The sequence below is a fragment of the Cucurbita pepo genome, chromosome LG11 (genome assembly GCF_002806865.2).
Source record: "Cucurbita pepo subsp. pepo cultivar mu-cu-16 chromosome LG11, ASM280686v2, whole genome shotgun sequence".
Lineage (NCBI taxonomy): Eukaryota > Viridiplantae > Streptophyta > Magnoliopsida > Cucurbitales > Cucurbitaceae > Cucurbita > Cucurbita pepo.
In genome coordinates this window covers 2,893,368-2,962,445 of record NC_036648.1, presented here as the reverse complement: position 1 = coordinate 2,962,445, position 69,078 = coordinate 2,893,368, and the positions used below count along the sequence as shown (strand labels likewise).

The 69,078-nt window shown below is 37.8% G+C and overlaps 9 protein-coding genes, 1 long non-coding RNA gene and 1 pseudogene across 12 annotated transcripts in view; 5 read left to right on the top strand and 6 right to left on the bottom strand.

Annotated features, from left to right (window-relative positions):
- LOC111805058 overlaps positions 1–13,664 on the bottom strand; it is a 14,484-nt gene extending 820 nt beyond the window's left edge. The window contains exons 1-21 of the mRNA XM_023689925.1: positions 12,606–13,664; positions 12,236–12,351; positions 10,909–11,117; positions 9,588–9,707; positions 8,704–8,832; positions 8,494–8,619; positions 8,180–8,235; positions 7,999–8,098; positions 7,805–7,922; positions 7,123–7,332; positions 6,662–6,998; positions 5,828–5,921; positions 4,443–4,551; positions 3,947–4,218; positions 3,724–3,851; positions 3,319–3,553; positions 1,274–1,462; positions 882–1,165; positions 515–728; positions 151–393; positions 1–28 (exon numbers count right to left, since the gene is read on the bottom strand). The exon at positions 1–28 is cut by the window's left edge and continues 55 nt beyond it. Coding sequence (XP_023545693.1) covers positions 1–28; positions 151–393; positions 515–728; positions 882–1,165; positions 1,274–1,462; positions 3,319–3,553; positions 3,724–3,851; positions 3,947–4,218; positions 4,443–4,551; positions 5,828–5,921; positions 6,662–6,998; positions 7,123–7,332; positions 7,805–7,922; positions 7,999–8,098; positions 8,180–8,235; positions 8,494–8,619; positions 8,704–8,832; positions 9,588–9,707; positions 10,909–11,117; positions 12,236–12,351; positions 12,606–13,432 — 4,144 coding nt within the window. The 5' untranslated portion in view covers positions 13,433–13,664. The remainder of the gene's footprint in view (positions 29–150; positions 394–514; positions 729–881; positions 1,166–1,273; positions 1,463–3,318; positions 3,554–3,723; positions 3,852–3,946; positions 4,219–4,442; positions 4,552–5,827; positions 5,922–6,661; positions 6,999–7,122; positions 7,333–7,804; positions 7,923–7,998; positions 8,099–8,179; positions 8,236–8,493; positions 8,620–8,703; positions 8,833–9,587; positions 9,708–10,908; positions 11,118–12,235; positions 12,352–12,605) is intronic.
- Positions 13,665–15,682: 2,018 nt separating this feature from the next.
- Positions 15,683–19,677, bottom strand: LOC111805404 (RNA polymerase sigma factor sigC-like). Its single transcript, XM_023690487.1, has 7 exons — positions 19,404–19,677; positions 18,731–18,900; positions 18,070–18,633; positions 17,767–17,997; positions 17,411–17,551; positions 17,127–17,324; positions 15,683–16,438 (listed from the first exon to the last, which is right to left on the bottom strand). Exons 1-7 carry the CDS (start codon positions 19,495–19,497, stop codon positions 16,160–16,162), a joined length of 1,677 nt encoding a protein of 558 aa, XP_023546255.1. The 5' UTR covers positions 19,498–19,677; the 3' UTR covers positions 15,683–16,159.
- A 2,928-nt stretch (positions 19,678–22,605) lies between these two features.
- On the top strand, positions 22,606–23,635 carry LOC111805406 (EPIDERMAL PATTERNING FACTOR-like protein 2). The gene is made up of 3 exons (XM_023690490.1): positions 22,606–22,838; positions 22,916–23,149; positions 23,316–23,635. Exons 1-3 carry the CDS (start codon positions 22,742–22,744, stop codon positions 23,342–23,344), a joined length of 360 nt encoding a protein of 119 aa, XP_023546258.1. The 5' UTR covers positions 22,606–22,741; the 3' UTR covers positions 23,345–23,635.
- A 1,275-nt stretch (positions 23,636–24,910) lies between these two features.
- LOC111805405 (inositol-tetrakisphosphate 1-kinase 3-like) lies at positions 24,911–29,025 on the bottom strand. 2 transcript variants are annotated; one of them, XM_023690488.1, is made up of 10 exons: positions 28,639–29,025; positions 28,028–28,109; positions 27,760–27,792; positions 26,624–26,744; positions 26,437–26,529; positions 26,168–26,287; positions 25,897–26,073; positions 25,718–25,773; positions 25,537–25,621; positions 24,911–25,465 (listed from the first exon to the last, which is right to left on the bottom strand). In XM_023690488.1, exons 1-10 carry the CDS (start codon positions 28,818–28,820, stop codon positions 25,374–25,376), a joined length of 1,041 nt encoding a protein of 346 aa, XP_023546256.1. In that variant the 5' UTR covers positions 28,821–29,025; the 3' UTR covers positions 24,911–25,373. The 2 variants fall into 2 exon arrangements, with proteins under 2 accessions (XP_023546256.1, XP_023546257.1); XM_023690489.1 differs by lacking the exons at positions 27,760–27,792; positions 28,028–28,109; positions 28,639–29,025 and adding an exon at positions 26,944–27,753.
- A 9,514-nt stretch (positions 29,026–38,539) lies between these two features.
- On the bottom strand, positions 38,540–41,520 carry LOC111805477 (receptor protein-tyrosine kinase CEPR1-like). The gene is made up of 2 exons (XM_023690585.1): positions 39,113–41,520; positions 38,540–39,036 (listed from the first exon to the last, which is right to left on the bottom strand). The coding sequence occupies exons 1-2, from the start codon at positions 41,496–41,498 to the stop codon at positions 38,681–38,683; spliced, it is 2,742 nt and encodes a 913-aa protein (XP_023546353.1). The 5' UTR covers positions 41,499–41,520; the 3' UTR covers positions 38,540–38,680.
- LOC111805479 lies at positions 40,353–41,754 on the top strand. Of its 2 annotated transcripts, none has more exons than XR_002816675.1 (3): positions 40,353–40,540; positions 40,827–40,996; positions 41,101–41,754. It is a non-coding gene; the product is annotated as an uncharacterized LOC111805479 (long non-coding RNA). The 2 variants fall into 2 exon arrangements; XR_002816676.1 differs by lacking the exon at positions 40,353–40,540 and adding an exon at positions 40,578–40,758.
- A 968-nt stretch (positions 41,755–42,722) lies between these two features.
- LOC111805819 (protein DOG1-like 4) lies at positions 42,723–43,911 on the bottom strand. Its single transcript, XM_023691054.1, has one exon. The coding sequence runs from the start codon at positions 43,665–43,667 to the stop codon at positions 42,954–42,956; it is 714 nt and encodes a 237-aa protein (XP_023546822.1). The 5' UTR covers positions 43,668–43,911; the 3' UTR covers positions 42,723–42,953.
- A 2,107-nt stretch (positions 43,912–46,018) lies between these two features.
- On the bottom strand, positions 46,019–47,001 carry LOC111805981 (protein DOG1-like 4). Its single transcript, XM_023691292.1, has one exon. It carries the CDS (start codon positions 46,745–46,747, stop codon positions 46,067–46,069), a length of 681 nt encoding a protein of 226 aa, XP_023547060.1. The 5' UTR covers positions 46,748–47,001; the 3' UTR covers positions 46,019–46,066.
- Positions 46,746–51,991, top strand: LOC111805494 (annotated as a pseudogene).
- An 829-nt stretch (positions 51,992–52,820) lies between these two features.
- Positions 52,821–58,815, top strand: LOC111804914 (protein DETOXIFICATION 48-like). The gene is made up of 4 exons (XM_023689744.1): positions 52,821–52,941; positions 53,031–53,787; positions 54,958–56,954; positions 57,061–58,815. Exons 3-4 carry the CDS (start codon positions 56,781–56,783, stop codon positions 58,597–58,599), a joined length of 1,713 nt encoding a protein of 570 aa, XP_023545512.1. The 5' UTR covers positions 52,821–52,941; positions 53,031–53,787; positions 54,958–56,780; the 3' UTR covers positions 58,600–58,815.
- A 9,221-nt stretch (positions 58,816–68,036) lies between these two features.
- Positions 68,037–69,078, top strand: part of LOC111804915 (glutamyl-tRNA reductase 1, chloroplastic) — a 2,776-nt gene continuing 1,734 nt past the window's right edge. Inside the window, exons 1-2 of the mRNA XM_023689745.1 lie at positions 68,037–68,636; positions 68,825–69,066. Coding sequence (XP_023545513.1) covers positions 68,378–68,636; positions 68,825–69,066 — 501 coding nt within the window. The 5' untranslated portion in view covers positions 68,037–68,377. The remainder of the gene's footprint in view (positions 68,637–68,824; positions 69,067–69,078) is intronic.

The window sequence follows — 69,078 nt, the reverse complement described above, 5'->3', positions numbered from 1 at the left end:
GAACATACCCACAGAGAAATGCAACCAACTGGGCAAAAGGTAAAGCAACCAATCAGATGGGATGGTCCAATGATGAAGTCATGAGTTAGTGAACACAAACAGTTTTGGCTTGAATATTCAGGTAATGGAAGTGAACGTGATGGGACTTACAACATTGACCAAGGATGTGAGGTTCCACAACGCGTAGACACGAGCGAGCCCTGCAGAACGTCTAGGTCCTTGGCTGAATAAGGCATTGATTCCAGCAGGGAATGGGAGGAGAATGCCGAGAGGCAAAATAAATAGAACTAGAAAAACGTCTGCCAACGAGAATGAGAACATCTGGAGCAGGGTAAGCAAAACCAAGCTGAAATCCCCTAGAAGTAGCATTGATATGACTAAACCAACAAGATCCTGCAATTGGCAGAAGAATAATACCAACATGTGTAAGGTCCTACATCACAAACCACCCTCCAAACTTGAAACTATTAAGTTAACCATGCGTTAAAGCTTTGGACAACATTGACGTATGTACCTGGTGACCAACAGGTTTAGTATTGTGAAGCACATAAGATAGAGGGCAAGATACATCTCTCTTCTCCTCGAGCATTTGTAGGCTGCTGACATCTAAAATGCCACCATATCTCTTCTTTCGCTTTGCACTGCCTTCAGTGGAAACATGGTTCTGGCTTAAATGTGTTTCTTCCCTCGAAAGGAGAGACTGATTTTCTCTAGGAATGTTCTTTACACTGGAAAACGAGAGTAGAACATAAAATATAAACGAATCTGACCGCAGAAGTATGCAAGAAATGTGCAAATATATCTACAGCTAATCTTGTATGTCAGATAATGATCAAAACCATAAAGCATTTTTTCAACATCTCCAAAATAATATATATTACCATGAACTTTGGTCATATTGTTCATTTTCATGACTTCTTGTGGGCGGAGGACTGGTTCCTTCAGCGGCATAAATGAGGAGACCATACTGGCAATAACCACAGGCTGTAGCCTGAAACCATGCAAGATCCACACGAATGCCATGATTCCTCAAAGCAGGATTTGCAAAATTTTCCAGCCATCTAACAACAGGTAGAAATGTTGATCTAAGCTGACCACGACGAACCAACCGTAACTGTGCGTTAAGACCAGCAACCATTCGGTACCACGTCGTAGGTGGTAGAGCCTGCAAATCATAATGCAAAACCCATAGAATTCCAGGAGAAAAATCTATTTAATATGATTGTTTACACAACAGTAGGAGTAATTGAAATTCGAGTTCCTATTAGCAAACCTGACTCATGAGACTTGTAAGAATGTTGTCGTTATGAAGTGAAAAAGAAGCCATGTAACTTCCATCGCCTCCAAAGAGTAAAGACAGTGGAAATCTTTGATTCAAACGAGGAGGAAGATCAGTTCTTTTTTCGTCTCCACCCAGAAAGAAGTCCACAAATGCAAGCATTAGATCGGATGTTGCTGCGACCTATAGTTGCACAAAAATCAGCTGAAATTATCAGAGCTGAACATCATGCACTAAGCTAGCTACTTACACATGAAGGATAATGGTTTTGGAGAGAGAAAACCAAGAAAGGAGGAGCAGATAGATAATGCACACATATACGATTAATATAGCAGTAGAAAACTTGAGAGACCAGCAGGTCCAAAGTGAATTGCACATTAAAAAAAGATCATAAAATTAATCGATGACTAAAAGGAAGCAAAATTTTTAGGAAGTTTTCACATCAAATATCAATAATATCGTTTCTTTCGTAAATAGATGCTAAGGACATTCGATAACGTCCAACTATACCAAAAAGGAATGAGTAGCGGCAATCAAAAAGTTCCTGGATTAGCAAGGGAAGATTATATTGTTGAGGACAAGTTCGAGAAAACAAAGATGGGCCCCTTAATTGTTCTATCATAAACAGATCGCCCCAACATCATTGCATGCAAAAGAAACATGCTAAAAGAAAAGAGAAAACCAGAGAACAAACCCTCCAGGCTTGAGTGAAAACTACAGAAACTTGATTGGAAGTCTCTTCCACTAAAGTGAAAACCATTAGCTACACCTACTCACAATTATGAATTACCCCGTGGCATTAAAGGGACAAAGCCATTTTCCAAAGAGACTAAGACTCATACTCACAAAGTCATCCATCCAACTCCCCCCATCTGGTGCCACGCTCGTCCTCCACTTCCAAAAAAACACTTCTCAATGGCTTCTCATCGATCCATATCCTTATTGTCTTGTTTTAACTTATTTTTCCACCACCAAGTTGAAAAACTCCATTTCAAGTTTCCATTCAACAAAACTCCCCTCCCCAAAACTCCATTCAACTAAATCATTACAAACTTAATTTCCAGAACTCCCCTCCCTAGATTCAAAAAATAATCGAATATTGGAGGTGAAGCTCTAGACTCCTCGACAATAGGCGGATATAATCATAGTTGGTTATTATATCAAAATAAAAGGTTGGTTATTGTGTTGATGCCATTCCACTCGAACACAATGAAAATTTTTAATCAAACACATTCTATTGCTCAAATAAGTTTGAAGCGGAAAAATGAGATAGTGTGGGTCCAAAGATGGCAATCCCCTCCTCCCTAAAGGGTCATCTAAACCTAGCCTTTGACGATCAAACATTCATATCCTAGTTATCGATGGCATATAAACTGCGATTAAATGCAGTTAAATCAGTATTATATTCTACCATCTCAGCCCTAGGCCCGTTTATCTGTAAGATTTCCAACCAATCATTTTAAGTGCAGCTCCTCCCAAAAGTTCTTGAGAAAAGAGCTTACATTAGGATATATTAATCATTTAGGAAAAACTAGACTTTCAATGTCATTTTCTCTACAAGTTCACCTTTCCATTAGTTCATTATTTTTTCCTTCTTTTAAAATATTAATAGCTCGCCTGATCCTCTGCACACAGTACCTCCATCTAGGAATTCGTTTCAAAATTAAGTCTTGCTCACCCCATACACACGTCTAAAATGAGCAAAGCAACAACAGATGAAGTTAGAGGGCATAAAACATGTGATCTTCAGAAAGGTTGTTAAGACAATCTAAAAGAGCAATCTTGGATTGGAGTCTTATTTTTTTGGTATAACTAGTCGAACTTGGCTCCTTTTGTTGGGCTGTCTTTTTGTGCCTTCTATTTTTTTCATGTTTTTTTTTTTTTAAGAAATCGCTGCTTCTCGTAAGAAGAAGAATTCCCATATGATAGCAAGTAAAGAGTGAGTTCAACATCTACATAGACAGCAAAGATTCCAAAACCCCGAAGATATAGATGAAACTTATATTGGACAATAAAACATGACAAAGATACAAACCTACCTTAATGCCTTCATAAAGAGCACGAGAGCGGCAAGATCGCAAGCAAGCATGATCATATTCTGATCTAACAAATTCACGGAGACGTTGCAGCTTCAGCCTTCGACGCCATTGCTGCCATGACCATGCAAGAGGATATGCAAGGGCAGAAAGAATGCTGTAAACTGCACCCTCCCACCATTGATATGCTGCTATAGCATTGATCTCATTCACAAATGTATTAAACGCACTCTCGTATCTGATTATCAAAATAGAGGAACTCAAATGTTAATCCAGTACAAGCACCTGGCTACAGATAAAAGTATTAGATAAGAGGTCATTTAATTGATAGCGAAAAACGAAATAGTATATTGAAGACATGTTAACATCAACGAAATGCATTGAAAGCAATAAATCATTATTGCTTACACAATCTCTTTCAGTTGTTCGGGAGGGGAATGTGAAAGATGCCAGGGTTCACTAAAGGTGTTCGGACCCATAAAGTACACTCTATACACATGGCTCTGAGACTCCTCAGCTCTATTTGTTTCCAAGACCTATAACACATAAAGCACCGTATTAATAAAACTTCATTAATTTATGTATTTAGGATGAGTCAGAGGGATTAAAGGTCATTTCATTAGAGAAAAACCTCATTCAATGACTCCAAGAAAGGAAAGGAATGATCTATTTGAGATCCATGTTGAGTTGGAACAGGGCCAGGTAGCTCATCCACCCCGACAAATTTCATCCGTGCAACACTAAGCACCAATGCCAGCAGAACAAGGAGACCAAGTAGAAGACCACAAAATAGCCAAGGACCCCCAAATGTATAAATTAACTCTTCAAGAGCAGTATAACATTTTGGCATGTGGTACCTATCTGAAATGCATCTGTAAGGGCAAGGAGTTTCAGCAATGCCACCTGAAAGAAGTTAATATGAGGTTCACTGGCATCGCATATGTTGTTAACCTTGAATCTTACAATCAGTCTATAGAAGTTAAAGGAATGAAACGCATAGATTGAGGTAATCATGTTATTCTGCACGACAAGAGACCAAAGCACTCTCAAAATCCACAAAACAGTACATTCATTAGCCATTAATTCTCTGTTGAGCTCTGACCTTCAGAACATGAATAAGAAAATACCTCGAACAGATACGTAAATGGCACGGTGTGGAAGCTCATCAGGAGGACATTGTTGACAAAGAGCTCTATCAGATCCACTAACATTCTTGAAAGTACCGGCGGGACATTCCTGGAAACATTACAGATATTTATCCACTTGAGAGAGTGGTGGAGAGATTAAAAACCCTAATGGTCTAATTAAACGTATAAATTTTTCTTTTTAGAATTTATGGCTATGGCTGAACAAGGGTATTTGTTGGTATTGGTTCATTTCATGACACTGGACCTTCTTAAAGTTGAGTTCAGACATTTCTGCTTCTGAGTTTGACCTCTATTTTCCTTTTTTCTTTTTTCTTTTTTTCTTTTTTTGAAAAACCATAATTTCATAGAGAAAAACAATAGTAAATACAAAGGGGCAATACAACAAAACAGCCTAAATTAATCACCATGGGTTGGCCAAATGGTCAATATGATTACGTGTGTGGGGTTCAAGCCTAATAGATTAACCGAGTGGTCAATAAGGTCAAGAGAATGAGATTCAAGTCAGAGTGGATACCCACTTGAGACTTTTTTTGTTCATTAAAAAAACATCCACCTAGGATTATTGTTTTAGCAAGGTCTAGCCTGTTAGAATAGTGGAGGTGTGCAGAAACTTTTACTTGCTGGATTGGCTAGATTCAAGTACTTCGGTACTGAATTCAAGTATTTCGGTATCGTGTGACTTCATTTTAGAATTTGGAGTAATTTGCTGGTCGGTTCAAGGATAGTTTTTAGTTGAAGCTGTACTAATTGTGTAGCATATCCAAGTTTGGAATTTTGAAGCAATTGAAAGTTTGAGATTAAACTTGACTCACTAAGAATGTATTTTCTTTGGATTTTATCCTCATCTCTTCAAATTTAGGAGATGCCAATAAACATGTGGACAATGGAGTTCAAGGAGCCACATAAACAAGGCCCAAAATGGTAGACAGAAATAAGGCATCAGAGGGGAAAAACGAAAAACAAATGAAAAGGTAAAATCATTTGAAAATAGGATTTTGACAACAACGTAATCAAGAAGACTCGCACGAAAACCTTTTTTAAAAATCTAAAACTACGTCCACCACAAAATGTCATCAAAATAAAAAGAATTTAAAAAATCCATCAAATTATTTGAAATATTTTAGAATTTCAAATAATTGATCTTTAACTGATAAAAGGAAAGGATCTACATAGGCTTAAATAACATTTTAAACATTTTCTAAAATCTTCTTTCTGGAATTTGTCTGAATCAATTTCACAATATTTGGAAAGTGTGGTGTTTTCATGTCATACACGTTCATTGTTTCTGAAAAACTAAAACATAAAACATTTTTAAATCACGATCCAAACCAGGTAGTAACCTATCAAAAGGACCAAAAACAGACCTCACAAAATGTTCCGTAGAGACCTTTAGGGCACGCTCTCCCAGTCACGGTACCACTTTCACCTCCACCACCCTGTTCACCACCTGTACCTCCGCTGCAAAAAACAAGCAATCGATGGTTAAAAGAGAGGATTTATTCCTTTTGCTAAACTGTAAAAAGAGAACCCTTGAACAGCTACACCATGCAATTAAACCTGCAGAAATAAATACAGTCGTCGGCATCCTATCTAGTTATAACAAAACAAAAGCTGAGAAGGTATCACAGAGCACTACAACAGAAACAGAAAATCCAGAAGCTTTAAATATTATGTTGTGTTCTAGGTTGTCCAGGACTGGTATATATACTTCAAGGAGAGATGACACTTATATCATCCATTTACCAATCAGACAACTTCTCTTTGGTTTCTATCAACACAATTCTCATCAAGATCTTACAAGGGTATGAAATAGTTTCTTATAGTTTTCCAATCCTTAACTCTCCAAATGAACTCAAATATGAAAAATAGGAGGGTTTTATACAAGAAGCTTTTATAAGTTGATCTGAAAGGGGAACAACCCTTCATAGACGAAGTTATTCCTCTGGATTACATCCCTGGCAGCATCAAATACCATGAATAACGTACAAGAGAAGAACCCCTCCAGATTTCACCTCATGGAGTGAAGAATCCTTCTCAATCTCTCCGTTCGTTGGAATTTTGCTTCCAAAACAAAAAAAATATATCCAAAAGGAGCCAAAATACAAAATAGCAGCCTAATAATTAAGTTGACAAACATATCCCATGACATTTACGGGAATGAACCCTAACATAGAACTTAGTATGGGCAATGTACTAACCACGTATCAATGTGTCCTCTCACACTAGCAATGGGCTGGTACACATCTCCTGTAGCTATATCGGCCCAATGAAAGTGAATCCTTCCTCCGCCACCTCCACCACTTCCATTTGCTATACTATATCCACCAACACTTGAAAGAACAGCAGATGAACCAAGAGTCAGCGTACGAAGAAACAGGAGGATAGTTCCACCAGACCCTCCCCCAGGACCTGCACTATTATCTTGCATATTAGTTAACTTCTTCACTTCTGAAGTTCCGTTGAAATTGTCTCCATCAGATGTCACCAAGCCTTCAATGGATAAGCTTGACAATGGATGCGCTAATGAGCCCATCACTGCATATATAACAAAAATGTAGTAAAGAAATTGAATGGCTGTTAAGCGAATTTAATAGAAGCTGAGTATTTATTTGGATTGAAGTCTCAAAATGGAAATAGAACATGCAAACTATAAACTCACCTATAATGCCTCCACCTGAAGAGAAACTAGCTAAACTATCATTTCCACTCCCGCTACCAAGCTCACAGGGAAGACCTGCTTCTCCATAAGAGATGCCACCTGGAACACAGTTATTATTGAAGCAACCTTCCCCACCTCTACCACCATACCCGCCACCACTGTATATTCCACTGCCTACGATATGCCCTCTTCCCACACCTCCAGTGCAGCCTGTAATTGCAAAATGTTCAAATTAAAAAATGAACAAACTATATAAAAAAAATGTTTCTTTTCCAACCGAATACAGCTACATAGAGTAGAAGCTAGAAACAAGCAAGCGAACAGAATTAACTAGTAGAAAAATAGTTCTCTAGGTAACTAAAAGAACCTAACACCCTCTCTTTGTTAGTAGCCCTCGTATGCCCTTTCCTTCATTTTTAAGGAGGGAGGAAAGGAGAGGATATAGACACCAAACAGATCTAATTGTCTCGCATGCCACTAAGTCATACACAAATTAAATTCCAATGCAAAACAGAACAGCACACTTTCTGCTAAAATATGAAAGGAATAGCTTGCCTTCCATAGTATTTTAACTTTAAAATGTACCGGGACTTTCAGGTGTAAGTGTGAGGATGCATAGCAAAGCAAAACAAAGGAATGAAAATGAAAAAACACATAATAAGGGAAAACCTAATCAACCTACCCATCCCAGATGCACTGATCATTCCGTAAGACTGGACGATTATAGATCTTGCCCTGTGGAAATGAACAACCGAACCTTTGATAAGACCCTCTACGGTGATATCTTCAACTCTGCAGATCTGAAAAGGCAACAAAGTGTCAATTCACTACAAAAATGTAAATTCCATGCCAGACTAGTTCCATTCTAATAAGCACCTGGAGGGTGAAAGATAGTGATGAGTTCACATTGCAATCTTCTGGTGGATGGAATAGTTCAATAGGGCAATCTTGGTCTTCACAGTAGAGCTTAGGAGTCCTATAAGATGTGAAATTAAAATAAGCAGGTTTGAAAGGATAGACTATGAACGAGAGAAACAAAAGCCAAATTCAAACTTACACAGTATTTTTTGCTGCATCATCTAAAGGGCCTCGCAAAATAGATCCAGGACCAACCTTTTTTCCAAAAATAGATGGCCAAATTAATAACCAAACACAGACAGTTAACCTACCAAGCCACACATTAAGATTGGCCCACTAATGATTCCCATCAAGTAAAACAAAGGATTTAATGATTCTGCTAATTAAATAATGTACTTCAGAAAGAATATTTTATCCAACTTGAAGAGTAAGCATTCCATAGTTGATCCAACTAAGGCATAAGGTAAGTATAAAACTGACGGTCAATCAGATAGCAAATTCAGTGATACTTACATGAATACTATAGAATAGAGACAGAACTAGACGCTGTGCTTCAATCCAATCTCCAGGACCTGACAAGTTCAATAAACCTTGTCCATGGACTCCCAGGTTAGCATTAGAATGTATAACAGATGATTCCTATATGAAAAATAAAAGAATGAGATGCCTTAAAATGGAAGGCTACAAAAAAAAACTATGTCAACGAAGTGGTGATTAAATTACCCGAAGAACAATTAAGTTACTAGCCTCAAGCAAGGATGTCACAACGCCTGAATCTCCACCTCCATCTATAAGCAATTTAGAATTCCACATCAAAAACATTTTCACTGACATGCGTAGTGCCCCATACACCTGGAATTGTAGACCGAGCATTCTCACATCACAATGCAAATAAATTATAACATATCGATAATTAGCAATACCAAAGTGCTATACACCCAAAGGAAATAGAATTAATTAAACTATACCAATCATATATACAAAATATCATAAAAATACAGGAAACTGGGAGGTATATATTAGTACTACCAATGCAGTTCACCTATTTCCAGCGCTGAGAAAGGAAAAACTTTTTTTTTTTTCCTTGTTAAATTGCTGTATCATACCCACCACAGAAAAAAATAAAAATAAAACGAAGAAGAAGAGGAAAGAAGTTACTTTAATGAGAAGTTGATAGGTTTAGCTGAAAAAGGCAAAGTTTTATTTGTTTGCACACACACATATATGAAAAACCAAGCTTCCATTGAGAATAAGGAAAAAAAAATTAGAAGGATAATAGATAGAGTTGGCTCAAAGAGTATCAAGGTTCCCAATCCCCCTTGCTACCCATTTTCTACATATTCATGGTGTTGTGCTGTGTAGGAAAACCATTCCATAAGTTGAAAATTGACAATGAAACAAAAGTACAAGCACAAAAGATAAAACCCAAGCATACCAAAAGCGAAAAGAAAAGAGAGAGAAACGAAGACAAACCAACTCATGCATGAAACAAAAAGGTTTGACCATGATAAACATTGCTTCCCATTTCTAAATCATGAACAGACGAAAAATAGATGTACTGCAGGCATGCAAAGCATAATTGTACTACACAAAGAAAAAAGGTTTACCTTGATTTCTGAGTTGCTCATTAGAAGTTCTTCTGCCAATAGCTCAAACTCTGATGACGCATAGTGTGCCAGCCCAAAACACAAAACTCCACCAGATAAGAGACTAATCTGACCTTGAACCTAGTTTATAGTATTGAAAACCAAGATTGAGATTGTTGATAGAGCTCATCTCAACATAACCACGAGGGAGACGAAAAATATACATTAGAAGAATCAAATGAGAACTTGGCATGCACAATATGATGCTAGTTTCACTTTTTATACCAACTACCAAGCCATACACAACAAATGATAATCTACAAAACATTTCCTAAGATGCAAGGCACATAAGTTTCAGAAATCAACATCAGCTAGAATACTGGGTTCAGTAAAACTCGCCTAAATATTAGTTAATTAGGTAAAATAACAGTTCAAATAAGAAAAGGTAAAGCATCAAATATCAGAAGAGCTAGATACTTAATTCTATCACTGAAGGGGACAAATCAGAAGAGATGGTAAATTAACAGTCTTTTTCTTGCTAGTTTGGGTCCCCAATTTAAAGGAGACAAACAATAGCTGAAGAAGAGTATATTAGAAAGCGGAATTGGCCGTTATCTGTAAGGCAAGGTAAGTAGAAGAATAAGAAGAGACAATACGATCAAATTAGTTGAAAGAAAGAGAAGGAAAGCATTGTATGGCAATGAGGAACAATATACACAGAAATTCAAGGTGCACAAATGTAAAATAAACAAATTTGGCCGAGTGTTTTGCTCATGCTTCAAAAAGAATATATACAATCATGAAGGAACAAATAAAAGAAAACATCAAACAAAAGCAGAATGAGTATGGATGCATGCAATATGTCAAGGTAATATTGCATATTTCCAAGGAAAGCTAATTCTTGTCACTGAAAAAGTCATTTGTGATGTAGGATGAAATGTTAGATAATTAGCATAATTTAGTAAACAAAAGTTTAGGTGCATTTAGATTAATTAGTGCATAATTAGAAGTTTGGATTTAATTGATAATTTGTTTTATCCTATTGTAAGCCTACAAATAGCTACTTTAAGAATTGTAATGGGAGCTTTTTGAATATTATTTTGGAATAGAACATTGTTCCAGAGAGTGTTCTCTCAACCTTAGGGATGGATTCACCCCTCATTTAGCAATGGATCGGCAAAAAAATTGTGGAATATAGAGTCCCACTTGGAAAAGATATATATATGTATATGTATAGCTCAAATGAAATGGTTTGTACTACTCTGTAAAGTAGAACTTCTCCATAACCAGATTCTCGTGCCTGTATAAACAATCTAAACTATGTTTCAGGTTAATTACAAACCTGAACACGGCTCCAGAGCAAAGGAACTGAAGCCCTGGCATTATTTCGAACATAAACATTTGTCATGAGTGGTTGATTAGGAAACTCCAAAAGAAGTGTGTCCGTATCTGTTGTCAAATTATGATTGGAAATTGTAAGGCTTCGAGGAACAGCATCATACAGAGTTCCAGCACCACCAGAATTTTCTGGGCAAGCCAAACTACGTCCCCCTACATGAATAACATATATTTGGCGACAGCTTAGCAATACAACTAAATGAATTAACACAATGACATCCATAGTAAGCACAAAGTTACATTGCAAACAAGCAGTTGAAGTACAGAAGAATTATGGTAGAAAAATTGTTGAGAGATGAAAGTAGTCAGTCCAATCTCGCTTCATTCACTCGTGCTAAATACACAAGGGGAAAAAGGTTGAATACAGCATTGAACACCAGAAGGGGACCAAACATCATGAAGAGCTAAATGAAGGGAAAAAGTAAAGAACGTGGAGACTCTCAAGAAGGATGTTTCTGAAGTCCATTCTATAAATAGATATTTATGATACTATAAACAAGAATCGGTCTCCCAGTAAATAGAAAATTGAGTGGTTTTAAACAAGCTTCAAGTTTTAATACTAAACATATTTTTAAGTTCTTGTAGAATGCATCATCCACACTCCTCTGAAAATACTTTTACCCTTTTTTGCAGGAGTAAACACTTCAATAATTTAGTGAAATAATGTTTCTTCAAAAAAATTAGAGTACAGTCTCAATAGAGCATGAAATGAGAAGGAAATAATAAAAGTTGGTAGAATATAAACTCAAATATTTCCAAGTCTCCATCCTAATGTTGTGTAAATTTTACTCCTCTTTACTCTATTTCTCAGTCTTAATGACATTTTGACCTTTTAGAGGATTTCTTATTTTGTAATCCCCCATGGCTCAGGGTTTCGCTTTCCCACACTTCGTAATATTTCATAATACCAATAAAATACTTTGTTTCCTGTCCAAAAGAAGGAGGGGAAAACACCAATCCAACAAAATAGCAAAGTATGCAACTGAAGCATACATAAATCAGCCTCTCCCCATGCATATTCTTGGAGTTCAATAAATATCTTAACATGATACTGAAGCACAGATTGAAGAACAAAATTCATGCATGCATACATACATTATATATATATATGTGTGTGTGTGTGTGTGTGTGTGTGTGTGTGTGTATGTATGTACATAGTCGTGTGTTTGTGAAATGGTAATGGGTATGTGTTTGTATACGTTGATGTGATACAGCACATTACTTCGTAACATATACAACACTGAAGTTCGCTAATTGCTTAGAACTCTCACCATGAACAAAAATTCGAGGATCATCATGCCTGCTGAAAACATCAACAGCGATTCTTCCACCACCACCTCCACCGTATCCATTACCTCCACATGCACTTATCTTGCCGTCACCAATCCTGTTCTTCACAAGAAAAATACTTTAATATTCAATTTTGTTCCATGTCCATGTTTTATGAAAACAAAAAGAACCAGATTTTTTTTTAAAAGAATGGTAAAATGGAAACCAGCTGCATTAGGCTCTCAAATATTCTCACTCATCCAACGATAAAATAATCGAACAAATAGGAGCAGATATGCACTGTTCCAATGTGAAAACAAGCTGAAATTAAAGAGAGCGAACAAACAGATGGGGAGATACGATGATAGTTACATTTTGTGAGCAAGGATATAGATGCTGCCACCCGACCCACCTCCACCTTTTGTCCCTCCATCACCCCCATCGGCAAGAACAGCCCCATCAATTACTAGAAGGTCGTGGACGTCCAACTTCACCCTCCCGCCACCCATTCCACCATAGTCCACCTCCTTGCTCGTTGAACCACCCCGGCTCCCAAAACTGCTAGGCTTCTGCAGCGACGCCCATGAGTATGCATCACCTCCCCAAACGTCTTCAGGAAGCTTAGTTTTATCCGTCAAACAACATGCTCCCCTCCCTCCATGTCCCCCACCTGCCCCATCAATAGTTTGTGGCGTCCCACTAGTCTGTGGTGGCGGATTCCCAGCTAAAGCCGTCGTATTCACCACAGACCCATTGAGAAAGCTAGCATTACCGGCGGCCAACTCAAAACTCCCGGTAAATATAGACGAATCATTGCTCAACGTAAAATTGCCAGTAATGTTAATAGTAATCGAACACCCCGGTTTAGGACAATCAAATTTCACCCCAGGCAGGATATAAAAATTCCCCTTCCCGGCTATATAAACATCATGAGTAAGGTTCAAATCGTTGACAATCTGACATGTAGTATCCAGCGAACCAACGCCATCTAAATCACGGGTGCAGGAAACCGAAGGTGGATGAGGCGGCGGTGGCGGTGGGGCCGGCGGCGAGTAATCCTGGTGAAAAAGAAACGCATCGTAATCGATAATAGAAAATTCGTCGGTGGACGTAGATGACAAGACAGAGTGAGGCTCTGTAACAAGAACAGCAACTACTACAAGCGCAACAAAAAGGAAGCGGAAGTGAAATCGAGCCATTCACTACTGTCAAAAGTCATTAGGTCAGAAGGTGCAAGGATTGAGCTGAATTATCAAATGCGATTAGGGTCAAAACTCCATCCACCATGGAAGACGAATTCATGAAATTCAGAGGTGAAAAACCCCCCCACCTCCCACTGAAAACCCTAGAAATCGCTCTGCAAGAAACCAGACAGAGAAGGTAAGATTGAGGTTTTTTTTTTTTTTTTTTTTCCAGAGGAGCGAATGAAAGAGGAAGGTGGGGGAAAAAACTAAGGAAGGGGCCTTTACTTATTTCCGGGACGACTGAAATGACAGAGAAATGTTTAAAAGCGGCTTGAGTTCAATGCGCTCACCGACGTGTCATTTTCTCATTGGTTAAGTAATCACAGTCAACTCTCCTTTTTGACTTTTCGTTGTTTTCCCGCGCGGGTGTTGGCACGTGTGGAGGTTTAATCGTGGTACTTCCTTACATTATCATTCAATAATAATAAACCCTACTCCTGTTCTAAGAGCGTGAAAACCACACGCTACCTTTAAACGACGTCGTGTAATGGCATCCGTCGTTTCTTGTCCGAGATTAATACTCTCGACTGTTTTCAACCGCGGTGGAATCGCGTGGGTGAGAGAGATTCAAGGGTTGTGATAAGTTGTTTCGGTTGAGGGATGTAATTTTGTCACCGCCCAGTAAGGATGAAACAGCTAGGAGGTTGGTCAAGGCGTTTGACTGTTTTTCAACGGAAAGGATTGTCTGTGAGATAAGATGAAGCCGGTCACTTTCGGAATGGATTTGGTGGTGATCTGATCGTTGGATTGAAATTTTTGGAAACACGGCACCGAGCCTAGCCTACCACCAACCCAACAAATAACACTTTATTTTCCTTTTTTGGAACTCAATTTTTGAGTTCAATAATAAATTCCCATTATGAATATAAATAGAAGTGTTTGTTTTAGACTTTCCAACAAATTAATTCTACTTTCTAAATTTTATAATTTAATTATGAGTTAAAATATAATTTTGGTTATGGGTTTGTTCGGGTGCACAATGGAGTTTGTTTTCTAAAACCAAATGTAGCAGGATCAGGTAGTTTGTCTCATTGAAAACAGTCGAGATGTACACAAACTTGCCCATACACTCAAAGATATCAAATAGATAAAATAGTTTGAACTTTGTATTAGTTTGGTTCGTATGATATTATAATTTTTAATTTGGTTAAGACGATTTAGTCGAACATCACCGACTAACTATTCAATAATGTCTTCTTAAAAAATATGTATGATTATGTTGGTTGGTCGATTGTGTGCTAGTTTTTGGTTTAGGGTTGAGCTCAGTGAGATTCATTAGCAAGTAAAAATGTAACAATCGAAGTCCACTGCTAGTAGATATTGTCCTATTTGGGTGAGCTTCCCATCAAGATTTAAAAACATTCTTGCTCAGGAGAGATTTCCACACACTGAAGTCCACTGCTAGTAGATATTGTCCTATTTGGGTGAGCTTCCCATCAAGATTTAAAAACATTCTTGCTCAGGAGAGATTTCCACACACTTATAAAGAATGTTTCGTTCTCTTCTCCAACTGATGTGGGATCTCACAATTTACCCTCCCTATGGGGCCCAACATCCTCACTAGCACTTGTTCTCCCCTCCCTTCGAGACCTAACGTCTTTACTGACACTCGTTCCTCTCTCCAATCAATGTGGGATCTCACAAAAAAAACTTCACGTGAATCATTAAGTTCAACAAAACCATAATAACTAAGTTTAAGCCTTTAAAATCATAGGCATCACGTTCTAAGTCAAAAGCTAGTTACATACTAAATCGAGACCAAAGTTCAACAAAACTTGTTATTCAACCTAATCGCTGATGCGACATACTCATTAAACCAACAATCAATTATTCAAGACCTAGTGTAAGCAGTGTTTGGTAAATGCTATAGATCTCTCACCATCGTCATAAAAATTTATTCGTCAAAGAAACATTATATCGCAAATGAAGATTTAAAAAAAACAATCAATTAGAAGTACTAGACGTTTGAATCTCCGACCTTAGAATAAAGAATATACGTTATACGTCGTTGTAGCTTTCCCCTCCATCAAGAAAAGCAGTTGATAACAATAAATTATAGCATTCAATTCTGAGCAGAGAAAAAAGCATATGCTTTAACCAAAGTTGTAAAACCAAACAGATTTTGTCTCTCAGCTCATTTGTTCCATTTCTTCTAAAGAAAGTAAAGTATTGTATGATCCCTCAAGTTTCTTATCAGCTAAGAAATGCATGAAAAGTCATAAACTTGGTATTAATAAATCTACTATGATCGTCCAGACATCCATCTCTACAACAATGGCATGAATTGCCCTGTATATGAAATAAAATTTAATACAATGTGGACTCATATGGCTAAAAATGGCTGTAAATATGTATATATGTTTATATATATATGGAAGGTTTGGCCATGCCCAGGTGCACATCTCTATCTACAGCTCAATTCATGCATATGATGGAAGTAAAGATCATATTTTACATCAAAAAACATGAACCACCAACCAGACGAGTCGAGTCGATGTTTCAGTGGTAATGCATCATGCAAGGAACTGTACTAACCGGTGAGAGTCGTTGAGGATTGAGATATGCTTGTTGTAACGAACACTTTGGTAGTATGGCCCGAAAGCGCGATGCCAATCTCTTGGCTTCTTTGGGCTGCTGCAAGTTTTGAAAAGACTGGAGGGAGCTGAAGCTGAAAGAAGTATATCAATCCAAATAATGGCTCAAGTTTCTCACAGTCTCTTCATTTTTAAGCTTTGTTGTGGCTTTCCTTTCGATTTTTCGAACCCATTCCTTACTTACGCGTAGTAGTTTTCCGATTTCCTCGAGCGACTTGGGTTGGGAATCCATGAGTCCGTATCGCAGCACCAGGACCTGTCTCTCCCTTGATTCCAACACTTCAAGAAGATTGAAGATGTCTTTCTTCATTAGCATCCGCTTCACAGTGTCTTCTGGGCTCTCTATTGATGTATCTGCTGTCAATTCCTGCACCATAGGAGTCACAATATGTTTAAAGAATATACTATATTAATTTATTGGTAAGTTGTAACATCTGGTAGAAGGCCGGGATATTCTAAACTTGCTCTTTTCAAATTAGCTTGTAACTGTTCAAACCCACCGCTAGCAGATATGGTCCTCTTTGGACTTTCTCTTCCAGGTTTCTCCTCAAAGTTTTAAAATGCATCTACTAGGGAGAGGTTTCCACACCCTTATAAAGAATGTTTCGTTCCCCCTCTCCAACCAATGTGGGATCTCACAATCCACCCGCCTTTAGGGCCCAGCATCCTCGTTGGCACACTGCCCAATATTTGGCTCTGATACCATTTGCAACAGCCCAAGCCCACCGCTAGCAGATATTGTCTTTTTGGGCTTTTTTCCGAGCTTCCCTTCAAAACTTTAAAATGCATCTACTAAAGAGAGATTTTCACACCCTTATAAGAAATGTTTCGTTCACCTCTCCAACCGATGTGGGATCTCACACAACTCGGCTTCACACATTGGCATGACCAATTATGAATTCATATATAAGCTTTTGATGAACAAACTTCAGTAAAAGAAAAAGGAAAAGCTCTCAATTAATCAACATAGACAAAATATGCCCAAGAATTGTCAAGAAGTTCAAAGAAAATGGGGAGCCAATGATATCCTAGACGGAAGAGCGAGAGAGTCTTACCATATATTTCATATTTAGTCCATCACCTATCTTCTGATCAACTGAACCCACAACTTTTAAACAGTTGCTAGCAACTCTAACCTTGGCCAAAGGAAGACCAGTAGCCTTGGCTATATCGTCATCCGAATATCTCCTACCACTGTTGTTCAACGCTTTTCGAGCCTTCTGTATTTGATTTATTGCCTTGGTTAATGACCACTACAAAAGAATTGTAAGGATGAGTCAGTCATACATGAATATGAAAACTTCATGAAATTAGCCTCCCAGTGAAGAAAGAATCATACTGGAATTTGAATTCCCCTTGAACTTCGTGCCACGACTCTCGACATTGATTTCCTTATCCAGTATTGAATATAGGTTGAGAATCTAAAACCCCTTTTCGGGTCAAACCTTTCCACACCTTGCAGCACGCCAATGGCTCCTGCCTACGAGTACACAGAGAAAATAAACATCAAGATGCATAGCGCCTTGCATTTTTCTTACTATACTTCTATTGAGAAATGTATGTTTCAAGGCAAGGCATCGGTATTCAACATTTGCATTCATGAAAGCAAAAAAGAAAGCGGAGTACGTATGTGTATATATATATATATTGAAATTCGAAGAACCGAAGTTTCTCGTAAAATAGTAATGAATAGACCTGAACCAAGTCCTCCATTGGTAACCCGGAGCATCGATATTTCTTTGCAAGGAATATAACCAATGAATTCGTGCTCCTTAAGAGCTCATCCTGGCAGAACCAACCAAATTGTAACTGTTTCTGCAGGTCCTTTATATCAATGCTGGCTGCGTCGGCCCAGCAACTCATGCTTGCTGTTCTTCCGGATTCCTTTTCTAAAGTTTCTCTAATTCTTTCTAAATTTGCAACTACCTGCAATGAAACAGAAGCTTAGCATAAAAAGTATTGGAAGGATGGTTGTGCGAACATCAAACACGAATCAACCTTAACCCCGGTGGACATTTCAGCTTCATTTCGCGCAACAGTCGATCTTCTTTTTTTCGAATTAGATGCTTTTTTCCTAGAACTACGGAATTTTTCTTTAGCAGCTCTCGTAGCTAGCGGCCGTGAAGCAACTTTATCAGCATTATCCATTGCTCTCCTTTTTACTGATCTTCTTCCTGCTCTTTTTCCAGAGTAAACTATGATATTGTCGTTCTGGTCATCGGTTTTCTGGTTTACATTATGATCTCCACCAACCTCAATAGGTAAGTCCGACAAATCACGAAAACTTGATGATGCTTTAAGCGTCCTAGATAGACAAGCATTGAAAAACTCCAAAGCTCCAAGTTTTGTTAGTTGCAATACAATATCTCTTTCCAAGCTTAGCATGCCTGATTCAGTAAAAGTTTCCTCCAAAACATCAAGGTTTTCCATTAACATGCCAAAAGGCGACGCCCTGCCAGTAGGCAAGCTCGTACAGGAACAAAAATTGTCCTCTACCTTGGATGGCCCAGAATTTTTCGACCCGTAACGCAAATGACCGAGTGACTTCGCCCCACTGTTTATCTGAAATAACATATAAGATGCATCCCATCAAGAACAAGAAACCAAGCGAGGTCAAGCCTACAAATGGGTGTTGTGAAGTTCATAGCAAAGGGCTAACCTCTATCTCTTTCTCTTCCAAATCTAACAGACCATCGGCTAAGGTTTGTGGAGCTTCAGACAAGCAAGTGTATGTTTTCAAGGCTTCTCTAGAAATAGCCTCTCCTTCCTCACAAGTACTGGAGAAGAACGAAAGCCTTCCCGAATTAAAGGAAGCTTCCCTGCCTTTAGCTGTTTTAAAAGGCAGAACAGAACAAAATTTATAATGCATTCCCAACGCCAATAATCATCGTATAACCTTAAAACATGCTAAGAAATGAGGCTTTTCTCAGTCTAATCCAAATAAATTAAAGATAGATCGAATATTCACACTTCATAACCATTCCAGGAGAAATTTAAGAGGCCTAACAATCTCCAAAAGACTCAAAACAAGTTCACATTCAGGAAATGTAACAGATATATATATATATAATTATAATCATTCAGGAGCAAGAACACAAAATTCCCGAGAAATCCCAGAAACGTTCCTTATTCAAATAATCGAGATAATCGGAAAACAATTCAAAATGCCACACAAAATCGATAACAAGTAGAACAATGGCAGATTAAAATCAAGAAAACCGAACAAAGAGCAAGCGGAAACCCACGGAATTTCAGAAACAAATTAAAAACCCAGAAATGAATCGAGATTGTTCATGATTCAGCATCTTAGTTCAGAGAGAGAGAGAACTAACAGGCATAGGGAGAGAGCTTGGAAGGGGAGGCCCGGCGGGAATGAGTCTGAATTTGGAAAGCCCACTTGAGATTTGGGCGGAAACTTGTTCCCATCGTGGAAATCGGCGGCAGGGAGAGGGAGAAGATTGGTGATGAAGAAGTAATTACTCATGCAATCTGATGAGTGAAAATGTGGACGTGGAAACTGCAAATTCTCTACCACCAATTCTAAATCTCCTTCTTCTAAGAATTTGGGGGAAAAAAAAAATCAACAACATTTCTTTTTCCACAAATAAAAGTTCAAAAATATCTCCTCCCCTACGACGAGCTTCAAATGGATACTCCTTCACGGGTCGGGTCCGGAACCCCATTAACGCATCCTTTTTTAATCATTGTGGCTTACAATATCTTGGTTCTTCCATTTTGAAATTGATTAAATTTTATCTTAAATTTAGTATTGACGGTCGAATGATCATGGACTTCTAAGTGAGAAATACTAACTCTACTGGTACGAGGTCTTTTCGGGAAGCCCAAAGCAAAACCATGAGAGCTTATGACAATATCATACCATTGTATAGAGTCGTGTTCGTCTAACATTGATTATTAGTTTATCATACCATTATTGGAATTTTTTTACCCATAGATCAACAATAGGACGGAACAAACCTCCAATGTACTTTTGGTTAACATTTTCACTAAAATTTCTACGTCAATCGAGTTTTTGTAGTTTTGATATACTAAAATACTTTCCGATATTATTTGTTGTCCACGTATACGTGCCTATAACTAACTTAATTTATTTTTACAAATTTCGATCCATTCGTTATTTACTCAGTTGTGTCATAACTTGTCACATGTCGATAAGAACGACATCCAGAAGAGCATCACAAACGGTAGTGAAGAACTTGGTTGTGTAACGATTTGTCATTCAATGTGGGTTCAAGCTTGGTAATCGATCTTTAGACATTAAAAGAAAATCAAGCGTAATTTCTCTATCAAATCCCAAGCCGAAGTCTCAAACAAAAACCCGACCTTTATCGATCATTTAACCCTAATTCTAAACAACGGTCCGTTGGATTTTAAACCTTATTTTCTACAAATGATTGAACAACATATGGATTAAAAATCTGATGGTTAAAACAAGATTAAACGTTGGTTGGATGCATGCCACCGAGTGATGCAATGAAATATGTTATTCCGAAGGAGATTGAGACAGATGAAAAGAAAAACATGTTTGTCTCTTTCATTCTTGGTTTTTTACTGTCTCATTCTTGTTTTTTTACTGTCCGAAAGAGTTCATTTTTCGAGTCTCAAATCTACACCTTCTTACCTTTTTTTCTATCTATAAACTAGAAAGAACGTGAGAAACGTTAATGCAACCCTCTTCGTTGTCAACTAACCAAAACAAATCGTGTTACCGTTAGTCAACGAATGGCTATACGAGTTTACGAGCAATTTAAGAGTTATTCTCGAACTTAAGAGTAAAGTAAAGTGTTCGTTTTGAAGCTTTAGGAACAAAATAGATACTAACCCCAAACTTTACGAGCTAGAAGTGTATTTTGCCCTTTAAAAATTTTAGATAATTACAATCCACATCCTCATCCTCGATTTCTGGAACAAAAATGGAAAAATTTCCGTCCACCCTTGCCTCAACCTTTGCTCAAATGATGAATCTTTGACGTGCAAAGTTTGATACCTCTACCTGTTTGACCGGTTACATATTGCCGTCTTAAAACACGTCTACTAGTGAGAAGTTTCTTCATATTTATAAAGAATGTTTTGTTTCTCTATCCAACCGATATGAGATCTCACAATCCACCCCTTAGGAGTCCAGTGTCCTCGTTAACACACCGTCCAGTGTCTAGCTCTACTCAAATTTTGTGGCGTGAATGTCAAAGAAAAATAGGTCGGTCGTGACATTCGTGTATAATAATAATCGAACTGATATAGACAAAAGGAAAGGAAAGGGGCCAAAGAATATGGCGTGTAGAAATGGAACTGCCAAAGATTGTATGCATTAAAAGAGAAGGAAAGGGAAATGGGAGACAAAATGAAGGGAAAACCAAAGGGCATTCACAACGTTGGCTCATCAAACGAGGCTCATGTCCTTCCCCTTTCTTCTTTGCCTTGTTGCTTGTACTACCCTTTGCCTTTTATCTTCGTAGAAACCGAGTGTAACGACCCGTTTTTCGAGCGATACGAGCCTTACTTGATGACGTAGAAATAACAAAAAAACGAGTAAAATTTAAAACATTTAAACCCGGAATGCAATTTGAAATTTGATTAAAATAATGATAAAAAAAAATATGAAATACAAACTCGAATAAGTACCTCCACCTCGACCGCTACGTTGAACTCCACTTGAAAAGAAAGTTGAAAAGCAGCTTGTTGATAGTTCGTATTTCGTTATTAAGCCTTATTGATCTTGTTCATATGTTCGGTATCTTATTCTCTTTTGGGGATTCGTTCCACTATTTTCTCTTGGTTCTTGGTCCTATCTGACCTCTCGTCCTCAAAATATTTTTAAGTTCTCTAGATATCTCTATGTCTCCTGGTTAGTAGTTTCTGCTAGTCTCTCATCATTATCATCACCATCATCATATTTTACAGTCCTCGAGGCGCGACCTCAGTATAAATCTCGTAGGGTCATGCATGTCAAGGCTCGACCAACTCTAAGGTGCAACTGTGGACCCCTACCGCTCGTAGCAACTAACAAATTTCCTAATAGTCCCCACACGACACAAATCATATATCATAAAACCATATGTCAATTCTATGGTTATCCAGACCCCTAACAATCGAGTCAGGTTCGCGATTAAAGGTTCATATAACCACATACATCATAAACATATGAAATAGAGACATAACATAGCAATCTAAACATAGATACATAGTCATGAATCTCAATTCATAAGACAACATATACATTTCAATAAACAAACATAATCACATTCAACATGTATCATCTCAACTCATTCTATACTTCATATCATAACTCAACAGTTCATTCCTCGATAAACATGCACCGTATCATCTCAACTCATTCTATACTTTATATTATAACTCAACCGTTTATTCCTCGATAAACATGTACCATAACGTTTACCGTGCTGAGAGGAGAGAGAGATAAAAAGTAAAAATGATGGGTCAATTTGAATTATAGAGTGGCCACTCAATCTCTGCTGACTGCAGCTGATACTCTTTTGGTTTGGTACACTTATATTATTCATCTTCCCTCTCTGCTTACCTTTTTTCTGCCACCAAAATTCCCTTTCCTCTGTTCTTATTTAAGCACTTCTTCTTCTTCTTCTGCTTCTTCTCCTTCAACACCCATTACCCTTTGTTCTAAACTGAAAACATGGGCACCACCATCACCCTGCAAAGCAAACAAGCCTCAATTTACTTGCTATTCCTCTCTGTTTCCATCTTCATTCATCTCACATCCATGGCTCAAGGTAACCCACATTCATTCATTCATTCATTCTATTCACTTCTCTCCTTGAACAGATGATTGAGGTTTGGCTGCATGCAGGGTTGGTGGAGGGGCAGATGGTGAGGAGTAGCCAAATAGGGTCACGGCCGCCGAGCTGCAGGGGAAGGTGCAAGGCGTGTGGAGGGCGTTGTGAGGCGGTACAAGTACCAGTGGCGGCGCTGCGTGATTCTTCTTCACATCAGAATCAAAGAAAAAGAAGAACAACCCATTTCTCTGCTCTGTCTAGTGAAGATGAGACCTCTAATTACAAGCCTATCAGCTGGAAATGCAAATGTGGGAATTTCATCTTCAACCCATGAATTTTGTTCTTCCATTTTTTTTTTTTTTTTTGTGTTTGTTCAAAATAAGGATACTAATAATTGGTTGTAAAAATCAAAATCCTTTGGTTCTTGTTCTCTGTTTTTGTTGGGAATGCTTGAATTTCTGTGTTTATTTCCAGGGAAGGGAGGTGATTGGATGGATGGATGAATTATGCAAAGATTTGGGGTTAAAAAGGGGTGATTTTAATGGGATTTTGAAAGTGTTTGAGAAGAGAGAGAGGGGGAGTTATTGTGTTTATGACAGTGATGATGTGGGGGAGGTGAAGATGCAGAGGGAAATGAGGAAGGCAGTGTGGTGTCAGGTGAAATTCAGACAGTTCTGGGTTTCGTATATTACAAGATTTCTGAATCTGTCGATACAATTTCATGGCTGTCTGCTACGGTAAACCCAACAAATCCAATCCCTTTTCCCTTCTCCCTCTGTTGCAGTTCTTCTCTTCTGCTGCTCACCTCTCTTGTTCTTCTTATTCAATAGGGCTGAATAAATAACTAATAAGATTGTCCTGCTGTCATACTGCCCAATGTCTCACTATGATATCATCCGTAACTGCTCATGTATTGTCATTTTTATGCTTTTTTTCCTTTTTAGTTTTCTCTCTCTTATAAAAGCATATTTCGTTTTCTTCTCCAACCGATGAACGATCTTCATAATCCACTCCCCTTTAGGCCCAGTGTCTTTGCGACGCTGGCACTCGTTCCTCGTTCTCTTCTCCAATCGATGTGGGATCTCACAATCCACCCCCTTCCGGGTTCAGTGTGTTCCTCGTTCTATTTTGTTTCAATCTCCTTCCCAACGAATGTGAGATCTTCATAATCCTTCCCCCTTTAGGCCCAGCGTCTTCGCGACGCTGGCACTCGTTCCTCGTTCTCTTCTCTAATCGATATGGGATCTCACAATCCACCCCCCTTCAGGGTCCAGTGTCTTCGCTAGCACTCATTCCTCGTTCTCTTTTGTTTAATTCTCCTCCCCAACCAATGTGGGATCTCATAATTCACCCTCCTTTAGGTCAAGCGTCTTTGCGACACTGGCACCCATTCCTCATTCTCTCCTCCAATTGATATGGGATCTCACAGTACACTCCCCTTCAGGGTCCAGCGAGGTCGCTGACACTCGTTTCTCGTTCTCTTTTCCCAACCGATGTGGGATCTCACAATCCACCCACCTTTAGAATTTAGCGTCCTTGTTGTGTTGACACTCGTTCCTCGTTCTCTTCCCCAACCGATTTGAGATCCTACAATCCACCCCTTTTAGGATCCAGTGTCATCGCTGACACTCATTCCTCTCTCCCATCGATATGGGATTTCACAACCCATGACACTCATTCCTCTCTCCCATCGATATGGGATTTCACAACCCACAACCGATTTGAGATCCTACAATCCACCCCCTTTAGGATCCAGCGTCATCGCTGACACTCATTCCTCTCTCCCATCGATATGGGATTTCACAACCCACCCCAACCCCATTTGAGGCCCAACGTCCTCGCTGGCACTCCTTCGTTTCTCCAATTGTGTGAGATCTGGTAGACAATGAGTTCATCAGCATAACTAAAGGCTCATTTCTAACTAACGCCTGTAATATAAAGTTCCATGAACTTCATATTATCTGGTGGAGGGGATCTTGTCTAGAACCCATTCAATTCTCAACCATACACAATCACCTATATGCAAGAACCTTGCATTACTATAATTGAAATAAGATTTCGATAATCACTTGATGGGAAGAAAGATGTTATAACTTATAAGCGGTTAATTAGTTCCAAAACAAAATTTACATTCCATCCTTGACACTAAATCCATTATTTACCCCAGAAATATTTACAGTCATTCTACCAAAACTACCAACAAAAGCAGCAGCAGGGGCCCCAGAGGAAATTAGTTCAAATTTGAGTTAATTGATGCAAGTAAAAAAGGCATATTTTCACACACCTTCCAAACTGCAAACTCGTCAACTTTGTGAGCGAGCATAACACATTAGATAATGGCTAAAAACCGAAGGGCAGAGATTTAGGTAATCAATTTTGCACGAATGCACCGACTACACCTCTCCCGTCCTTCAGCCAAGTAAAGATTGTACGAGTTCCTCGAATGGCCCTTGCGCGTTTATTCTGGAGATTTGGTTGATATAATCTGGGAAGTACTGAACATGAATGACCGTACGAGTATCAAAGAATTTCTTAGTAAGTTGTTCTCTTCTTGTACTTGCTGTGCACCAGGCCCAACAGGAAATCTGTGAATATGTGTTCATATTCCGGCATTTTCCCATACCCTACAACGAGAACAAGTTTTGATATCAATGATGCAAAATTGGTATCATGTTCATAGAAGATAAACACTTACCAGGGAAGTAGTTGATATCAATGACATAATATTGATCTCTAGTTCCATACTCTCGAATAATATCGAGGTTGAATAAACGAAGCCCCTACACAGATAGCATGACCATATGAACACAATCTACTTTTCCCAACAACACATGATTTGCCCCAAGAAAGATGAGGAAACTGAGCAAAATCCCTACCAGTCTACGCCTGAGTTCCTTTGCTAGTCTCTCTAATAGAGGTCGAGGAGGAAGTTCTGCAGGGGAAAAGTATATACCAAGTTTAAAATGTTTCCAAGTCCTATCACATCTTAAACCTTTCCTCTAAATTATGGAAACAATGACCGATCATGAACAAGTTTTGAAATTTGATGACTAACCAGCAACATGAGGATCAAGATCAGCATCATCAGCAGATGCTGCAGCATGAGAAACTCTTGGGAAACGGTAGATGCCAGCATTTTTCAATACCTCCCTCATGCTGACATTTGGTAAAGAAAAACGTCTGACCACTTTTATAGCTTCACCGACGATGAAGACCTTAAACATGACGCCTCCTGGCACGGTGAGTAATTGCCATTCAGAAATAAAATTCACGACTCGAATTATGATGTAACATGGAATAAAGGGAAGTAGGTTAGAATTACTCACCATGGTTGACAAACTCCTGGAGAACAAGAGGAGGCTCAAGCTTTTGGAGGGAGTACTTATCATAAGCTAAAGATAATTGATGGGATTTTTCACTTCCATCAGCAACCAACGGTTTAGCAACTGATGCCAATATGAGACAAAGAATGTAAAGATGAAGCGTAAAAATAAGAGATCAATAATACGGACATATCTAACAAAAATCACTCCCCTAGATTGCCTAAAAGATGACGCCAACGACATAGGGATCAGTATCGCCTAGATATACATACCAAGAGGAAGATTTAGCCCGACCTTCACCACTCCATCAGAAATGGTTGATGCATCTTTCTTTATGACTAATTGTTTTGGAACATCTACTCTACCTGCACAGCAGAAAGGTCCCTCCACATTCAGTACATGTCAGAGAGTAATACCCATATATACGGCGCTCAAGCAACACATATTTCCAATATTTACCATAGGATTCAGATAATTGCATGTCAGCAACAGCCTGGAGCATAGATTGGCGACTGTGTAAATGCTGTATTGCATCCGGAGGATCTAGAACGGTCACTTCTGGGTGTGTTTGCCTGTATTCCTACAAACATATGCAAAGAGGGTAAGAAAAAATTGGAGTTTATGAATTTGGAAATGTTTCGGACATATTTTATGAAACAGTTCTCTTTTAATGCAAATGTTTCCGACATATATATGGTCCATCATGACCAAATCGGCTCCAGTTAAGGTTAGGAAGCCAGAAAAAAAAAAAGATAAATAATAATAATGATTCAGCTTACAAAATGAAAAGATTAGGGTAGTTCTTCCATTCCTTTCATACATCTGCAAAAACATACTGAATCTTCTAATGACATGATATGTAGTAATTAACAACTGATGTTCAAGGGAGGAATGGTCCACGAGAGCAGGAAAACACAACAAAATCGTTCTAAATAATGTAGAATACAATTAAAAGCTAAATCTCACATGATTTCTAACCCGACCTCAAAGAATCAATTGAAAAATGACATTATTTTTCAAAAGAAAAAAAAAAAAACTCATTATCTACAATCCACAATCTGTTACAGGCAGGGTCTCCCGTAAGTGGAGGTAGACGGTGTATATGGACCCATTTTGAATAATTGCAAGGCTGAAATAGAGAGAATCTTAATATCTGTGAGTTGAAGTAGACTAAATTGAAAATTTGTAGGTTCCATCTTCATCAGTTTAGTCATGTATAAACATTGCTACATCAATGGAACCATGATTTCATGGAAGATCATCTCCTAAAATAAAGGCAACTAAAAATAAAATGTAAGTGGAGTCCTTACAACCATTTTTATATCAATGGAGCCATGACTCAATCATGGAAGATCATGATTCACGACATACGAGAACCAGTCTGCACATTACGCCAGATGTGGTAAGCTTTACATATCAAAGCTAGTCAGTCGGTTAGCCAATGTCAGTGATCATTCAACTCGAACAAAGTGAATAGATGTCGCATTGCCGACAAGTTAGGCATACAATATTACATTCAACAAGGTTTAAATGTCATATAAACACAATTAAAACAGTCAAACTGAAACTACATCGAAAGTCAATAGAGAACCAACCTCGAGAATCTGACGCCACTCTTTTCCTGACAACTGCGTGTAAGAAAAACAAGGACAGAAATAAGTGCTGTGACAAAGAGTTGAAGACCCATAAGCACCGCACAAAACCTACTACAGACAACTGGGCCCCAGGAAATGGTCAAAAGTTTATAAGTTGAAGAAGGCTTATGAATTGTCTTAGAAAGACATAGATGGTCCTATTCCCAAAATCATAAGGTTTATTTCCAGGAAATTCTACCATGGAGGAAAGTTCCAAAGAATGACTAACCTTGTGTAGAACAATGTCAAAAGGACCCTGATCCGACAGAGGTCTGTTTTGATCAATTGCAACGAACAATATACCCTTGTTCCTGCATTTGCCAGCGCAGATTATAAGATAAAAGTAACACAATAACTCAATAAACATCGTGATGGGAGACTAATGATAGCGTAATCGATCGAATCCATTTCTTCTTTTTTAATAAAACATATCTTAGAATTTTATTTTCAGGTCCCAATCTTAATTGCAGCCTAAGAATCCACAGAAAATAAAAAAATGCAAGTTGATTTATAATATCGTTCTCGATTGCGAAATCTTTGGAACCTTCTGATCTTTGGAACAATCTTAATTGCAGGCAAAGGAAAACGACGTAAGTGGCTCTGGAATATTCCTCGGTGAAACAGCAGCCGGAAAAAACAATTCATACATTCCTAAAATAAGAAGAAGAAGAAAAGGAAAAAACGAACAGCCCCTCCGCAGAAATCAAAATCAAAATCGCATCGCATTCCAAGGTTTCAAAACAAAAACAACGCACGAATAAACGATCAAACCAAACCAAACCAAACCAAATCAAATCAAAACAAAAAAAAAAAAAAAACATGGCGGAGTCTGGATTATACCTAGCCAATCCTTCAAGCTTAGGCTTCATAAAACTCTTGGTCTTCTTGGAGGTAAGAGCATAGCCAACAACAACCACCTTCCTCTGGTGCGCATTCGAATACCTAGACTGGAGCGACACCGTTTCCTCCATTTCAGACACGTCTTCGTCGGCGGTGTAAGGCAAATCCTCCTTCAACCTCATAATCTCCTCCTCCAATAATTTCACCGCCTGCAAATCGAACCACAAGAGGACCAAACAAAAACAGAAAGAACCACAGAAAATGCAGGGGATGGATTAAGGAGCTGCAGAATAATTCCAATGGCGGTAGAAAAGAGAAAACGAAACGTCACGAGTAGCAGAGAAGGAGGTAAGGCCGGAAACCGGAGATGAGTTATTTTTGCACAGATTTTGGGTAGGAGTTTCACAATATATATATAGACAAAATAAATAAATAAATAAATAAAAATAAAAATAAAAAGAATGGTTTTTCTAGCTGTACTGTTTTTTTTCTTTTTTAGTGAGTTTAAAAATATATATTTATTATTAAATAATTAATTAACTAACCGCTGTGGTCAGTTTTTCCCGTTACAAATTCTCTTAGCGTTCCGCCAAGTTTAGGCAAATCCATGGCGGTTTGCTGTTACTAACGTTTTTTTTTTTTTTTTTTTTTTTTTTTTTTTTTTTTTTTTTTTTTNACACCAATAATAATATATTTATATATATAATTTCTATTTTTTTTTATTTTCATTTTTTCTATTTATTCTTTAGGTAGGTCAGATCAATAGGATTGGTTGGTTGGCTGGAAGTTGACGGATCCGCTCGAAAGAGGAACGCAATGAATTGAATTGTGAATGATTAGGAAGGGCTGGACCTCTCTGTTTATGGAGGGTACTGAGCCAATCGAATACACAAAACAATCAAGCTTGAATTCCCATGATGGAAAGGAAGAATGTGGACAAATGGAACCAAAGAGGAGCTCTCCAGAGCTCTCCGTGCTTAGTGACACAATCGCGCTTTTTTAGGCAGCGGACTAGCGATTGTGCGGCACTCACTTTTCAGCGACAAGTGAGCTTAAGCCAATTTGTTCTTGCGTCGCCTACGGCCAAGCGACGTACGATCGAGCCTCTAGCCTCAGTTTTAAAAGAAGGTTTTAGAAAACGAGAAGAGAAAGAGATTTTAGAAAGAGAGATTTTGGAAAGAGACGTTATATAAGCAAGCAAGAGAAAGATAACAACGGCTTAGCATATATAACCTTGGGTAGGGAGAAGTTGACAACTAGTCATATCCCACTATAGTACATTCTTAGCCATTTTAAGTCTGGCAGGTCTAGACATGATATTTTTGAGGCGTCATACGCCCTAGAATTACAAAAGAAAAAACACTAGAATGAAAAGACATGACAAGGGTTGGCTTGTCATGGGCATGCGGCCATGGGCAACATGCCCTAGACGAGCATGACCGTGACACTTAGCGCAGTCTACATTGGATTCTTAGATCATGAAGAAGGTGTCCCTGTTAAAGTTGTTATGATTATGTTGTTACCGTAAGAAACTCAAATGGTTCGATCGAGCACGTGGAACCACTAGCTTTGAAATTTGAATTTTGCCCTCTATGGGTAGAATTTGATTCTCGAGTTTTAACAAAATTACTCCTTCGTCGATGAACCGTGACTCATTATAGAAATTATTCGAGATGTACTTAAGTTGTGACGTTTAATTTCTCGTGTGTAAAATTTAATTTTGATCCATTGAAATATAGGGTTAATTAAATTTAAAAATAAATGTTGCAAAATATATGAGGTGGCTTTCCAATGTTAAAGGATAAGGGTGAATTTAGTAATTTCCCATTATTTGAAAATATATAATATTCATTATTCCCCATTTTTAGCATTCATTAAAGAGCATTAACCATCGTATCATTATTCTTAAATTAGGAATATTTTTACTTTTCAAATAATTATACTTTTTAAAAAAAAAACTATTTAAGATTCTAAAAAAGTATTTAATTTTCAATTATAAAATGAAAAAAACATGTTATTATTGAATATATATATATATATATATATATATATATATATANTAAAATCAGTAAAAAAAAAAATAATGGATAGAAGAGGATAAATATTTAATATAATTTTCAAAGCCAAGAAATTAAATTAATTTTTATTTTGGATAATGCTCCAATAAAATATTATATTAATATTCATTAAATTATATAAAAATTAAAAATTAAATTTGGCCACACCCACAAAATAAATAAATGTAGATAAACATTGCAAAAGAGATATATATATATATATATATATATAATATGATATGAGTATGAGTGGTCTTAAAAGACAACATTATTTTAATTAGTCACTATCATGTAATTAATAATAGTAATAACAATAATGTCCCAACTCTTAGTGGTGATCTTTGTATATATCTTAAAATTGCTTATCGATGTAGCGAATAATATCTAGGAATTGAAATTTGGATTGGCTCGGACATTTATTGCATCTTCTGTAATATGACTACGTTACTTACTTCTCGTTGCTAAAACTAAAAACTATCCCTACAAACCAACACGAGTCATTCCCGTATAATTTGTCTTCGTTCACATGTTTCGTAGTAAAATTACATAGAAACTGCTCACACACGTGATTTTGAGCCACCTGGTTAGTACGAGCAGTAATTTTCATTTTTTTTTTTTTTGTCTTTTTTTGTTATTTTATTTTTAGGATGGATGGTTTCAGTTCATAACATTTGGAAGGTTGTTACGGGAGAAATTACTTTATTTCATTTCATGATATCACAAAATTCTTAAATTCTTTTTCGGGATGAATGAAAAAAAGGTAAGAAAAAGTAGTAAAAGATTTCCCACGTTGAGAAAATGTGTGGTTGTTCGTCCCCCCATGGTGTGGCGCTGCGCAAAGCCACAACTTTATGGCACAATGGGCATGTGTGTTATACTTTGATAAGTGAGAGAATAAGTTGAAGATTTGACGAAGGCTAATTGATACTTTGATTGTTAGTTGTGCTTGTGTTGATGAGTAGATATAAAAAAATTTATTTTCTAATAAATTTCTCTAGCTTCACTCTTGTCGTGGCCATCGTTGATAACCACAAACCACCAATGACTATGAGTGACCATCGGTACCTCCAACGACTAGGATTGAAGATCAATGGTCAATGATTGGGACTGGGAACTGGTGATCAGTGATCACTTCGGTCATGATCACCAAAGTGGTTGTTAATTACTAGTTGTTGGCCATTGATCATTGATGATCGAGACCAGGGACCAAGGATCGAAACTAGCAACCGACAACTTGTGGTCGATAATTAGGATTATCGATTGAAACAAAGGACATGTGGCTTGCGATCACTTCATCAATTGGGTGTTGGTGACTACGGGTCGAGTCCAACATCTAACAAAGATAGAGGACTGGTGATCGACGACTAAGACCAAGGATAAATGATTAGCATCAACTTCGACAACTAGCAGCCGCCAACAATCACCTACAAACAACTACCTTGATGGCCACCTACCCCTATTGGTGGCCAACGACCGAGACTCGAGTCTGGTGACCGGTGACCAGTCTTGCAAAGGTCGATTGATTTCAATCGCCAATCACTAGTCGCATGGTCCTAGTCATTGTTACCTTTCTAGGATCTTGTTTGCTAATCCCTAGTCTCATCACAAGCCACTGATAGTTGGTCTTGGTCGTTGGTCACTGATCCCTAATCTCGATCGCTAGCCACCTATCTCTAACGACCAAGATTGGCAACCAACGATTGCGAATCGAGGCTAGTGACTAACAATCACTAGCCACATCCGACAACCAACTCTAGCAACCACTCAAACGGTTCATAATGTTTAATACTCGTCTTTTACATTGAATCTAACCTGAATAAAAGCATTTGTAATAGAGCAAACCAATCCAAAACGTAACCGAACAGTTCATTGAAAGAAATATTTAAAACCAAATGCAACAGTCAGGTTCATGTCAAAATGAAAGGGAAAAAAAAGTAGTTCCAAGTGCTTTGGTTTTTCCCTTTTTCTTTTGAAAAAGATGGTTGTAAACAATAATCAAACACAAAAGTTGTGATGGTGAAAAGCATTCCCAAACATAAATTCAATATAATGCTTCTTACCCTTTTATGATATGCTCATGTTGCTTGGTTGGAGTATCCGCCTGGCCACCAATGATACTCATCACTGATAAATACAACCCAGCATGCTTCATCACCAAGCAAAAGAAAAGAGCAACCAGATCTCCAAGAACAACATTCTTGAATAATTAATGGCTAAAAGATGGTGTTCATTTCATCTCCCCCAACTTTTTCCCTTTCTTTGGCTAAAAGTTGATTGATAATGGTGTCACGTATGATAATTCAACCCATTTCTCTCTTTGCATTTGCATCTCATCTTCAATTCACACACAAACACCTTATGTCACCCACCCTCCACATCGGTTGGGGTGGAGAACCTCTCCAACAGACGCGTTGCACGTTTTTAAAATCTCGAGGGGAAATCATTCCCTCAAGTGAAAGCCTAGAGAGAACAATATTTGCTAGCGGTGGGCTTGAGCTGTTACAAATGGTATAAGAGCTCAACACCAGACGATGTACCAGTGAAAAGGATGAACCTCGAAGGGGATAGACATGAGATGGTGTACCAGTAAGGATGCTGGACCTCGAAGAAAGGTGGATTGGGGAGTCCCACATTGATTGGAGAAGGGAACGATTGTCCGTGAGAAGGATGAGCCCCAAAGGGAATGGATACAATGCAGTGTGCCAACAAAGATGCCGGATCTTGAAAAAGGGTGGATTGGGGAATTCCACATCAATTGGAGAAAGGAACGATTGCCAGCAAGGACGTCGTCCCCTAAAAGAGAAGATTGTGAGATCCTACATCGGTTGAGAAGGAGAACCAAACATTCTTTCAAGAGCGTGACACATTCATCTTTTTCTCGCAGCAAAAGTTGACGCCCAATTCCTCCTACGCATTTCGTCGAACAGGTGGTGGGCAGTCCACAATCGTCCCCACCAGCACCACCACCACCAACTGCCCCTTCTATACCTTAAAGCGTTATCAAATGTCAGTGCCTGAAAAGACTTGGCCGCGCCGGCGACGGCTTCGCCGGAGCCCCGCCGGCATTGAGAAGTCGGAAACTCGCAAGAATTAGAAGATTGAAGTTGTTTCTATGCCTGGTGGAATCGGACAGAAAATGAAATTCCGTCTGCATCCACCGCCGTCCGCCGCACCGAACTTTTCTCTGATCCGTCAATTCTGTGTATCGGTCCCCAGCGGCCGAGAGACAGTCGTAGATAAGTTTGTCTTTTTGTTTGGGACAAAATAGGAAAGGATGCCACGTAAGAAGATGACAAAAGGGAGTACCTATCTACCGTACAACTCATTTTATAATAATTATTACTTTTAATATTAATTAATTTCATAATTTTATCTGATATTTTTAGGAGATGTGACATATTAATTATATTATATTAACCCAAGTGAGATTAATTTGGTAGCTTTTATTTATTTATTTTTAATATGGGAAGTGGAATTACTTTGAAAAATAAATCCACTAATCTATCATCCCATCTCTATCATTTTTTTAAATTATTTTAATTAAAATAATAATATAAATTTAGATTTACCCGCGTAAAAACTTTTAATTTTATGTTTGATAGATTTTTAATATATTAAAAAGATTTAAAAATTAACTCTGATTCAAGTTCTTTTCCGTGATGATTAGTCCTTCTGTTTGTTAGCTGAAAATAAATGTAAACCACGAAACCAAGTCGTTTTTTCTCTCATACTTGTTGGCATGCGAGACGAAACTAGAACTAGGGCCTCAAAATGGGGACTATTATTGCTATTACTGTTCAAGCTCACGTAGGCCAAGTAACGAACGAATTGATTATCAGCGTATACGTCCAAGATAACATAGAATAGACAATATGGAATGAAATTTGATTTCAGTTACCAAATAACTAAATGACACGTTTAGCCCCATGAATCGGCTTAATAAGAGTAAGTCATTGAAGATTAGAAGGGCAATTAAGTAATTGACTAAGCTTCGCCGCTGAACTCGAATTAGGTATTAAGTTAGCGACTTCTAATAATAATATTTATTATTATTTAATTCCCACGTCATTGTGGGCTTTGGTTGACTTTGCATTCGGCCCACCATTTTTTAAAATTTTTGGATAAAAGTGTTCTTCTGTTAACTATAAACAACCCCCAGCCCAATAAAGGCCCACTACGACCCACCTTCGGCCCATAACGAACGGCCCAACAAGTTTTCTGGATAGGCCCAAGCGAGAACATTCAATAAATAATAATTTCTTTTTATGAAAAAATAAAATAAAATAATGGGAATTTTCATACGAGATCCAGAAATCTCTTCTTAGCATACGCGTTTTAAAACTATGAGACTGACGGCAATACATAACGATTTGAATATAGTTCAGTGTTGCTTCATTCAGATCGACTTGTGCTCACACCAACGGTCAGACAGTATAAAATTGAAACATTATGAAGCTCGAGAATTAGGTAGGTAGCAGGTAAACGAGTACGGGAATTGAATTTAAAATTTTATAAATATATTTTTTTATATATAAATGGGGGAGAGATAGTTGAGAACACAGTAGTGTGAACACATTGTGTGTATAATTGATATTACTTTATGGTGCACATCACATGTGTTGGTTTTTATTTCATGAATTAAACCCCACAACCCATTCCAAATCCATTATTTTCAAAAGCATTTCACATGCAATAATTATAAATAAATAAATAAATATTTATTTATTTATATTTAATTTAATTTAAATGCATTAAAAAAAATATTAATAAATTTATTTGTAATGCATTCCAAGTATAATGTCACCAAATACCATTATGTGAATTATTATTAGGTGATGAGAATGTTTAGCCCACAGTCTTTTAGTGCTTTTTTTTTTTTTTTTTTTATTTTATTTTTTAATGGAATACATAATTATTGCCTCTATATATATAAAATTAAAAATATTTGACAGTGGTGTGTTGACTTGTGAATGTTTGATATTTGAACTTTATAAGATTTTAGTTATTAATGTAACATGGAATTTGAATAAGTTTTATTTTTTAAAAAATAAGAAAAAAGAAAAACAACTCGATAATCCAATCCATGAATTGACTTTCCTCTCCCTCTCTCAGGGCATCATAAGAACCCCCTATTTTTCCGAAGCACTATCCTATATGTTGTTCCAGAGTCATGCAGAACAGACACTAACCGTCCGAACATTACTTGACTATTAATTAATTGGACCTTCAACCTTTCACCTTTCATAGATCTGGGAAAGAAAGGCTGTTTTGGTTTGGGAAGTGACGTTGAGACTGGGCACGTGCGAGAAGTAATAAAGAAAGCAAAGGGAAGAGGAGTTAGAGCAGGGAANTTGAGACAAGACAGACAGACCCTTTACCCAGTCGGAACAGGCAGTAATGAGACATACAAACCTTCTTCAATCAATCAGAAGGGAATGACTCAGAAATAAAATATTGGGTTGGGTTGTGAATTCTATTCGAGTTGTTTAGGTCATCAACCCAACTCGGGTTAATCTAAAAGATTTTTATAACCTAATTCAAGCTGTTACCCAACTGGGTACGGTCAACTTTAAATCTAAAAATAAAAAAAATAAAAAAAAAAGTAAATTTTTTAATTAAAAGTATATATTTTTTTAATATTTATATGAGGATGAATATTTAATAATAGATATTGTAAAAAGATTGGAAAGTGTAGTAGCTATAAGAGACAAAGATGCAATAATTAAAGATTTGGTTCTAAAACTGTTCCTTTTGGTCAATGGTGGTTTTAAATTTTAATGGACTCTCCACCTTGGCAATGGCAACAGATGCCTCCATCAAAACATGTTTCGACGCTTCTCGACGCTAAGCTTTAGGACGTCGGGAAAGGTAATGCATTTTGGACGAGCGTAGAGAAATCCCAAATCCAATTTTCGTTCGTCCTTCTAAACGTTCATGAACGAATCATAGCTTGATTTTGAGTAGATATATAATGACCTGTTATCCCGCGGTTTAAAGAGCAATTCGTCTTTGGATTTTAATTCAATCGAATTGAAATCTGACATAACGTTGATTCTTATAAAGCAATGTCTACTTTAAAAAAATGTAAGAAATTCACGTAAGATTCGTGATTTAAATGGCTTATAGTTTGAAGACTATCTTCACAGACCAACACAATAACTATATATATATATATATATATATATTTAATATGAAACCAGTCTCATGATATAATTTCGGTTCATTCATGTATTTCTTTTTTAGCCATAAATATCTATTTAAATTAGAGACGAGAACCTAGTTCAGTGTTTCCGGGCTCTAAAATTATTGGTTTGATACAAATTATTTCGAGCCTCTCAAGTCTAATCACTAGGACGTATAGGCAGGCTAGGGTTTTACTTTTCTTAATAATTGAAGCAGTTTTTGGTTTACAATGATTAGTTTTATTTATTTATTTATTTTTAGTTATTTAAAAAGAATTAAATAAGGAAAATCTTATGATGGGTCGGATCATTTATCGTCACAAAGAAAAACAAATGGGTTGTATCGTGAAAGCATATATGAGCTGATAAACTTGATTGTCTGAGAGGAGTAGGCTCGGTTGATGAGAACAAGACGACCTGTGTGAGATTAGAGCATTAGAGTTTCTAGTAATGCTGATCACCGGATAGGTTGGATGGTGACGACAAAGGAAGCCCTACCTTGGTTCATCCTTCTGTTATACATTAACAGCAACAGTCTTACCCGAACGAGCTGAGCTCAAAGAAGCACAACGAAAAGCTATCACCTTTTACTTTCGGGTATCAATAGAATTGAAAGTACCACATAAAAAGATGCATTGAAAGTGGGGAATTGAATCCTTGAGAAGACAATCATGGCTATAACTAAATTATTTGAACCAAAAAGGGATATCATTGGCCAATCACCATCTTCCACCTCACCTCTCTCAAGATCTTATCTTTGAATTCTAGGACTTCTTTTTAGAAAGGAATCTTTTTTGACAATTTTAAAGGAAGAGACAATCAACAATTGTTTATTATGTGTTAAATCTTTCAATTTCATCCTTTTCTATCCACTTATCGAGTTCAATTATTTGTATTAGCACGAGAAAAAAAAACCCTAATTCGTTTAGCTCGATTGATGTAATCTTCTTTTACGACACGGAAAGAAAGATTAGGTATATCTACCGAGAATTTTAAAAGGAATTTTGTCTTATATGAATTATTACCGTTTATGCTAAGATACCCTGATGTTTATCCGTTCAATAATATGTGAGATGAGAGATTTAAACGTTCGTTTTTTTTTTTTTCAGATGGGTTTTGAATACCCTTTTGAAATCGTCATCGGTTTTTAAATTTTTGTATGGGTTCCCTCGTTAATTATACGAAAAGCTTTGAACTTTGACATGTGCACTAAAAGGAAGAAGAAAGTATAATATAAGAAACTGAAAGTAACAACGTTTATCGTACGAGTGAAAGAGAGTAACTTTATATTCATTGAAACATCATAGATTCAAATCAACCGAAATCGTTGTAATTAAAATAAAATGAAATAAAAAGCACTTATCTTATCATATATTATAACTAATTCATACATAAAAGGGGAAAAAGGGTTCATCCCTTAGACTTTGGACTCAAAAAGAGTACTTTATTCGAGTGACATCATAGGTATCTCTTATTGGGTTCGTCGTTAGTCGTTCGTTCATAAATTTTTGTATGCGATATCATATCGGAGAGGTGATTACTCAGTCCACTGTTCTTTAAGATTCCCTCGTTAATTATACGAAAAGCTTTGAACTTTAACATCAGCATTGAAAGGAAGAATCAAAGGTAACAACACTCAAAAGGGAAGAAAAAATGTTGTCAAACGAGTAAAAGAGAACAAATTTTATATCCACGGAAAGATCAGACGTTCGAATCATTTACTCCAAATGATTATCGTATCATATATTATAATTAATTCATACATAAAAAAGGGAAAAAAGGGTTCATCCTTAGATTTTGGACTCAAAAAGGGTACTTTATTTGAGTGACATCATACGTATCTTCGCCCTTTTTGACCTCTTGGAGAAGCTGAACCACCTCTCCCATGGCGGGTCGGAGCGCTGGATTCTTGTAAGTGCAGCGAATGGCGATCCTCAAGGCCTTAATCATCTCATCCATGAACAACCCTTTTAATCTCTTGTCAAGAATCTCAAGAACCCCTTCTTTTGTGTCCATTTTATTCGAAACCCAGAACACAATGTTCTTGTTCTCGCCGTACTCCGCCGCAATCGGCGTCTTCCCGGTGATCAGCTCCATTAACACCACCCCAAAGCTATACACGTCGCTCTTCGTTGTCTCCTTCGATGAATATGCATATTCTGTGATTTGTTCTGAGAAATTAAACGAAATCGATAATGGGGTTTGCTGAAATTAGGAATCGATTGAGGAACTTACCGGGAGCTAAGTAGCCGTATGTTCCAGCGATTACAGAGTTCGTTGAACCTTTGGTTCCTTGAAGAACTTTGGCTATGCCGAAATCTGCTACTTTGGGTTCGTAATTTCCATCTAATAGAATGTTTGTGGTTTTGATGTCTCTGTGGATTACGGGCGGCGAGAGATCGTGGTGGAGATAGGCGAGGGCTTGCGCGATCCCCACCGCGATGCGGCGGCGCGTCGGCCAATCGAGATAAACCCACCCTTTATGAAGGGCGTCCCATAGGTTTCCGTTTGGGATGTATTCGTAAACCAGAAGGCTGCAATTTCGACCGGAAAAGTAGCTGTGGAGTTTCACGATGTTCTTATGTCTGATAGTTTCTAGGGTTTCGACCTCTGTTTTCAATTCCTTGTCGAAGAAATGTTTCGTTCTTCGATTCCATAGTCTTTTCACGGCGACGATTTCTCCGTTTCCGAGTTCGATTTTGTAAACCGTTCCCGATCCGCCATGGCCGATGATGTTCTTTTCCGCCATGGATTCGAGAATCCTGTTTTGGTCGAAGCTCTGTTTATGGAAGAACGACGAACAGAGGGTTTCATCGTTTTCGATCTCTGGTGATTTTGTTCGTTTTAGAAACAGAACGGCGCCGGTGAAGAAAATAAGCAACGGAATTACGATTACCCAGATGAAATCTAGACGTTTTTTCAAGGAAATTTGTGAACAAATGGGGAATTTCTGATCCGATGAAATGAAATACGCCGGTGGAAGACAGAGATTTGGGTTGCCGGAGAAGCTATCGGCTAACCCTTGTTTGATCAAAGACATCGGAATCGGACCGGAAAGTTGATTGTTCGAGAAATTCAAGGAACTTGGGAACAATTTACCCAAACTTTCTGGGATTTTCCCGGATAAACGATTGTTTGAGAGATCAAGAACATTGAGGGATTTTAACGATGTCAATGAACTAGGGATTGAAGAATTCAATTGGTTTCCTTGTAACATCACCAGATTTAGCTTCTTCAGGCTACCAATCTGCGGCGGCACTGCGCCGGAGAGAAGATTGTTACTAAGATCTAGCTTCACCAGATTGGTGGCTGCTGAAATCTCCGGCGGGATAACTCCAGAAATCCTGTTTTTTTGTAAGAACAATTCCGACAAGTTTCTAGCCTGTGAGATTGAATTTGAAATGGAACCAGTGAGGTTATTATGAGCAACATCAATGATTGAAACATGGGGGAGACCAAGAACACCTTCAGGAATTGCTCCGACCAGCTGATTGAAACTAATTCTAAACCTTAAAAGTGACCGGCATTCAGCAAAACTCGCCGGAATTTCTCCGGAAAGGCTGTTTTGAAGAACAAGAAAGTAGAGCAATTCCCCTCCTCTGCATATATCCAATGGCAATGCCCCCGACAGGCGATTCTCCGACAAGTCGACGACGACCATAGGTGAGAACTTCCCCAACTTTTGTGGAATCTGTCCTGTAAGAAAATTGTCATAAAGTGATAGCATAGTTAGTGTTGTTGAGTTAGCTAATACACTTGGAATCTCTCCTGTTAGGCTATTGTTGTAAATCTGTAGAACTTTAAGCTTAGGGAGTTTGCATATAGATTCCGGAATCTCCCCTGTCAAAAGGTTCACCGACATGTCGACGTCGACGAGCTCGGTTAGATTTCCGAGCTCTTCTGGTATGTTTCCTGTGAGTTCATTGTAATAGAGTTCAAGTTGTTGCAGGTTCTTGAGCAAGGAGATTTCTTTTGGAATCTCTCCCTTGAGAAAGTTCCCACTTAGTTCGAGATCAATAAGCGACGTCATATTCCCGATCGATCGAGGGATTTCTCCATCCAACATACATGTTGTCAACACCATAGATTTCAGCTTCTTCAATCTAGAGATCTTCTCAGGTAATTTCCATAAGTTGAGATTATAATTCTCGTTGAAATTCAGTATCTCGAGATTAACAAGGTCGAAAACCGACATGGGGAAATCTCCGGTGAACGAATTGTAGGAGAGTTCGAGTACACGGAGTTGTTTCATTTGCGATAAGTCCGGGATTGTTCCATTGAGATATAGAGAACTCAAGTCAAGCTCTTGAATGAGAGAGCAGTTGGTGATTCCTGAGGGAAAACGCCCCGACAATCCGGTATCAGCGAGGCGAAGAACTCTGAGTGATGGCAGGTAAGAGCATACATCGTCCGGGAAGGTACCGGAGAGAGGGTGGCCGGAGATATCGATCCGAACGACGTGACCACGGTCATTGCAGCGGATTCCAGTGAAGTTGCAGAAGGATTTTCCTTGTGAAAGATCCCAATTGGAGAGGAGGTCACCTGAGGCAGTTGTTTGCATGAGAAGGAAGAACTGGGACTGGTTGGCTATGGCGGCAGTAAGAGCTTGAGAAGAAGCCATGGAGGAAGTGAAGAACAGAAGAAGAAAGAAGGCTGAGTGGAAAGCCATGGCTGATAATGGAGAAGGAAGGTGAGAGGAAAACTTAAATAAAAAGGAAAAGGTGCAAAGAAAAGTAGTAGATGATACACATAGCTTTGTATAAAGAAACTTTATGTTTATACTCCCCCACTATCTGTTGCTGTTGCTGTGGAGAATCTATGAACCCGGGTATCAGTCCAGCTCATCGTTAGTAGATATTGTCTCTTTTGACTTGTTACGTATCGTTGTCCGTCTCATAGTTTTAAACTGCGTTTGTTGGGGAGAGGTTTCCACACCCTTATAAGAAATGCTTCGATGTGCGATCTAACAATCCATCCCCTTGAGAGTCTAGTGTCCTTGTTGGCATATTGCTCAGCTCAAACTCATTGCTGGTAGATATTGTCAGTTGGGTATTGCTATCAGTCTCACGGTTTTAAAACGCGTATCTTAAAAAGAGGTTTGTATACCCTTACAAGGAATGTTTCGTTCTCTTCTTCAATCGATGTGGGGTCTCACAATTCACCTCCCTTGAAGGCACGACGTTATTGCTGGTATTGGTGTTTGACTTTGGTACCATTTGTAAGAGCTGAAGCCTACTGCTATCAAATATTGTCTGCTTTGGCTTGTTATGTATCGTCGTCAGCCTCACAGTTTTAATACGCGTTTGCTAGGGAGAAGTTTCTACACCCTTACAAGGAATGCTTCATTCCCCTCACCAACCAATGTGAGATCTTGCTGGCACATCGCTTGGTGCTTGATTATGGTACCATTTGTAACAGCTCAAGCCCACCGCTGCCAAATACTGTTCGTTATGTAATATCATTAGCCTTTTTGTTTTAAAACCCGTCTGCTAGGGAAAGGTTTTACACTCTTATGAAAAATGTTTAGCGGTGGGTCAATTAGCAGCCCATATTCCTAAAAAAAATGACTGAATAGCAAAAGAAATGGATGGAATTCAATTTAATATTCAAGGGTTCATTCTAAAGTTGAGTCTAAAATTCTTATTCCAAGTTTCCTTTTATTCTCTTTTGTTACTTTTTTTTTCTTCCTCGAATATTGACAGACTAACAACGAATCATTTTTTGTCGTGTAACTGTAACTTTGAAATAGGTTCTAGGACTTGAGATCAAACTAATGAGTATTATTGATGAACGAGACAGAACTTCGAATCGTAAACTCATACACATAGTAATGATGAACAAGACAGAACTTCGAATCATAGACTCGTACATATGTTGTTGAACTAAAAACGACTTTGAATCGTAGACTCATATACATATACATATTGTTGAACTAAAAACGACTTGAAAAACTAAATTTAAGACACTTGCATTAGGAACTTTGACTTTGACTTTCCCCTAGAGAATCAAAGCATTTAAGCTCACTTATTTTTATTTCATTGGTTCGCACATTCAAAGCTACCAAATTGGCGGCGATTCATGTTGTTCTTGTTCCCTGCACATCCCTCTGCACGCCCCACCGCCTTATTCGCAGCTGAAACTCCGTCGCCGCCGCTAAAAGCCTCACCGTCTGATCGGTCTTCAAAATCTCCATAACCCTTTTCATCGTCGACCCACGAAGCAAATCGGCGCTATCAAAAACACCCAACATCCCAATTTTCAGTTCCTCAATCGCATTCTCCATTTCACAAATCTCTCCGTCCACAAGCCTCCCGGCTCGCCGTGCGAGCCCCACAATCGGCGGCGCTGCAACCGTCTCCTGCAAACTAGCGAGTGCCTCCGTCAAATCCCTCTCCTTCCGCCTTACCTCCGCCTTCAGCTCCTCCACTCTTATAACCTGAACCGCCGTCAAATCCTTCACCGCCCCATCCACTAACCGGAACACGATCGAAGGCTTAAACCCAGAAATCCAAAGCAGAGTCCTCTCGTAAGAACTCAACCACGGCGCTGAAAACACCCTGAACACATCTTCTCCGGCCGCCTTGGAAATCTCCTCATGGTAATTCTGGTAATGCGCCAAAACTTGATTGATTACTCCCAATTGCTTCTCCTCCTCGTGTTCTTCGATTTGCAATACATGGAGAAGCTCCTTGAGAAACTCCCGTTGTCTTGTGAGCCATATCTCGTAAAAATTCCCGAAATTTTCGATTGCAGAAGCAGAGTGTACCATCGACCTTGATGGGTTCGACATGGTTTGTCACGGCGGCGCCACTCTGCCAATCCCCGGATGGGGTAGTGGAGGAAAGGGAGAGGGAGGGAATTATTTATAGACTGGCAGATTAGTAGTGGTGGTGGTGTTGCCGCCATTGTTGATTTCCTTGAAAGAAAAGAAGCGAAAACAGAGGAGGTTGCTTCGTTGGCAGGACTACAGAGCTGCGGCGGTGGCAGCGGCTGACGTGGACAGCCACATTGGCAGTGGAATTTGAAGGGTCCAGGTTGATGGCATTAGAAAAAGGTAGTGTCCAGTGTCCAGGCTGCAGCTGGGGTGTATACGTGGCAGTGTGGATCGACATGTGATGCAATAAACTTAGTACGGGCGGTTTCATTCTCTGTATCTGTTCCATCTCTAGATTCGTCTTCCTGCTAATGTTCTCCAAATACTTAATTTACTTTCCATTTTTTATTTTTTTTTATTTTTTTTATCATTAAAAAAATATTCTATTTTTATTTAATATTTTGATATTTAAGAGAGAGAAAAAAAAATCAACAAATAAGATAATTGAGAGTGTATTTAAGTAAAAAATTAAAATTAAAAAAGATAATAAACTGTCCACATTAGGGTCGGACAGTCACAATTGCCCCATGAAGACTCACTTTCGCTACGGCTCTAATGGGTCCCTTAACCAAGCCACTGCCTATGAGTCACCGACTCATTCTTCAACAGGCACACGGTCACAATCCTGGTCTCCTCCCACTGTTTGGAAGCTTACGGTTTCATGTTCTATTTCACTCTCCGATGGGGTTCTTTTCACCCTTTTCTCACGGTACTACTTCACTATCGGTCACCCAGGAGTATTTAGCCTTGAAAGGTGGTCCTTGCTGATTCACACTGGATTCCACGTGCCCCATGCTACTCGGGTCGAGTCATAAGTTGAAATAGATGAGTATCGTTTATGGATATTTTTTTAACACAATATTAACAGTTTCAGTCCTATATTATTAGGGATATTTTTAATGAAATTTTATTAATAGTTTTTTTTAAAAAAAATATATAATATATATTGTTATTAATTTAGCTAATAGTGTAAAAATATTATTTATAATATAAAAAAAAAGTAAAATTAGCAAAAATATGATTGGTTAATGATTATTATTTAATTCTTATTTATGGGACGCGTGTAGAAATATTGTTGCCAGATAGGCGTACATGTTTTTTTATGTTAATAATTTAAAACATTGGGAAACAATATCATGGGAACTTGAAAATCATGTGTAGTATTTAGTTTTTTATTTTTAAATTTTTAATTCGTGTTTGAAGGCGTTGGCGTATGGTATCTATTTGGTCCAGTTTCAACCTCCATAGGGTCCTTCGATTTTCCTAAGGTATTACTGTATTTTACGTCATATTCTCGTTTTAATTTATTAATAAATTTCCCGAGTAATCAGGAATGGTATCGAATCGTTGAGATTATTAAATTCGACTGATATTTTGGTTAGTAACAAATAGTATTATTATATCTAAAAATTGTGTTCATATTCTCGATCTATCTTTGAATTCAAACAAAATTCAAAAATTGACTTAGTTCGTTGTACGTGACTAGAAATTTTTTCTTTCTCGTTGTTTAAACTATCGATGAAATTTAGGAAGCTTCCTATGTCTCGGTGTTCGTAATCACCTATATAAGTGGAGGATATTTTTAATAATGTTTAATCAAATTAAAACATAAGAATATATAACGAAATTTAGCTACTATCATGTCTGCCTCCCTTGAAAGCTCCTGATGCTACGACTATTATCAGTAAGTTGCCTCTGATCAACATCGAGATTAGAATCTACTGCAAAAGTAACTAAGTCAACGCCTATTTGCTCTGGATCTACTAGCTTCAACGCTTGAATATATTATACTATAAATAGCGGAATATACTATTGCTGGATATTCCGTTGCTTGTTATTCTTCTCACCTCTCACTATGCCACCTCAGCAACTGGGACTAGAATGATTTCGCATCTGGCACTCTCGATTTTGTTAGCCCTAGAGGTACCAAACTAACAACGACATTCCAACTTGATACGGATCCTCACCTCCCACAACCGACCCATCATTTTTTAAGCTGGTTTTTTAGGTGGGCATAGGTGGACACACAACCAAAAATAAATCCCGCTATCACTTAATAATCATGGAATCCCGTCCTATTAGTTTAGAGACGGCTTATTCCAGCTTGTAATGAGTACCAAATTAAAGTACTCACAATTTTAATGCTAAAAAAATAAAAATAAAAAACAAAGACAAATTCAGTAAAAAAAAACAAGTAGCTAAAATAATGATTAGTTTATAAAAATATAAAAACAAAGNGAAAATTGAAAATATTTGAAGCATGAAATGGGCCATGGAAATGGGCCTTTGTATTGGTTGAGTTGAGCCCATTAAATTCAATCTCTCTGAAGGCCCCATCTTCTAATCCGCAATTGAAACCCGACCACCGCCGCTAAAACCCTCACCATCTGATCGGAATTCAGAATCTCCACCACCGTCATCACCGTCGACCCACGCAGCAAATCCGCTCTATCCGCAACCCTCAACATTCCCATCTTCAGCTCCTCTATCGCACTTTCCATTTCGCAAATCTCTCCATCCACAAGCCTCCCAGCTCCGACCCGCCGCGCCAGCTCCAACATCGGCGGCGCCGCTATTGTCTCCTGCAAACTAGCCATAGCATCAGTCAACTCCCTCTCATTCCACTTGACCTCGGCTCTGACCTCGTTCAGTCTAGCCGATTGCGCTGGGGTCAAGTCGTTGACGGCGGCGAAGAGGAGGCGGATGAGGAGGGAAGGCTTGAAGCCAGAAATCCAAAGAAAGGTGCGCTCGAAAGAGGTTAGCCACGGGGCGGAGAGGACTTGGAAGATGTCTTCGGCGGCGGCCTTGGAGAGCTCGTCGTAGTATTGCTGGTAATGGGCGAGGACTTGGGCGATTAAGCGCAATTGGGCGTCTTCCTTGTCGTTGCTCTGTAAGGCTGCGGAATCGAGAAGCTGTTGGAGGAAGGATTGTTGGGTGCTGAGCCAGGATTCGTGGAAATTGTGGAAATTGGGAAGGACAGGTTGTGGGTGTGCCATGTTTCGCGGCGGAGCTGCCGGTGAAACTGGAACAGGGGAGGTGGTTGGTTGGGTTAACTGGAACAGGGGAGGTGGTTTGGGTTCGGGGATTTATATAACCAACGAAGCTGAAACGTGTAAACCGGTGATTGGAGGGCGGAGAGTTGCAGAGCGTATCGGCGCCGTGTCGGTTCGGCAATGGCGGTCGTCAAATTGGGAATATGCCTTTTGCCTTCGCCGGTTGGTTTTCGAGTTAAATCCAATTTCCTCGCTGCTTGTCGGGTTGCCGCGTCAATTCCTCTGACACGTAATTAAATCTTATTATTATTATTATTATTTTATTTTAAACAATTTCTCATGTAAATAAAATTGAATGCTTAAAAATTTTATTCGAGACATATTTTTACGATTTATCTAAAAGTTTCAAAATTAATTAAATATTTTTTTAATTATAAAAATTTTATTATATAAAATTAATTAAAAATTTATTTATTGAAAAAAAAAATAATAATAACCGACTAAGCCATCTCAATATTTTTTTCTTTTAATTTAATTTATATTTTTTGTTTTGGTGTGAAAACCATAAGACCTCTCACTTTGACTAATGAGTGTATATATAATATATATTTAATTGCTGATTGAATGACGTCATCTATATCCTCTTGAGATCCCTGCCCTCATTTCCTTTTATAAAAACTAGCTTAATTACTAAGTATACAAATATTCCTTTTATATATATATATAGAGATTTGTTTGTATGTATATAAATTATTTTAAAGATCCAAATAACGTGTTTCACATTGATCAATCAAAGAGAGATTCAACAACTAAAAGAAAGATCGATTCTTTGGGATCCTTCCTTTCTTCAAACGGAACGAACAGAGATAGAATCAGACCGATTCCCTAAATGCTTTTCTGGATATTCCTCAATGTCCCGGCTATTCACGGAACGTGAGAAGCAGATGAATAATCATCCGCTTCCGGAAGAAATCGAAGAATTTCTCGGGAATCCTACAAGATCCATTCGTTCTTTTTTCTCTGACAGATGGTCAGAACTTCATATGGGTTCGAATCCTATTGAGAGGTTCACTAGAGATCAGAAATTGTTGAAGAAAGAACAAGATGTTTCTTTTGTCCCTTCCAGGCGATCGGAANTTGATGGGTGTCAAGGAAATTGTGAAAAGAACGTGCTCGAGAGAAGTAGGAGAGCAACTGGAAGGAGGTATGAGAAATTGATTCGATTGACTTTGTAATATAATACATATCATATAAAGAGAAAAGGTAGATCAGGGGTATGTGCTAGACGAACACGACTCTCCACAATTGTATAATATTGTCCACTTTGAACATAAACTCTCGTGGCTTTGCTTTGGGCTTCCCAAAAGACCTCACATCAATGGAGAGAGTATTCTTAGATTATAAACCCATGATCATTTCTTAAATTAGCGGACTTTCATCATCCAACAATATGTACGAGTGAGTTTGGTTGAATTGTTTCAGACAAACTCCACATTTTCTCATTTTTTTTATTATTTATTTTTTAAAAAATCATAGTTATTTACGTTAATAATAAAAATTTAATCAAAAGCAAATATCAAACATTCATATGTCACAATGTAACACTAACATCTGTTAGTAATATTAAGTATTTTTAATTATCATAACTATTAGACAGTAAATTTTATTTTTTGGTTGATTGAATTGATTCGACAGAAATGTTAATGATTTATGAATTGAACCAAATATTTAAATTTTTAAAAAATGAACCTAACTCAAATTGACGGTTAAAGTTGAGTAGTCTGAGTTGTTCGGTTCATTTGATTTGTTTTAATCTAACAATATAAATAACAATACGATTGTATTTTTGGGTATAAGAAGAATCACATAATAATATAATACGAACAATTATTTGGATAATTTTAGCCCTTGGCTTCGTGGAAGGTGGAAACGGTGGTTCGTGTTTGTTGTTTACTTGTTTACATTTGCATGACGTGCCGTGGACTGTGTGAGCGCCGGAAATGTCAATGGGCTCAACCTCCTTGCTAGGGTCATGGCTCCTTCTGTCCCCTAAGCCCACCAATGTGCTTTTCCATTAACCAAATCCTAACATATGGACAAATGATGCATCTAAAACATACAAAATTCAAAGCCTAAAAATGAGGTAAGTGACCCGAACAAGAGCGAATTAAGCCCATTAGCTCGAGCACGACCTCGAGGGTCGATTGAGGCTTAAGAGGCCAACCCCATGTACGATCATCCTTGTGGGGTCCGCCTCGATAATATGGACAACTCTAAACGTGGTTAGCTAAGACTCATGATAGGATTACCCATTGTCAGTTGTCTATAGCGCATGTCAATCTCCTTGCATTTGCATTGTATCTTTTTATTACTTTCATTTATCATTTTTATGGTGTATAACATTTCGGTAGAATCATGTCTAGGTCTGATAAACCTGAAATGTCTCGTAATGTATTCTAAAATAGTCATCAATTCTTCTTACATCGAATTATATGTTATCTAAACCATATATATATATATATATATACCCTAAAACGTTGCTTTCTTCGATTTGAGACAAATCAGATTCTCCTCTGTCCCGTTTTCTAAAGTTTTTTTAAAGTAGGGCTCGAGATTTGAGCATACGTTGTCGATGGGTATTTCAGTAGTGAGAGTGCGATTATGACACATATCGTCTATATGACCGACCCCACATGGGATTGGTCATACCTAATTAAGTTGATCCCTTTGAAAGTTTGTTAGAGTCTCATATGTCCATTACGTGACCATTAATTCTCATATGAACGACCCCGCATGGGATCGGTGTTCCTCACGCTTGGTCTAGTCTCATGTGGCTCTGTGGACAGGTTTTCGGCCTCTTTGTCCAGTCGCTCGTTGGTCACATGAGCGATCGCTGCACCAGCCGATACGGATTCTTTGTGATTGGGTTGGATTCTTCGTGGTCACGTTAGGCCTCGTGCGATTGGATTCTTTGTGTTTGGTTTGCGGATTCTCGTCGTCGCTAAACCTCTTCTTATCGCTATGTTGTTTGGTATGACGTTTGAACTTTGATACCTCTGTTAGTGTATCATTAGTTGAAAATGTTTAGTTTCCTTCAACTGTTGTTAGGATGCCTTCCAATTTACTGAAGTAATATGCTACTAATTTTAGGATTAAGGCTGGTAGTGTGTGTTTATATTGTGATTTCTCCGTTATAATTCCAATGTATGTCATTATTAATCTCTAAGTTTCCCCGCTTGTTCCATTATTTTTGTATGTAGTCAGAAAAACTAAAGGTAGAAATCGCGATTCCATAAAACCAAGGGAGTTTAAATTCTTAAACTGTGCCAAACTGCAGAAGCTTTTAACAAGTTAGTCGCGTATAAAATATTTGTTCTGTAATGATAAATTAATGTGAATCTTGAAAGTTTATTGTTCTAACCAAAGCGATCATTTGTGGTACCTGCTTGTGGCTGTGACATATTCTATTAAACCTAAGAAAGCTCTTATGTTGTGTGGACCTTGAGACACGTATGTTTTCAAAAAATTAATGTTGTGCTAGGTAAGGATTATTGAAGGAATCGGGTGGCAAATGCTTATTTTTCTCTATTTATCGCCACTGGTAATGTTTTTGGGTATGCCACTGGATCTTTGATGGCTGGTACAATCTCTTGCTGTTTACTCTTACCTCTTAATGTTCCGTTAATTGTGAAGTCAGCTTTCTTGATTTTTATCGTGTTCATTGCAATTAGAACATATTTTAGTGTATTAGTAGCTCAAGAGCAACCTCTAGTTTCCAGGGACAGGTCCTCCTTGGTTTTGGACTTTTAGCACCTCTCTGGGTATATGCGGGTAATTTTTCTTGTCAGTTCCTTGACAAGGATGGCATGGTTTCCAGTTATAATTATTATCTTTTTAATACTGATTGGATGGGTAGAGAGCTTTATGGTGGCAAGCCAAATGAAGGACAGAGTTATAGTTCTGGAGTCAGAATGGGAGCATTTGGTATAACTCTGTTGTCCTTGGAATAGCTTCATTACTTATGGAGAAGCTGTGCAGAAAGTGGGTGCTGGTTTTATGGAGAATCTCTAATATTTTTATGGCTTTATGTTTTCTTACTATCTTGGTCATTACGTATGAGGCAAACAATATGGGCTACATAGGTCATGACCTCCCATCAAATAGTATTGTATCAGCTGCATTGATTATCTTTGCTCTTCTTGGTGCCCCTTTGGCAGTAGCAGTTCCTTTCTTGTATAAAATGTGGTCGCACATGTTTTATCTTACTTCTTTTTGCCCCTTCTTTCTTGTCTTAGCACAAATAGTACTGCCATTAGATGAAAACATGGAGATTTCAAGGATAAATTTACTTGTATGTCATATTGGATTTGGAAATTTTAGTCTACATTAAATTAATCAGTTTGTGGTGACGCATGACGGAGGTTCAGATAAGCATCACTTTTATTTGTTTATTGGAATACTTCTTTGCAGATTAATTACAGTGTTCAATATGCCATGAACTCCTCGCGTGTTGAATCTTTACAACTTGATCAAGGCAGGATTGATGTTGCCTTCTTCAAATTTAAAACTAGAAGTGTTTGTTCATATTATGTAGAAGCTATGCACAATATCAACCAACATCAAAGGGACAAGTAATCTATAAATAGTCTTTATACTCACTGTTACCAAAGTCATTGACGAAATGCATGGAACCTTCTATTGCTGGAAGGGATATAAGTGCAGTTAACATGGGAAAACATGAGTCCTCTCAACTTGTATCTGCAAGAAGGAAAACACTGAAGGTTTTATTTTGAAATAATGAAGGAACATTACAGTTCGTGCGCGCTGTCTTTAATCATTTGATTTTGTTAAATGAGAAAGATTGTCAATTTTGGACTGGCCTTTTTCAGGGACATACTAAGACAAACTTCTCTTGAAAATCCAGTTGTGGATATCCCCGTTGGTCAATTTGCCTTTTGTCTTGGGAAAAGATTTGGAGATGCAGATGATATACATTTCCATGTGGAAGAGATCACAGGGAGAGGATTAGAGTTCGTCCATATCTGTAGTCCTGGACTCACTATCCAATATGTAATGGATGGTAATCGAAATAAAATGATTTGACATAACATTTTGTTGTTTCTTCAAAGCTTTTTGGTCGTTAGTGGGCCTCTCTGTAGGATTCAATCCAGCTGAAAGATTTGGCTGTTGCCTTAGGTAACATTGTCAGGAACATATTTTGATCTGTAAGATATGGTAGACTTTGAAGGCCATAGTAGTAAAACATTTTAATCTTAGCTGAACTTTTTTTTTTTTTTTGTGTCATAAACCTATGCCACATGATTCAATTTAAATTTTGAGGAAGGGACAGTTCTTCTCATAAATATGTGGTCTAGTTTTACATCTCTGGCTTAAAGATAAAAACAGTATAGCAATTCTGCGGGATAATTATGTTTCACAAAGCCATTTATTTTCTTGGTCCCATACATTGTGCTTCTGTCTGCTTCAGAACAGAACAGCAGGGTGGGGCTGGTTACTTTGTTGAGAGACAGTAATTGCATGAGACATTCTGAAGACTCAAAGCTTGTTTGGGATTGCACTTGAGTTTTTTTTCCTTTTCTCTTCTTTTTATTTAAATAATAAAAGTCAAGCATTTAGTCTCTAGTGCATGTCATGTCCTGAAAATGTTGCATATGCAGTTGTACTTGCAACCCAATTATTTTACCAGTGGAGGGATTGCATCATCTAGCATTAAGAAATTCTTTTAACTAATTGATCTAATATTGGTAAAGCTATTTATGTGAGATCTTATGTTGGCTGGAGAGGAGAATTTAGGATTTTTTAGAAGGTGTGGAAACTTCACCCTAGCAGATGCGTTTTAAAATCGTGAGACTGAGGATGATACGTAACGGGCCGAAGCGGACAATATCTGCCAGTGGTGGGCTTAGGCTGTTACAAATAATCAAAGCTAGGCATCGAGCGGTGTACCAGCGAGGACACTGAAACCGAAGGGGGTGGGATTGTGAGATCATACATCGATTGGAGAGGGGAATGAAATATTCTTTATAAGGGTGTGGAAAACTCTCCCTAACAAATGTGTTTTAAAACTGTAAGACTGACGGCGATACGTAACGGGCCGATGTGGACAATATCTGCTAGCGGTGGACTTGCTGTTACAATTTCAATCACCATATTTGCTCTCATAACAAAAAATGGTGGTAGAATGCTATTAGTAACTTGTCGTCCATTTTTTTCTTAACCATTTTGTAGTTATCTTTTTCACTAATTTTATTGTTTCTGATAATAGGTTGTGGTGTTCCTGAGATGTGGACCATAGGATCAGCTGTTTGGTGGTGGGAACTCTCCAGCTCTTGCTCTGGCAGCACTTGCAGCCTTTGCAAGTGGCCTCATTGCCATCTTGGCTCTTCCTCGGTCTAGTGCTCAGAAGCCCAGAACCCTCACATGAGGTAATCAGCTATATCCGTTTCTCTTTTTCTTTTATAGAACTTATCATCTCATTGGAAAACCGTTCAACTCATCCTACAAACTTGTAAACAGCTTTAAATAAACATTATGAGACTCTGTTTATACAGGGTTTCCCCTTTTAAAAAGTTCCCTTAGTTGATTGTCAGAATATTTAAAAAGCTTGGTTGGTGTGCATCTCATACATGATGAACAAGATAATTGATCTGAATTTTGATGCAAATTGCATTGGGTTTGGAAAAGCTTGTTTAGTAGATTTCAGTAGGAAGGAGGTGTGGTCTATACATTGGGGGAGCGCTGGTGTGATCATTGATGGGTGCTTTATATTAGTAAGCGACAGATGAGGTAAAACAAGATATTGATTAAGCAGACATACTGGCTAGTCATTGATAATTATGGAATTAGCTGTCACCAAATGCTGAGAGAGACAACTTATCTGCAAACAGTGAGGAATTTGCTTTTATGAACATCAGTCCCACCTCATGGAAATGTTGCTTTATGACAATTTTTGCGTTAAAAGTGGGGAAGCCTGAGCTGTGGATTCCAAAATTACTCCGAGGACTAGTTTCTTACCAACGAAGGTAATGCTTCTGATTGGGAATTATTCCATATGAAGTATCATTTTCTTCTAAGCCAATATTTAGTGCGTTGGTGGTTCAATCACAATGTATTGGATTCTCATTCATTTGTGCATGAATTTCTGTATGAGTATGCTGGAATGTGCTTGGTGGGCAACAGTTATTTAGTGCATTGCGCTGATTGAAACCCTGATGGGGACATTTCTTTTATGCTTTTAGTTAATTTGTTAAAGAAAGCTCAAGCGATTATGAGCGACAGTATGCTTGGATAAATTGGTTTTATTGTTATTAAATGTTCATTTTAGCTTCTCTCTGATCTTGCATCTACACGTTAGAATAAGTTCCCCATGTTTGATTCCATTGACCAACTAATGTGGTTTTCTATGCTTCCTGAAATGTATGATGAGAAGTATCATGAAATGGTTGTTTGGAGGGTAATATTCCTTTGTTCTTTGGCCATCTTAAATGGAGAGAGCATAACTACAGAATAAAATTCTTTTTAAGTGATAACATAATCAGTGCTTGAATTCAGAAAACACAGTGGGAATACAATTAATACATTTTCATTCCAGAAAAGATACTGCCATTGATGAAGAAAGCATGAGTGCTATCCAGTTAAATACATTTTTTTTTCATGTGTGGTGAAAGGAGATGTTAGGTCTAATAAGTTGTTTAGAATCTTGTTATAGAATCAAATTTTCAATTGAAAAGAACGAAGAGAGCTTGGTATGGAGGAACGATGGTGAATCTATTCCAGTGTCTGGAAGGGTATAATCTTTATTATTGGTGTCAAGTTTCTGTCTTGTCAACTTCTGCAGATCGTTTTCGAGAAACTTGTTTTGGCATTTATTATTACCTGTTTGCCATGATGCCAATCAAAATTCTGTATGATCTCCATTAGAACAACTTGGTATTGATTAATTTGCTTTCTGATTGATGAGGAAGGGAACAAGTGCATGGGCATCAACATGTGATACTTTTTGCTGCTTCTCAACTTCTTTTGCTTCAATCCTGTTTGGGATCTAGAATTTTATGGACCCCTCCCCCCACCAATTTTGCTTCCCCAAACTGCAAAAAAATTCAATCTGTAGTGTACTTACCGACCTGTTTTTTTTTTTTCCTTTTATAATTTTTTTTATCTTTTCTTACTTGAATTTATTTGTTTTTGTCCAGAGGGTTCTGTTGCTTGATACTTACCTTTCACCCATATCAACTGATAGAGCCAAAGACACATGGGATCTGACATTGGATTGTGTTATGAGTTTCAGAGATGTAATATCCTATACGAAGGAAAAACTGGTCCTTGTGCAGCAGCTGCTGCTGCTGCTGTTGCTGCTCAGAGGGTGGCTGGGTGGGTGGCTGGGTGATGATGATAGGGTTCTGTGCCTCAGGTAAGGACACAGTCCCCCAGCTGCTCTTCCCTCTAGAGAGACAGACTCATCTCTGTAGGGAGAAAAGGGATACATATTTAATGGTTGTAATTGGAGCACCTAAATCTGTGTGTTCCCTTTCTCCCATCTGCTCCTTCATACAGCCATTCCACTGTCACCTTCCCCATTAACATACCATCAGGTGGTCCCATTCTTATGCCCTCTTGCAGCACCACACCCATGAAGAATCCTGTTTCTATTTAATCCTCTAAAACCAACCAAATAAGATGACAAACAGTTCTTGGGGGGGATTTTTTTCCACGCCCTTTCCTTCCTCTTTTTGCATTTCTAAGCATCCTGTGGTGGATTTGACCCTGAGAAATTCACTACTCCTCCCTTGGTTTATCTGCTCTAAGCCCAAGTTACCCACCTGGAATAATAATAGGTCCAAATGAGCAAATGGAGTGCAGATGTTAACCCATTTCAAGTATATGTTAAATATTATTCCTCCCAATCCACATCCTTCACTCCTTTTTATCTCATCCCCACGACCAAACCAAAATCTGTGAAGAACAACATGAACCGTCACCACAGAATATCAAGGATAAAGTTGTTTCAGAACATATTTTGTTCTCTTTTCCCCTTCATTCTTGACCAAGATCGATAACAGTCGAACCACTTTATCGATTTTTTTCGTTGAAATTGTTACAGACACATGGAGTTGTGGTTGTAATAATGGATATGATGATTTCCCACATGGGTTGTTCAAGAATCGGACATGCATGTTGCTTTTGAACATGCAAACATCTCCTTTGCCTACGAAGATGATAGAAGCTATAAGCCAGTAATCTTCCAGAGAAAGCACCCCCAAAAGAAAAATATAAACCACCAGTTTATATGCTCCCTGTCATTTCAAAGAATTTTGTTTCTCGAACTCCTCGTCCACTTGACTTTACAAGATAAGTTTCTTTTATCCCTTTCAGCCATATTTTCAAAACTCAACCACAAGACATTGTAGTGTTAAAAAAGATTATCCACTCAGTTTCCCATTATGAATATTAATTCCCACTACTCACAAAATTGAATAAAATTTCCCAAATGGGTTTGTGGCGGTTTCAAAATAATCCTTTTCAATTTTCAATTGCCTTCACTTGTACCTCAAGATAAGATAAAAGAGGTTTGAAAATCTTGGCTCCCCCATATCCCATCTGTTTGTTCTTGTGATGGTATGATTTTGTGCTAATGGGGTCGAAAAGTTGATGAAGGCTTTTAAGAAGGACAGTCGGCCCCTAACCTTTTCTTTCTTGTAAACTGTCGTTGATTTATAGAGACACGTTCGAAAATAGGACGGCAGGAAATTTTGTGGGGGGTGGCAATCCCTCTATTTATTATATAAACCCATTCTCCCATTCACTCTCATCATTCCATTTCGAGAAGCTCTTACAAAGGAATACACAAAAATATCAGAGAGGAGGAGAGAGAGAAGAGGAGGAGAGAGAGAGAGAGAGAGAGAGTCATTTACTCTCAATCTTATATCTATCTATTTTATCCCTCAAATACAGATATCAGATAGAAGAAGGAATTAGAACAGAAGATTGTGGTAGCTAATAAGGTATAGGTAGAGCTATGTGTAACCCAAAACCATCTCCTCCTAACTACAAAACCAAAACCAACCTCATGACTGCTACTCCCAACAAGAATTTGGACAATATTAATTGTAGTAATCTTCATAATAACAATCTTCTCAAACCTGCTGATGATCAACTTGCTCAGCTTCATACATTTCCAACTCTTTCTGAGGTAATTTCGTACTAATAAACAGAATCTCCTCGACCCCAGAATGAAATTGTTTTCGTTCTTTACTAAAGTTTTCAACTTTGTGTTTTTTTGTTCGTTATGTGTTCAGGCTGTGGAAGAAATGAAGGAAATAGGGAAGATTTCTGGTCCAACAGCGGTTACAGGGCTGCTTTTGTACTCGAGAGCTATGATCTCCATGCTTTTTCTTGGGTACCTTGGAGAGCTTGAACTTGCAGGGGGTTCTCTCTCGATTGGCTTTGCTAACATCACTGGTTACTCTGTTCTCTCTGGGTTGGCCATGGGGATGGAACCCATTTGCGGCCAAGCTTATGGAGCTAAGCAATGGAAACTCCTTGGCATAACGCTTCAAAGAACTGTCCTCCTCTTACTCACTTCTTCTGTTCCCATCTCCTTCATGTGGCTCAACATGAAGAGAATCCTCTTATGGTGTGGCCAAGATGAGGAAATCTCTACCGTCGCTCAAACTTTCATTCTCTTCTCAATTCCGGACCTCATTTTCCTCTCCCTTCTTCACCCACTTCGAATTTACTTGAGAACTCAAAGCATTACCCTCCCATTGACTTATTGCTCTGCTCTCTCTGTTTTGCTCCATGTTCCCCTGAATTTCCTTCTGGTTGTGCATTTCAAAATGGGGATTTCTGGAGTGGCCATTGCCATGGTTTGGTTCAATTTGAACGTCTTCTTGTTCCTTGCTTCTTTCGTTTACTTCTCTGGAGTTTACAAGGATTCTTGGGTTTCTCCAAGTGTGGATTGCCTCCATGGATGGGCTCCTCTGCTTTCTCTTGCAATTCCTACTTGTGTCTCTGTTTGCCTTGAATGGTGGTGGTACGAATTCATGATAATGCTTTGTGGGCTTCTAGGAAATCCCAAGGCCACAATTGCTTCAATGGGGATTTTGATTCAAACCACTTCTTTGGTCTACGTTTTCCCTTCCTCTCTCAGCCTTGGTGTCTCTACCAGAGTTGGAAACGAATTAGGGGCAAATCGACCAGCCAAAGCTCGCATTTCCATGATCGTCTCACTCGCCTGCGCCGCCGCACTCGGCGTGGCGGCCATGGTGTTTACCACTTTGATGAGGCACAAATGGGGCAGATTTTTCACCAACGACGCCGAGATTTTGGAACTCACAGCGGTGGCATTGCCGATTGTGGGGCTCTGTGAGCTGGGAAACTGCCCACAAACCACCGGCTGCGGGGTGTTGAGAGGAAGTGCTCGGCCGACGACGGGAGCAAACATAAATTTGGGGTCGTTCTATTTGGTGGGTTTTCCGGTGGCGATTTTGATGGGGTTTGTAGTGAAATTGGGATTTGCAGGGCTGTGGATTGGATTGCTTGCAGCTCAAGGTTCATGCGCTGTGATGATGATTTATGTGCTTTGCACAACAGATTGGATGGTTCAAGTTGAAAGAGCGATGCAACTAACAAAGGCTTCTTCTAATTGCAATCCGCCATTGCTGCCAATTTCAGCTTCGTCTTCTTCTTCTTCAGAAAATCATCGTAGCAGTGAAAACGGTAAAGATGAAACTCAGAGTATGAAAAAGATGACAAATTTGGAGCAGATTTTGTGCAGTAATCATGAAACTGACCCTCTCATACCCACTGCAGCACACACTACTACTGTTCATTAAGGTCTCAGTTTTCCTTTTTCTCTTTGTAATTTTTCCTTCTTTCTAATTTTTGCCCCCTCCCGAGGAATCCTGATGTGAAAACCCAATTTATTTAACCGACCCCACCTGTTGTAGAAATCACTACTTTCTTCATTTTCTTTTTTTTGGGGTTAAATTATCAGTCTCTGCCAATGCCTATTTAGTTCTATACTTTTAATAAATTCCTAATTTCTTATGTATTTCAATTTAGGATAAATTATCCTTCTATTTTAATCTTTCCTATTTTCACATTAATTAAATAATAATCGTACTTAGGAATAGACGAAAATTTTAAAATTCTAGGTTCATATTTTAACGAACGTAGATTCTTGTATAATGTACACTATCACCCAACCCGAACAACCAAATTCTACTTATACTAAAAACGTTCAACTTGAGCATAGAAAATTTAGTAAAAATTTTTGACGTTGAAATTGTATGAACCAAAGTGAATATAGTTTAATCTTTCGTTTCTTCATGTGATCACTTCACACAAGGGACTCTCGTGTGTGTATTATAAGTTGGGTCATTATTATGGGAAGGATTAGGTTATTTAGGTATGTAATGTCCATAATATATTATTAAGTATGTTAAAAAAAAAAGGAGAAAGGAAAGGGAGAGAGTGGTAGGTTGTCGGTTGTTTGAGAGGCTTTGTATCGAAAGGAATCTAATGTATGTATGTGTGTGGTTTTGGCCAAACTTTTGTTATGGGTTTCTTTCCATATCAGGTAAGAACTTGTACAATCCCAAAAAAGGCATTGCTTTTCTCTCTTCTTCTTTTTTTTTCTATTCAAATTTCAAAAAGATAGATACTCAGCTCCTACTCTCATCACTCTCTCAAAAACCCACAAAAAAAACACAAAATAATTAAAGGCAAGAGTAAGGAATTTGTTTGCCAAAAGCAGAGCCCTTCANTCAAACAAACAACAACTCACCCACCAACGTAACTAGTATGATATTGTCCATTTTGAACATAAACTCTCGTGACTTTGCATTTGGTTTCCTAATCAATGGAGATGTATTCCTTACTTATAAATCCATGATCAACTCCTTATATTCGCTCAAGTTTGCTCGTTTAAGCTCTCATGCATGGAGAATTGATCTCTCATGCAAAAAGAAGAAAGAGAAAGGGTGTATTATTATTGATGAAGAAGAAGAAGAAGGAGAAGGAGATGGGTGGGGGGAGGAGGGGGGGGCCTGGTTGCTTGTGAAGAAACAAAATGAAGCTAATATTAATTATTATATGTGGGGATGTGGAGTTGTTTGGTGACAAGAACTATGAGCAGTGTGTGTGTGTGTGGGTGTGGCTCTGATTCTGAGCCCTCTCTTTTCACCTCCACACAATACCCACCAATAACCCTATCTTCATTCTTCCTTCCTTCCTTCTAACCATTAACATATACCTTCAAATATCATTCTTTCTAATCTTTTTAAGACTTGTATTTTCGGATTTTCCCTCAATGTTTTTAAAACGAGGGAAGATTTCACACTTTTATAAAAAAATGTTTCATTATCCTCCCAACTAATGTGAGATCCTCCAATTCACCCCTCTTCGGGGCTCAGCGTCCTCTCTGGCACACGCCTCGTGTCCACTCTTCTTCAGGGCTCAGCCTCGTCGCTGACATATCGTCCAGTGTCTAGCTCTGATACCATTTGTAACAGTCCAAGTCCACTGCTATCACATATTGCCCTCTTTGGACTTTCCTTCTCGAGTTTCCCTTTCAAAGTTTTTAAAATGCGTCTGTTAGGAGGGAGGTTTCACGCCCTTGTAATTCGTTCTCCTCCCCGACGAAGTTAGAATCTCATATTTCTTATTAAGAAGGGATGAGTTTTCTCAATGATTCAAAATAGTAAAGGTCAAATCTTTATAATAAAATCAACCTCGCTTTGGTTTCAAAATGGTAAAAGGAAGGAGAAATTGTTGAAAGAGGTGGCGAGTGACGCGCTCATCCCAGAGACTTCAGCTTAAGAAAATTGGTACTCGCGTTTACAGCCGAAGGATGGTGTGATCATTTTAACCAACGGCAAACGAAGCAAGTGAACGTCAACTGCGGCTGGGGCAGTTGTCTACCCATTTTGATTGAAACTCTATCATCAGATGGAAGAGTATACGGTAACTTTCGTACGTGCATGACACATGATACATTCTCAGATTAAATCCTAAATATATTAGTCTAATAATCACATGATCTTTTCCACGCCCTACCGACATTATTTTGATATTTAAAAATACAATTATCAAATCAAGAACAAACTTATCTCTAAAAGATAGAAAGTAGATTGTTCGAGCAATTCTCAGGATAATAAGTTCAACAAACGTACAGTAAAAGATTCAAATAGTTCGACAAAATATGCCAATTATTTAGGTCATGTAGCACTGACATCCAAGCACAAATGATTGGCGTGAAAGTTCGAGACATGTTGACCAACATGGTAGCTGAGACAGTTCAACAAAAGAAGAGATGTACCCGTACCTTGTTCCATCACCTGAACTCCACGACAAATTTGTCATCACCTGACGGTCACACGTGAAATGTCGAGGTCCAGTTGACTCGATTAGATAGACAAACGAGCATTATTTGTGGGAATACTTTAAAAAAAAAAAAAAAGAAGAAAAAAAAAAGGATCTAGTACAAACTAAATTGTACTTGGAATTTACCCTAGAGGGCTTGGAAGTTATTGTCTTTAACCTAATAATAATAGAAGAAAGTTGGATAAATTGAGGACTTTAGGGTCAATGTGCCGTACATTTGGTACTGATGTCTCTCAGTTTAGGGTAAGTGAAGTGGAGGGGTACCCCTCAAAGTGGGCAGGATAAAGGACACCTTCCCCTCTCCCCAAATAAGTACTGTCCTAAATGTTTCTTTCTTCATATCTTCAACCCTATATCATCCCTTCAATATCATATCTTTACCCTTTTTCTTAAGGTACACCTGCCCTTTCTTTTTTATCTCCGATCGTACTCTATTCGTGAACATAACTATCTTCATTATTACGAGACTAACACTGTTTCGAAACGATACAACACTGTGCAAAAGGGATGTAACAACTCAAGCTCACCGCTACCATATATGTTCATCTTTGAGCTTTCCCTTCTGGGCTTTCTCTCAAAGTTTTAAAATACATCTCACCCATCAGAGAGATCTTCCACGCGTACGGACACGCCTAAGGGGGAAGGACGCATGCTCACGTGCTACCATATATTGTCCTCTTTGAGCTTTCCCTTCTGGGCTTTCTCTCAAAGTTTTAAAATGCACCTCACCCATCGGAGAGATCTTCCACGCGTACGGACACGCCTGAGGGGGAAGGACGCATGCTCACGTGCTACCATATATTGTCCTCTTTGAGCTTTCCCTTCTGGACTTTCTCTCAAAGTTTTAAAATGCGTCTCACCCATCAGAGAGATCTTCCACGCGTACGGACACGCCTGAGGGGGAAGGACGCATGCTCACGTGGGGCGTGCTAGGAACTCGAATTTCCTTATACTGATGCATGGGAAACACAGAGTCAGGTCAAGAGAACGATGTGGGTCGTGCGCGGCGTCTAGGACATTACATGGAAAAAGGTCGATTCTCTCGAACAATTTGTCATTTCACCCGACTCGAAATCATTCAGGCATATGTTTTCTATACAATCATTTTATGCTCGGAATAAATTATATATTCTATATCGCACTTTTATATGTGGGAAATTAAATTTGAGGTTAGAGAATCTCCTTTTTATAATTGGAATACCTTAATTCAAAATATGGGAAATTTCCCCTAAGTGTATATTATAAAGTTTTATATATATATTATGATATAAAAAGTATATATTATAAAGTATGGATGGATATAGGGTGTTGTTCCCAAGAGGAATCTTCCCTAAATGTGTATTAGAATATATTGATTTAGTAACAACTTAATGGGACCCTCTCCTAACTTTAATTCTTTTAATTAGGACCATTTAATTAAAATTAAGAATTTTAATCAAAGGAATCAGATGCATATAATTATTTTATATATTTAATTTATTCCTATTTTAGTCTTTTTTTAATTTTATTATAAAAAATAATGATATAAATTGAATAAGGTCCAATCAAAATGGAATATCATAGTTTAGGATGGAAATTGGGGACATTAATCCGACGTGGCAAAGGAGCACAACAATTTTTTAAAAGGAAGGATAAGTGGCCAATGGGAAGAGGACACGTGTGAAGGTTGGAAATTGTAGCTAAAAAAGAGTAATTTTTGCCGGGAAAGAAACATTCTTTAAGAAACAAAATATCAGACAAAGGCGACCAAATCCGACCGTCCCATTCAGCCGTTGCCATTGGTGGTAATAATGGAATCTTTAGTGCTATGGCCCACCTTTTTCTTTTCTTTAATGTAATTATTATTTTTTTTTTAAAAAAAGAAACCCTAATCCCGATATTCAATTCTAATGCTCTATGTCACGATCGTACTCTTTTGAGCCTCGTAAAGGTAGTACTTATTAGACAAGCATAACCGTGACATTGCACACTTCAAAAAGAAAAGAATTCAAACTAACTAACTTTCTAAATGTTCGTGTTGTGTGTCATAATGACGATAACGATTCTACCCCTTAAAGGGTATCGAGGACGATGACTAGATTAAGTGGGAGAGAGCGTCACAACCTCACTTAGATTGACAAGGGGCGATGAGCGACCTTCGATAGGCGCCCATTCGACCATGTTTGGGAGTCACAATCTACTTTCTCTCAGTGAGGTTGTGACACTGTGTGTCACAATTGCACTCTTTCGAGACTCACAAAGATAGCACTTATTGAACAAGCATGACCGTAAAACACTCCACATTAAAAAAAAAAACTCATACCAATTAACTTTGTAAATGTGTACTTCAAACACGAATATCGTAGACACAGACCAATCTCATCTTCCAATCTTAAGATAAGATATAGAATTCACGTCCCAAATGTAGATTATAGATAATATTAAATTGAGTGATTTGACGTCCCAAACAGTGACACAAATGTCTAACCTTCTTTTTTTTTCAAGATTCAATCATAGACCAAACCGATACAAAATTTAAAGTTCATGAACATAACCCATAATTACATACAACGAAACGAAACAAAAACAAAAGTCCAATACATAGCTCGATTCCTTTGAAGTTACAAGATGCTTTCACTTTCTTCCCTTGATTTAGGGTTCATGTTTTTGGTTTGACCCCTTTTTTGAGTTCATACAAAACACAAACAAAGACCCCACACCACACCACACCACACCACGATGCCTTCATTGGTCTCTATTATTGTTGTTCTTTACAATATTCTCCTCCATGCATACCCACACTCTACAAAATTCCTTCATACAATACACAATATGAAGAAGAAACATCACGTAGGGTTCAAAGATGCCAATTTAGAAAGGACACCATCCATCAGAACTCGTAATGCAATGCCTTTCCAAAAGGGTCTCTGAATTGGAGCATTAATTTGCATGCCCTAGAACAAAAGATGTTTCTTTTACATATATTATTATTGGGTCTTTGCCCTTTTAGGGCTCTCCGACAGGCTTGTTTGTGGCAGTGGGTTTTGTGTTAAAGGGTGGTCAAGTGGGAGGCCATTTTTAGGGAACAAAAGTGGCCATTTGTAGGGCATATGAGGAAGGCTTTAGGGTATGGAGGGTTTTTGACAAATTAAGCCATCTTCTTGTCTTCTTACATCTTACTACAACCAAAGATCATTGCTTTTCTTTCTTTTCTATTCTTTTTCTCTTAATAATATCAATTTCAAACCGACCCACATAAAGGAATGTCTTTTTTTATTAAAAAAAAAAAAAAAACTCACTTATGTCAATTATTTTGTTGTTTGGAACATACCCCACTTCATTAAAAAAAAAAAAAAAAAAAAAAAANTTCATTCACCACTCACTCTCCCACACACACCCATTGACACGAAAGTCAATCATAGTTAACTTGGATAAGAACGAGTCATGCCACTGATCAACTATCACTTTTGCATTCCTTCGATATATTACTATACAGTAGTACATATTATCGAACGAAAAGAAGGGTATGTTTTATTTTGTAATGTAATTTGAAAGGCATCAAAACTAGGGCAACCCTTAGGGTTAACTTTGTATCTTTGCCTTGAAGTGAAAACACCCAGTGTTTTGTCTTTTTTTTGGTCTTTCATTCACCACTCACTCTCCACACACACCCATTGACACGAAAGTCAATCAAAGTTAACTTGGATAAGAACGAGTCATGCCACTGATTATCTATCACTTCTGCATTCCTTCGAGATGTTACTATACATTTCTCGTAAAACGATCAGAAAAATTTCTAATGTTACAGTAATACATGTTATCGAACTGAAAGAAGGGTATATTTTATTTTGTAATGTAATTTGAAAGGCATCAAAATTCGGGCAATCCTTAGGGTTAACTTTGTATCTTTGCCTTGAAGTGAAGATAGAGATTATAATATAAGAGAGGAAAACTAAAAAGGTTCCACTATAATAAATTGGATTGGATTCCACATTTATACTCAACCCAACCAATGAGATCTTCCAATAGAGGCATTTGAGAAAGATGGTGCTCTCTTTCTAGGGTCAAACTTCAAACTAACTTTTGTAGAATATTGAATTATCAACGTAACCACGACGTTAACGATGATGATGATGCTAATAGGTGACATTGATGGTGACGAACATCCACTACTGTAACTTATGATAGTGATAAATCAATTATCAAACATTCGAAAATTCTAAATCGAAAAAGCAACTCACGTCTATCAGACATGTCACAAGGAAAAAAGAAGTTTGAATGTCGTTGGTCTAAGGTTTACTACGACTTCAAATACGTAATCATTATGAGCAACGAATTATCCAATAAAAATAACTCGAGAAGAAAAAATAAAAAACCATATGAAGTTTGAGTTCAAAACGACGAGCAATGTGTATCAATTCCGAACGAATGAGGACTTGGTCATTGGCAAAAAGCAATACGGAAGCATGCTTCCATCCATTGTCATATTCATACCAATCCATTAGGTTTTGACCAATTTCCTCCCATTTTACCCAAAATTGTTCTATTCATTAATTTTTTTTACACAAAAAAGAAAATATAATAATACCACTTAAATGTCAATTATATATATATATATATACCCACATATATAAATTATTATTTAATTCATTTATAAATTATTATTTAATTCATTTTTAAAATAAATAGTTTTTTTTTTATATAAAATATATTTAGAAAATAATAAATAAAAAGATTTTTATTGGGTTTGGGCCTGTAGGTTTCTGTCACTTTCATTGGTGGAATTGGAAAAATTGGGCCCCAACAACAAAATTAAATTAAATTAAATTAAATTATTCTTTTCTTGAAAAGTCTACAAATTTTTTATTGGGTTAGGCGAGTTATATATATATATATAATATATATATATATATATATATATATTTTTTTTTTTTTTTTAAATTCCTTCAATTGTCATTACGTATTTATATTTTTATTTGATGCAAAATTACAAATTTGTGCTTCATAAGCAATCAAAATTCATTCTTAAGAAAAGAATTTAAAAAAATTGGAATTCCAAAATTTTTGTTTTCTTTTTTATTTAAAAAAAATAAAAATAAAAAATATAATTAATATTCAATATTTGGAGTATTGTTTTGAAATTCGAATTTGGTTCAAATTCAAAAAAAAAAGACCCATGGTAAAGGCCCAGTTTAGTTTTCATTTGGGTTTTGGGCCCAGCCCAGCCCACGATTTTGAATTGGCCCAGTTCTTTTTGCAAAGCCCACCACCATCTTAGATGGCATACCATGCAATCTTGCCTTTGGCTAACAAGGGTAGGTAGAAAGGGCAAGCCAAGCTCGAAAATAACTATCCTACCTAATGGACCAACGGGCGAAATGAGGAGAGAACTCGATAATCCTACCCACCGCTTTCGACAAAAGCATATTCCCTTCAGATAAGACACATCGTCTATCGTCCTCTGGTTTCCTTATTTTTTATGAAAAAGAAACACAATCTCGAAGGCAGAATTATTCTCGAAAACCAGCCTCAATCAACTATACGATACCACTGTTGCCATTTTTGAAGCTATCGTTGATTATACCATATCAGCAAACTCAGCTTCTTCCACTTGAACCATTCTCCTTTTAAGATACTAGTTTCCACTTTTCTTCCCAATTTCTGTATGATATTAAGACATTGTTCGGGAAAGAATTGGGATAAGGTCTTCTAGAACGAGAGATTTGTTTATCAACCGAGTTGGATTCATGGAATCTAATTACACAAACAAAAAAACTTTATTTTTTCAAAAAAGGATAGTTATTAAATTTTTATTGTTTCATATAATTTATTTTTTCAATGGTAATACTTTTGAAGTATACATGGTAGTTTCCAAAATTTCTACAAAAATTTAAAAAACATTAAAAAAAAAAAAACACGACATGTTTTAGAAACGTGAACGTCATGAAATAAGAAAATGGGATCGGGCAACAACAACTATGACTTGGAATCCACCTCAATTTTTGCTAAATTAAGAACCCAAATGAGGATTTTTTAAGCCAAAGTTTTTCTTTTTAAGGAAATCTTAAACGTTCATCAATAATCATAATGTTCTTTATTATGTACATGTGTCTATGTTTAAATGTTCCCTACTTTAGGCTTAAGAAAAGCATCTAAATCTCTTCGGTTGTAATTATTGTGTATATTCAGTCTCTGTTCCGAGCGTGACAAATTATGCAGAAAATAAGTAATTTTTTTAATACGAGAAATTTGGTAATATAAATAAATATATAATAATTGAGGTGAAAGGTGAGTGTCACATTGTTGTCCACGTAGGAGTTTGTGAGAAACTTGTGGCAAACACAGACCATGAAATCCTATGATTCAATCCCTATCACATATATGGAAGCTCCCCATCTCTTTGATATCTTATCTTTACTACAAAATCAAATATTCATATTCATAAATATTATTTTAATCACTTCGTTTAAATTTAATTTTCGTAAAAAATTTATTAAATAATAATAATTTTTATGTAAGAAAGGAAACCACGAGAATATATTTTAATTTTTTTTTTTATAGAATGATTAATAAAATTTATTTATTATTAGATACCAACGGTTGTGTGTATAACCTTCGGCCACCTAGACGGGGTTGAGGAATATGATATTTTTGTATTATGAATCCAACAAAAATTGAAAGGGACGATAATTCCAAAATTTGCCATTAAAATAAAGGGGTTTCGATTGAGTATCACAATTGTAGTGTTTTGAGACTCGTTACCACCGATTGTGGGTTGGAATAGACATGCAGCTAGATACAACACACCCGGGTTAAGAACGGTGTACACGTTGGACTAAGTAATAAATTGGGAATATTAATTATAATAATTTTATTTTTAAAGAAAACCCTAAAAAATGAAGAGGGTGATACCGAGGGGGAGAAGATAGAGGCTGCAAATGAGTGTGGATAAAGGCGTGTGTTCAACCCGCCAATCACAGCGCAGAGATATCGCAAATCCTTCAATTTCCCAATCTCAATTTCAAATCCTTTCTTTTTCTCTCTCTGATTTGATCCAAATTTCCCAATTCCCAGTTCCCAATTTTTGTTTTTCTACCCACCAACTCTAACTTTCTTGCACAAACCACCTTCCACCACTTCTTCTTCTTCTTCTTCTTCTTCTTCCCATTTGACGACCTCCACCATTTTTGGTTTCTACTCCTCTCCTCTCTTTCCGCTTTGCCGTACTGGGTTTAGGGCTTCCATTCCATGGCTGTTTCAACCAGTTTTTCCGGTGCTAAATTGGAAGCCCTTTTGTTGAAATCGGCGGCGACTTCCTCTTCTTCTCACCTTCCCCTTTTCTGCAAATCCATTCGGAGCAAGAGAATCCCATTTCAGAGAAGTGGGTTTTCGTCTTTGAGGTGCGAGGTTGCTTCATCGGATGTTTTGGTTCAGAATGATGAAATTGATCGGGCGAAATCTTCCAATCTCTCTGCGCTTGAACAGCTCAAAACCTCTGCTGCTGACAGTATGTATTTCCCCTTTTTTTCTACTTTATTGCTTGAATCGGCTATAGAATCCTAATTTCGACATTCCCAATTCATCAATGTTTAACTTGCATGATTAGCTTTTGGGTGTCTGATTGAGAATTTTAGAAAATGCTATATGATTGGAAGAGTTCATTGAAGTTTTGGGTTTGCTCTGTATGGAAATTAGGATATACAAAGGAACGAAGCAGCATTGTTGTGATTGGGCTTAGTATTCATACAACACCTGTTGAAATGCGAGAAAAACTGGCTATTCCTGAGGCAGAGTGGCCTCGCGCCATTGGAGAGCTCTGTGGCTTAAACCACATAGAAGAAGCAGCTGTTCTTAGTACCTGCAACAGAATGGAGATATATGTTGTTGCTCTATCTCAGCATCGTGGAGTGAAAGAAGTGACTGAATGGATGTCTAAGGTTCCTTCTTGT

What these genes read in the sequence shown, in the direction of transcription:
- LOC111805404 (XM_023690487.1), bottom strand. Translation starts at nt 19,497, where the DNA reads ATGGGAACAAGTTTCCGCCCAAATCTCAAGTGGGCTTTCCAAATTCAG. An exon ending in TGGAAGAGAAAGAGATAGAG is followed by an intron (nt 18,634 to 18,730) that starts GTTAGCCCTTTG and finishes ATGTTATTTCAG; the next exon opens with ATAAACAGTGGGGCGAAGTC. An exon ending in AAATGTCCACCGGGGTTAAG is followed by an intron (nt 17,998 to 18,069) that starts GTTGATTCGTGT and finishes GTTTCATTGCAG; the next exon opens with GTAGTTGCAAATTTAGAAAG.
- LOC111805406 (XM_023690490.1), top strand. Translation starts at nt 22,742, where the DNA reads ATGGGCACCACCATCACCCTGCAAAGCAAACAAGCCTCAATTTACTTG. An exon ending in TCTCACATCCATGGCTCAAG is followed by an intron (nt 22,839 to 22,915) that starts GTAACCCACATT and finishes GGCTGCATGCAG; the next exon opens with GGTTGGTGGAGGGGCAGATG. An exon ending in TATCAGCTGGAAATGCAAAT is followed by an intron (nt 23,150 to 23,315) that starts GTGGGAATTTCA and finishes GTTTATTTCCAG; the next exon opens with GGAAGGGAGGTGATTGGATG.
- LOC111805405 (XM_023690488.1), bottom strand. Translation starts at nt 28,820, where the DNA reads ATGAGGTTGAAGGAGGATTTGCCTTACACCGCCGACGAAGACGTGTCT. An exon ending in GCAATTATCTGAATCCTATG is followed by an intron (nt 26,530 to 26,623) that starts GTAAATATTGGA and finishes TCTGCTGTGCAG; the next exon opens with GTAGAGTAGATGTTCCAAAA. An exon ending in TCTTGATCCTCATGTTGCTG is followed by an intron (nt 25,774 to 25,896) that starts GTTAGTCATCAA and finishes TTTCCCCTGCAG; the next exon opens with AACTTCCTCCTCGACCTCTA.
- LOC111805477 (XM_023690585.1), bottom strand. Translation starts at nt 41,498, where the DNA reads ATGGCTTCTTCTCAAGCTCTTACTGCCGCCATAGCCAACCAGTCCCAG. An exon ending in ATACGGCTACTTAGCTCCCG is followed by an intron (nt 39,037 to 39,112) that starts GTAAGTTCCTCA and finishes AACAAATCACAG; the next exon opens with AATATGCATATTCATCGAAG.
- LOC111805819 (XM_023691054.1), bottom strand. Translation starts at nt 43,667, where the DNA reads ATGTCGAACCCATCAAGGTCGATGGTACACTCTGCTTCTGCAATCGAA.
- LOC111805981 (XM_023691292.1), bottom strand. Translation starts at nt 46,747, where the DNA reads ATGGCACACCCACAACCTGTCCTTCCCAATTTCCACAATTTCCACGAA.
- LOC111804914 (XM_023689744.1), top strand. Translation starts at nt 56,781, where the DNA reads ATGTGTAACCCAAAACCATCTCCTCCTAACTACAAAACCAAAACCAAC. An exon ending in CATTTCCAACTCTTTCTGAG is followed by an intron (nt 56,955 to 57,060) that starts GTAATTTCGTAC and finishes TTATGTGTTCAG; the next exon opens with GCTGTGGAAGAAATGAAGGA.